This window comes from Salmo salar, chromosome 21 (genome assembly GCF_965601325.2).
Source record: "Salmo salar chromosome 21, fSalSal1, whole genome shotgun sequence".
NCBI lineage: Eukaryota > Metazoa > Chordata > Actinopteri > Salmoniformes > Salmonidae > Salmo > Salmo salar.
Genome location: NC_138311.1, coordinates 19,779,524 through 19,832,780, shown reverse-complemented (window position 1 = coordinate 19,832,780; position 53,257 = coordinate 19,779,524). Strand labels below are relative to the sequence as shown.

Here is a 53,257-nt window from a genome sequence, read left to right as displayed (position 1 = left end):
TGGAATTAATGTAACATGCAGGACTAAATGCATATGTCTATAACACAGTGCCTCTCCAAAACTAACCACATTTGGTAAGTAGAGACCCTACTAAGTATCTCCACCCCACTTTAGCTGAGACAGGTAGAAAGGTTCTCTTTACAACCCAATATTCTCAACATACCAGTGTCAACATTGTATTTTCTTGTTGGCATAATAAAAGTGGCCATTGATTAAAATTCTATTTCATTTGAATGAGTTATCCACATTGTAATGTTTTGAAATGCTGGCTTTTATTTTAAAGGTTTCGTCATTACCATATGAACTTGATGTCATTGTTTGTGCTGCAGGCAGAATACCAGTTAGAAATGCCTAGATAGACAATGGGGGGGATTCATGGCTGGAAATTGGCAAGTGGTGGAAAATCTGATAGAAATTAACGATCTGGTGTGCCTGATTGATGGCAGAGGGACCAGGATTGATGTAGACAAGGGAAGAGTCTGCCTTGGACCTCACTCTGTATCTAGTGCGATGGCAAGAATCTGTGAGTTGAGGAGTCGATAGTAGGGAGTGATCATTACCCCATAGTATGCACAGTAAGCCGGAGGGAGGAGGTGTCAGGGGATGGAGTAGGCAGGTGGGTGTTTGGAAGGGCAAAGTGGGATCAGTTTCAGGAGTTAAGTGAGCAGCAGGTGATGGCTCGGGTGGATATGAGAGGGGATGTGGATAGTACGGATAACTGGGTGAGAACAGCTTTAGCGGGGGCAGCTACTGAGGCTCTACCTAAGAGTTCAGGGAGGAGGAAGAAGAGGAGGAGGAAAGCAGTCCCATGGTGGACGGAGGAGTGTGGGGCAATGGTGAGGAGTAGGAACAGGGCATTTAGAGTACTGAAAAGGACACATAACTTCCAACATCTGATTCAGTATAAGCAGGCCCATTCCCTGGTGAGGAGAACTATCCCTCAGGCAAAGAGGTCATGTTGGCGTTGGTTCTGTGACACCATTGGAAGTGTGACACCTGTGGGAGTAGTGTGGGGGATGATTAAGAGGATGAGTGGGGTCAGAAGGGAGTGGGATTATCCAGTGTTGACAAGTGGGAAGGATGTGGCAGTAACAGATGAGAAGGCAGAGATGCATAACTCTGCAAATTTGTCAGAGGAGGGGCAGAAGGGGAGAGAGGAGCACCCTGGAGTTCTTGATAGGAGGGAGGATGTAAATGATGCGTTGAATGCACCATTTACTATGGCAAAGATAAAAAGGGCAATGGGTAAGCCTGTGTTAACTTCACCTGGGAAAGATGTGGTGTGCTATGTTATGTTGGCCTATCTTAGTGATGAGGCACTGGATAAGGTATTGGTGTTGTACAACAGAGTGTGGGAAGAGGGGAAACTACCCGGCGGCTGGAAGGATATAGTAGTGGTATCAATCCGGAAGCCAGGGAAGGACCCAATGAGGCCAACAAGCTATCGACCAATAGCTTTAAATGTCAACAGTATGTAAGATTAAGGAACGTATGATTACGGAGAGGCTAATTTACTTCCTGGAGAGCAGGGGGCTAGTTTCGCCAGTTTATCGCCAGTTCAGAGTTGGTTCAGGAAGGGGAGGGGAACTATGGACCCAGTGCTCTGCCTAGAAGCAGTGGTCAGGAAGGCTAAGGTGAACATACAACTGGATAAAGGATTTCTTGTTTGGAAGGTCTATCCAAGTAAAGGTGGGCAGCTACCTGGTGGATAACAGTATACTGCAGGGGAGCGTGATTCGTCATTATTTGCAGATGATGGGGCCTTATGGATGAGGGGAAGAAGTGTGCCATACATAGTCAGGAAGGTACAGGAAGCAATTGATGAGGTAGAGTGGTGGGCATTAATGTGGGGATTCAGGTTCTCTGTGTTCTTTACCAGGAGAAAGGTGGGAGATGAGGTAGGCTTGAAGTTATATGGGAGAAACTTGCAGAGGGTTGGGGCCTTCAGGTTCCTTGGGGTATACTTTGACACTAGGCTGACCTGGGCAGAACACATTGACAGGTGGGAAAGTGTAAGACGGTGCTAAATTGATTGATTGATTGATTAAATTGAATAATTTAACACAATAAAGCTTAAAAGCTTATTTTCATTGTGGTCCTTTCGGAGGGGGAAGGGGGTGGAGCAAGGTTAGGCGGCAAATGCAGTGGCAACAACCAATGACAGACACAATAGTTGTTTGTTTCATAAAAGGAGATATTAGTACAGTTCCATTTCCTAATAAACAACTCTGGACAGGTACATCTCCCTGGTCTCACTTACCCCTAATATATACAGCATTCATTGTCTTATATATACACACAAGGCTATCACAAAATGATACACAATAGGCATCAAAAGGCAGACCATATGCTGTCCCGGGCATTTCCTTCTCAGCCACGTATTATAATCTTACGACTCACTAGTGCTACTAATTAGCAATTTTTCAGTGAGAACTTGAAACTGCCCATTGAAGGTATACGTTTCCAATTTTTTGAAAGACTGTGATGCACTGTCTGACGGGAAGGAGTTGGGGGGCTGGGCGATCCTCATTGAGGACCATTTATGTTCCATTGATCAAATCTGTAATAGACTATGGCAGTATAGCGTATGGTTCGGCAGCTCCGACCTCATTGGAAAGGCTAGATGTCAGTGGCTCAGTGGCTGCACTACAGGTGGAGATGGGGGATATGCCATTGCAGATTCGGAGACAGCAGCTGGCAACTAATTATTGGGTCAGCCTACAGGGACATGGGGTGTCTCATCCTGCAAAATATATTTTACAGGCATGCTGCGAACATGAGAAACATGCTGCGAACATGAGAAAAATCATCTGTCCTTGGTTTCAACACTCACTTCCGAGTTCCGAACTGCCTCTGGTAACAACGTCAGCCCAAGCTTTGGGTGTGTGGGTAATAGCCAGCCGAGGGAGATGGGACTGTATGGAAGGGAGTTTAGTCCAACGGTAGCTATTCCTGTAAATCCACCATTGCTACTCCTTCCTCCAGTTGTCGATCTAGAAGTATTGGAGAGACTACAGAAAGATAGGGAGGGTATTGAGCCATCTGATTGGTTTAAGAGTCATCTGGTCATATACACAGACGGTTCAAAAGATCCAAGGACAGGAAGTACTGGGTCAGTGTTTGTAGTGCAGGAATGTGGGGTGAAAGTCAGGAAACGTATTACAAATCATCTGGCTGTATATACGGCGGAGCTGATGGCCATACTGTTGGCCTTGCAGTAGGTGGAGGAAGTTAAGCCAGAAAGAGTAGTTATTTGCTCAGATTTATGAGCAGTTTTGATGAGTCTACAGTCTTTCAGCTCACGAAGCAGACAAGACCTGCTTTATGAGGTGCTACAAACCCATGGCCGGATTAGACTGATGGTTAAACAGATAAGATTTACTTGGGTCCCAGGACATGTGGGGATGAAGGGGAACGAGGCAGTGGATGTACTGGCTAAACAAGCACTTAGTAGAGGGGATGTTGATGTTGTAGTTTCAATGAGCAAGGCAGAGGCAAAAAGTATAATATGGACAGTGATGGTGTAGAGATGGCAGGAGCAGTGGAATAGAGATACTAAGGCAGGCAGTCTAGAGGAAAGTCGGGGAGGACGGCAGGAAAGGACAGAAGAGAGGAGGCTATTTGTACAAGATTAAGGGTGGGACACAGCCGGTTAAATAAGTCCTTAAATGTGATAGGAAAGCATCCAACAGGAAACTTTTCTTATTGACAGGAAACAGAGACTGTGGAGCATGTATTGCTACAGTGTGGGCAGTATCAGAGGGAAATAAGAGAGGCTGAGATCTAATGAGGGGATACAGGAAATTAGTTTAAAGAGTGTATTTAGTTTCTCCCTGTCTCTGGCCCACACTCCAGTACATTAGGTGGTGGTAATGCACCATAGCTGTGGATGCCAACCGCCGATAAACCCCACCGAAGAAGACAATGAGAACAGCTATATGGACACGCCTGTTTCCCAACATGGATGACATATTTCTTGAGAGTTGAGTGGAAACCCTAGTTTTAATGTCTATGGGGGGGGATTCAGTTCAGTCAGTTGTCCTAATGAGCCCTCCTTCCCTGCTAGCTAGTTTATGATTTGTGGCTCGAAACTTCAGCGAGAATTTGAAACTTGTCAGATTTTTTTGCAGGACAGTTGTCGTGTCCAAAACCACTGGGAACTCAAAGAAAAAAAGATCTATTTGAACAGTCATCCAACTCGGAATTCCAACTCGGGAACTTGGGCCTCTTTCTAGAGCTCCGACTTTCCAACCTGAAGATCACTGACGTCATGATTTGACCTAGTATTTTTCCAAGTTCCCAGTTGTTTTGAACGCGGCAAGTGTAGCATACATACACTACATGACCAAAGGTATGTGGACACCTGCTTGTCAAACATCTCATTCCAAAATCATGGGCATTAACCTGTTTTAGGATAGGGGGCAGTATTTTCACGGCCGGATAAAAAACGTACCCGATTTAATCTGGTTATTACTCCTGCCCAGAAACTAGAATATGCATATAATTATTTGATTTGGATAGAAAACACCCTAAAGTTTCTGAAACTGTTTGAATGGTGTCTGTGAGTATAACAGAACTCATATGGCAGGCCAAAACCTGAGAAGATTCTATATGGGAAGTACCCTGTCTGACCATTTCTTGGCCTTCTGTAGCCTCTTTATCGAAAATATAGGATCTCTGCTGTAACGTGACATTTTCTAAGGCACCCATAGGCTCTCAGAAGGCGCCAGAACGTGGAATGATAACTCTGCAGTCCCTGGGCGAAAAACAGTAGGGGTTTTGGAAAGTGGTCGTTCTGAGAACAATGACACTGGCTCGCGCGTGCACGTGACGACTCCATTTTCTATTTTCAGTGTTTGAACGGATACCGGTTGGAATATTATCGCTATTTTACGAGAAAAATTGCATAAAATTGATTTTAAACAGTGTTTGACATGCTTCGAAGTACGGTAATGGACTATTTTTAAATTTTTGGTCACGATACGCGCCGGCACGTCACCCTTCGGATAGTGTCTTGAACGCAAGAACAAAACGCAGCTATTTGGATATAACTATGGATTATTTGGAACCAAAACAACATTGGGTGTTGAAGTAGAAGTCCTGGGAGTGCATTCTGACGAAGAACAGCAAAGGTAATCCAATTTTTCTTATAGTAAATCTGAGTTTGGTGAGTGCCAAACTTGGTGGGTGTCAAAATAGCTAGCCATGATGGCCGGGCTATCTACTCAGAATATTGCAAAATGTGCTTTCACCGAAAAGCTATTTTAAAATCGGACACCGCGATTGCATAAAGGAGTTCTGTATCTATAATTCTTAAAATAATTGTTATGTTTTTTGTGAACGTTTATCGTGAGTAATTTAGTAAATTCACCGGAAGTTTTCGGTGGATATGCTAGTTCTGAACATCACATGCTAATGTAAAAAGCTGGTTTTTGATATAAGTATGAACCTGATTGAACAAAACATGCATGTATTGTATAACATAATGTCCTAGGAGTGTCATCTGATGAAGATCATCAAAGGTTAGTGCTGCATTTAGCTGTGGTTTTGGTTTTTGTGACATATATGCTAGCTTGAAAAATGGGTGTGTGGTTATTTCTGGCTGAGTACTCTCCTGACATAATCTAATGTTTTGCTTTCGTTGTAAAGCCTTTTTGAAATCGGACAATGTGGTTAGATAAAGGAGAGTCTTGTATTTAAAATGGTGTAAAATAGTCATATGTTTGAAAAATTGAAGTTTTTGCATTTGAGGTATTTGTAATTCGCGCCACGCTCTACCATTGGATATTGGTGAGGCGTTCCGCTAGCGGAACATCTAGATGTAAGAGTTTAATATTGAGTTGGTCCCCCCTTTGCTGCTACAACAGCCTCCACTCTTCTGGGAAGGCTTTCCACTAGATGTTGGAACATTGCTGTGGGGATTTGCTTCCATTCAGCCACAAGAGCATTAGTGAGGTTGGGCACTGATATTGGGAGATTAGCCCTGGCTCACAGTCCACATTCCAATTCATCACAAAGGTGTTCGATGGAGTTAAGGTCAGGGCCTTGGCAAGTCCAGACAAGTTCTTCCACGCCGATCTCGACAAACCATTTCTGTATGGACCTTTCTTTGTGCTCAGGGGCATTGTCATTCTGAAACAGGAAAGGGCCTTCTCCAAACTGTTGCCACCCAGTTGGAAGCACATAAACGTCTATTATGCCATTGTATGATGTAGCTTTAAGATTTCCCTTCACTGGAACTAAGGGACCATTTCTGTAACCAAATCTAACTCAGTCATAGGCACGCCCCAGGGACACATACAGGACCAGGCGTCATTTGACCAGCCTGTTCGATGGGCACTATAAAACACTCCCTGATTTACATTTCTCCAGACCAGGCCTACACTCCGTTGGCACATAGGTTCTACCATCTAATTCCTCTACTGAAAGTGAACCATACCACGTGGTTAACTTTTAGACTATTGATACCGACAGAATAAGAACAAGTCTTTAATATTAATTATTAGTCTGCAGCTAAGTAAATTATATCATCGAACGCGAAGACCAACGAAACCACCATTCTATGACGACATTAATGAATGTCGCTCTGAAAGATTCATTCTAACCGAGAGAGAGGAACGCGGACAAAACTCCCCAACAGAACTACTCTCCAACAAGAATCAGAACGACACACTGAGCGTAAATATATATATTGATTGCAATTGTTCCCGAATGAGTGAGCCTTCAATTGTCAATTGTTAATGAACTCTGTGTAAACTTCTCAGCTGACCATTTATGACCCATTGTTCAACAGGCCGACCAGCCTGTTTAGCCCACAAGGGCACATTCCGATACCAATCCTTTGTGACGATAATTACTGTTTGTATGTTTTTCTGTTAATTACTTAGTGTAGTAAATAAATGATTTTAAGACAATTGATGTATGGATGATTTTAGTAAAGACTGGGTTCGTGCAGATACAACAATTTACGACGTTTGGGATGAGACTGGACTAGAGGTAAATACACCATTTGAACTAGAAGATAATCGACCTATACTATAATAGAATAGAATATTATAGTACAGGAAAGTTATATTAGGAAAATTATAGCTTTGTAATCTGAATATTCTCCTTGGTGCCCCGATCTCCTAGTTAATTACAATTAAAAGATTAATCAGTTTAATCGCGTGATAATAATTACAGGGAGCTAATTGATAAACATATCTTCCGTTTAATGGTACCCCCAAGGTCACGACAAGCCCCAGAGCATTATTCCTCCTCCACCAAACTTTACAGTTAGCACGATGCATTCTGGCAGGTAGCGTTCTCCTGGCATCCGCCAAACCAAGATCCGTCCATCGGACTGCAAGATGGTGAAGCGTGACTCATCACTCCAGAGAAGGCGTTTCCACTGCTCCAGAGTCCAGTTGTGGTGAGCTTTACACCACTCCAGCCAACGCTTGGCATTGCACATGGTGATCTTAGGCTTGTGTGCGGCTGCTCGGCCATGAAAACCCATTTTATGAAGGTCCCGACGAACAGTTCTTGTGCCGACGTTGCTTCCAGATGCAGTTTGCAACCTGAGGACAGACAATTGTTATGCGCTACGCGGTTCAGAGCTGAGCCGGCACAATTGTTTAGTGAGTCCGTCAGATCAGTGGAAGGAGGGATGACCAGGGATGTTCTCTTGATATGTGTGTGAATTGGACCAAATTTGGTGATGCAGAAACAAGAGACCACATGTTGCTGTTTTATGAAAATCGGATTATTCTGGTGACATTATGATCGATGCTTGGTTGCTGACAAATAAAAATATTCTCACTTTTGGCGGCAGATAGCCTAGCGGTTAAGCACATTGGGACAGTAACCGAAAGGTCGCTGGTTTGAATCCCGAGCTGACTGGGTGAAATATCTGATGATGTGCCATTGAGCAAGGCACTGAACTCTAATTGCTCATGTAAGTCACTCGGATTTGCAATAAAGCACTAAAGTAAAACTGCAAAAGATGTGGCAAAGCAATTCACTTTTTGTCCTGAATACAAAGTGTTATGTTTACATTTACGTCATTTAGCAGACGCTCTTATCCAGAGCGACTTACAAATTATGTTCGCAAATCCAATAAAACACATTACTGAGTACCACTCCCCATATTTTCAAGCATAGTGGTTGCTGCATCATGTTATGGGTATGCTTGTAATTGTTAAGGACTGGGGAGTTTTTCAGGATAAAAAAGGAATGAAGCTAACCACAGGCAAAATCCTGGAGGAAAACCTGGTTCAGTCTGCTTTCCACCAGACATTGGGGAGGTGAATTCACCTTTCAGCAGGACAATAACCTAAAACACAAGGCCAAATCTACACTGGAGTTTATTACCAAGAAGATAGTGAAAGTTCCTGAGTGGCCGAGTTACAGTTTAGACATAAATTTACTTGAAAATCTATGGCAAGACCTACAAATTTGACAAAATAGTGAAAAATAATAATGGCCTAATGTTGCACAATCCATGTGTGGAAAGCTCTTAGTGACTTATCCAGAATTATTCACAGCTGTAAAAGCTGCCAAAGGTGCTTCTACAAATTATTGACACAGGGTTGTGAATACTTATGTAAATGAGATATTTCTGTATTTCATTTTCAAAACATTTTCAAAAATTTCTAAAAGCATGTTTTCACTTTGACATTATGTAGTATTGGCGCAGCGGTCTAAGGTACTGCATCTCAGTGCAAGAGGCAGCACAATTGGCCTAGCGTCGTCCGGGTTTGGCTGGTGTAGGCTGTCATTGTAAATAAGAATTTGTTCTTAACTAATTTGCCTAGTTAAATAAAGGTAAAATAAAAAATAAAATTACACAGGTGCACCTTGTGCTGGGGACAATAAAAAGCCACTCTAAAATGTGCAGTTGTGTCTCACAACACAATGCCACAGATGTCTCAAGTTTTGATGGAATGTGCAATTGGCATGCTGACTGCAGGAATGTCCACCAGAGCTGTTGCCAGAGAATTGAATGTTAATTTCTCCCCCCATTAACATCGTTTTAGAAAATTTGGCAGTACGTCCAACCGGCCTCACAACCGCAGACCACATGATACCATGCCAGCCTAGGACCTCTACTTCCAGCTTCTTCACCTGCGGGATCATCTGAGACCAGCCACCAGGACAGCTGATCAAACTGACGAGTATTTATGTCTGTAATAAAGACCTTTTGTGGTTTGATTGGCTGGACTTGGCACCCCAGTGGGTGGGCCTATGCCCTCCCAGGCCCACCCATGGCTGTGCCCCTGCCCAGTCATGTGAAATCCATAGATTAGGGCCTAATGAATTTATTTAAATTGTCTGACTTCCATATATGAACTGTAACTCAGTAAAATCTTTAAATTGTTGCATGTTGTGTTTATATTTTTGTTCAGTATATTTCAACTTGAAGTAAACATGCATTGATAATAACCAATGATATGTGACAACACCAACCATTTATGAGCATTTAAAAATATATATTTATTCCCTTGGCAAGTCATTTTTAACTGTTGGGCACATTTTTTACTTGTTTGTGTGTGTGTGGTCTCCCACAGTATAAATGGTAAAAAGTCTATAAAAAAATGACTTCAAATGTCAAACGACATCTTCCAAGTGCTAATAGAGTACCTTCAACTGAGGGCCAATGCAGTCAAAAACGTGAATTACCTGTGTTTTAAATTTCCACACTATGAGGTTGGAATAATACTGTGAAATTATGATAATGTCCTTTACGTATAAGAGCAGTTTGAAAAGACCGTCTGAAATTTCAGCCTTTTTATGTAGGATGGAGTTTTGGGCTTCCATGGTGACATCACCATGTGGTAAATTAGTTAATAGACCAATAAGAAAGAGTTCCGAACCTCTCTGCCAATAACAGTTCATTTTCTGTTTTTGCCTAAAGCACTCTCAGACAGTCCTAGCAAATGTCTTGATTAAGAAATTGCTCTTTGATAAAAAAAGCTATTTGTTTCCTTTTCACTATTTTAATTGAAGTACCTTACTCTGTTTTCATTGTTACTCATAAATGATTTGATATTTAGATAAAAATGGCTGCATTGGTCCTTTAAATATCCTTCACAAACAGTGTCACACAAGAGACATATAGGCACAAACACAGAGTGCATCAAGGCATAAACACAGACCATGTAATACTCCCCTCCTGGTGTTGTGCAATTTGGACTGTGTTGTTAGTCTCTCTGATGACAGTGGTTGAACCATTTCGTTGCCCTATACCCATGATACCCAAAAAATGCCAGTGTAGGCTTACCATGCATGGCCATAATGAATGATAGGCAATATTGATCATTATCATACACGTAAAGGTCACATAAATAAACACATCACAGTAAGTAGCTCTCTTAGCATTTCATCAACATTAATAAAATCACTAAATCCCAGATGTCAGAATATTATTTCTCAATAAGATACACATCCTCATTTCTGCCATCTATTTCAGTCCTTGTCCTCTTTTCTTACTTCACATCGGTCTACTCACTTCCTATTTTTGACCCATATCTTCCCCACCCACTTTGGGCGTGTTCGACATTGCAGCTGACTTTAAAGGCGAGTCAAGATTGACTGATCAATAAATCACCTTGCATCATAAATAACTTCAATATTATTTGTAGATCTGTCAATCAGTCTCAATTCACAGTTTTGATATTCTCGAACACAGCCAGACGGTCTGTGTTGTCTGCCAGTCTGTGTGTATTACGTTCTTCCGACCACCAGATAGAGCTCTCCTTTGTCTGTGCCCCATCTGGCATGATGAGGAGATCATGGTACACCTCCTCAGGCTGGGGGCTGCTCTGTATGGCCAGGATGGAGGAGCACGGGGGATCCAACAGCTACGGCATATAATAGAATACTACTTAATTGTGTTACAGAGAACAACATTATTATGACCCATCCTCCTCTTTAGCAGCCTCCACTGCTACACACAAAGAAACACAGTCTATTATTCATTAAAACACAATGATCATGCGTCATACTACTGACCTCTGTGAAATGTTTAGGCAGCTTGGTCTTGGGTCTGAGGAAGCAGACCACCCTGTAGCAGTACCAGAAGGCCAGGGCCAGCAGGGCCACTGCCACAGCCATCACCACAAACGTCACCAGGGCTACCACCCAAGGCCTGTCATTGCCTGAGGAGTGGTTGGGGTTGGAAAAAGGACACCAGGGAAGAAGAATTTAGTTGAGCAGGGGGGACTTGTACTTGGAGAAGCACTGAAGGCAGCAATCTAATCAAATCCTCATCATTTGTGTTTAACCGATGAAAGGGAGGAAGAGAGAGAGGCGGAAAGAGAGCGAGAGACATGGGGCTCACCCTTAGTGGTGCTCTCACACGTAACATTGCTGGGCTGGCTGTGTTTGGAGAACCTCTGGGTGTACACCCAGACCTGAACACAGTACCTGGTCCATGGCTCCAGTGCCAAGACCACTTTATGCAGTGGGGTGCCATTCATAATTTTGGCCTAAGGGGGTGATAGAGAAATCTAATTTATTTGTCACATACACATGGTTAGCAGATGTTAATGTGTGTGTAGCGAAATGCTTGTGCTTCTAGTTCCGACCATGCAGTAATAACCAACAAGTAATATAACCTAACAATATCACAACAACTACCCTATACACACATGTGTAAAGGAATGAATATGAATATGTACATAAAAATATATGAATGAGTGATGCCCGAACGGCATAGGCAAGATGCAGTAGATGGTATAGAGTACAGTATATACATATGAGATGAGTAATGTAGGGTATGAAAACATTATATAAAGTGGCATTGTTTAAAGTGGCTAGTGATAAATTGATTACATCAATTTTCCCATTATTAAAGTGGCTTGAGTTGAGTCAGTATGTTGGCAGCAGCCACTCAATGTTAGTGATGGCTGTTTAAGTCTGATGGCCTTGAGGTAGAAGCTGTTTTTCAGTCTCTCGGTCCCCGCTTTGATGCACCTGTACTGACCTCGCCTTCTGGATGATAGCGGAGTGAACAGGCAGTGGCTCGGGTGGTTGTTGTCCTTGATGATCTTTTTGGCCTTCCTGTGACATCGGGTGGTGTAGGTGTCCTGGAGGTGGTGCGTTGTGCAGACCTCACTACCCTCTGGAGAGCCTTAGGGTTCTGGGCGGAGCAGCTGCCGTACCAGGCGGTGATACAGCCCGACAGGATGCTCTCGATTGTGCATCTGTAAAAGTTTGTGAGTGTTTTTGGTGTCAAGCCGAATTTCTTCAGCCTCCTGAGGTTGAAGAGGCGCTGCTGCGCCTTCTTCACCACGCTGTCTGTGTGGGTGGACCATTTCAGTTTGTCCGTGATGTGTACGCCGAGGAACTTAAAACACTCCACCCTCTCCACTACTGTCCTGTCAATGTAGATAGGGGGCTGCTCCCTCTGCTGTTTCCTGAAGTCCACGATCATCTCTTTTGTTTTGTTGACATTGAGTGCGAGGTTATTTTCCTGACACCACATTCCGAGGGCCTTCACCTCCTCCCTGTAGGCTGTCTCGTCGTTGTTGGTAATCATGCCTACCACTGTAGTGTCGTCTGCAAACTTGATGATTGAGTTGGAAGGGTGCATGGCCACGCAGTCGTGGGTGAACAGGGAGTACAGGAGAGGGCTGAGAACGCACCCTTGTGGGGACCCAGTGTTGAGGATCAGCGGGGTGGAGATGTTGTTACCTACCCTCACCACCTGGGGGCGGCCCGTTAGGAAGTCCAGGACCCAGTTGCACAGGGCGGGGTCGAGACCCAGGGTCTATGGTGTTAAATGCTGAGCTGTAATCGATGAACAGCATTCTTACATAGGTATTCCTCTTGTCCAGATGGGTTAGGGCAGTGTGCAGTGTGATGGCGATTGCGTCGTCTGTGACCTATTGGGGCGGTAAGCAAATTGGAGTGGGTCTAGGGTGTCAGGTAGGGTGGAGGTGATATGGTCCTTGACTAGTCTCTCAAAGCACTTCATGATGACAGAAGTGAGTGCTACGGGGCGATAGTTGTTTAGCTCAGTTACCTTAGCTTTCTTGGGAACAGGAACAATGGTGGCCCTCTTGAAGCATGTGGGAACAGCAGACTGGGATAAGGATTGATTGAATATGTCTGTAAACGCTCCAGCCAGCTGGTCTGCACATCAGGATCGACAGCGGCATCAGATTATTAGACGCATCAATTAAGTCAGGCTACAAGAGCGTAGACCCAATGATAATCACTGACTGTCATTAAACTGTTGGGTGTTTTGTAAAAGATGTCTCTTTCCATTCATCAAATGGCGCAAGCGCACAGTGCACTGTTCGGATGCAGGAACTATTTTGGAGTGGACGAGCATGAACAAGTAGTCTACTTTTTGAAGTGATTTCTCTGACAATAAGATGAAAACATCATGACTGGTTGTGTTCTTGCCAAATTAAAAAGGTAATAAAACAATTTTGAATGTTAAATGACACGTATTTACTATTAGATCCATAAACATGTCATGGTATAATTCGCAATCTGCTTAAACTTGTACCTCATACTCCTTATAGGCTCCCGTTACTATGAAGTAATGCTTGTTAACCACCAGACGTGAAAGATCCGGCGACAGTCTGTTTTCCTTTGTTTTAACATTATCAGATCCCTTGATGAAAAATGGAAAGTAAAATGGTCACCATACCTTCTCCTCCTGACCGTCTTTCCAGTAGGTGATGTTAAAGGTTGCGTGGTCGTATACATCTTTGAACTCGGAGATCCTGAGCACTGGGTCGTTGATGCTCACTTCAATGTCAGCACCACTGGAGACGAGCGTCACACCGGGAGGGCCTAGAGTGGCTGTAGAGAGAGACATTTGAAAGGAAGTGACCTAGAGGTAGTGAACACCTCTCAGATGAGGGTTAAAGAAATTACACTTGCTAGCTGATAACCATAGCCTAGTCTATTAAAGAGGCAATTCTGTGAGGCTCCAGGCTTTATTCACAGTGACACACTGTGTTTTACCCAACCTCTGGTTGAACAGTGCATGTTAATACACTTTCATACCCTGAACATCTGTCAAAGCTGTTACGGAGATGGGTATAAACTCACTGTGTTCATCCATGACAAACTGCTCAGTCTTCATCCAGCGAGATGTGTCCCCCTCTCGTTCTGCCCTCACTTGGAAAACGTACACTCCAAATTTGTTTAGATGACTGGTGAAGTCACAGCTTTGGGCTGTTGTGTTCCAACATACAACCTCATAGCTGCTGACCAAGCCCCTGTATCAAAACATGGCATAATAGTTATTGCAGTTGAATATTATTACCAGCACGGTCCGATGCTCATTAGGCAAGATTAGGTGGCCGCCTATGGCGGCAGATTGACGAGGGTGACATTTTCGGAGCTAAACTGACCAAGACGCACCAACAACACATAAAACCTCACATAATTCTGCCCAAAAACAATGATAATTTCTCTCAACCAGTGGCATATGGGCTTTTTAGATGAACGCTGATGCCGCCCTGTGATAATCAGTGCCCACTTTATTAAAGGCAGGGGCGCAAATTATTTTGCTTGTCCATTCCCAGTGTGCCTCCAACAGTGTGCTGTTGGAGAGACGCATCTCTGCAGCGCTCCACCAACGTTCAGTCAAAACAATTACCTAACATAAATCATGTAGCAGATATAGGATGTCATAGAAAGAGTATGTGGCCTTTTCTTTTGCCTACAGGCTGGAGATAATGTATGTAATGAGATACTCTTTTTACATCATGCATGTTACTCTGATAAAATAGCCTAACCTAAATGGTGCCCAATCAAATAAAATATGCACTGTCATTTTCACGGCCGGATGAAAAAACGTGCCTGATTTAAACTGGTTACTATTCTTGCCCAGAAACGGGAATATGCATATTATTAGTAGATTTTGATAGAAAACACTCTGAAGTTTCTAAAACTGTTTGAATGGTGTCTGAGTATAACAGAACTCATATGGCAGGCAAAAACCTGAGAAAATTCCAAGCAGGAAGTGGAAAGTCTGAGAATTGTAGTTCTTTTGATTCTCTATCGAAACTACAGTATCTGTGGGGTTACGTTGCACTTTCTAAGGCTTCCATTGGCTGTCTAAAGCCTTCAGAAAGCGTATTGAGCCTTCTCCTGTCTCTGGGCAGAGTATAGTAGCTCCGTTTCTGAGTGGTCTGCCTGAGGACAAAGGGATTGGATATGTGCGTTCCCGCGAGCACGCTGTTTTTCTTTTTCTCCTTGAATGAATACACTATTGTCCGGTTGGAATATTATCGCAATTTTAGGATAAAAATACAATAAAATTTGATTTTAAACAGCGTTTGACATGCTTCTAAGTACGGTAATGGAACATTTTGACTTTTTGTGTCTCGAAATACGCTCGCGCGTTACCCTTTGGATAGTGACCTGAACGCACGAAAAAAACGGAGGTATTTGGACATAAATATGGATTATTTGGAACAAAAACAACATTTCTTGTGGAAGTAGCAGTCCTGGGAGTCCATTCTGACGAAGATCAGCAAAGGTAATACAATATTTCTAATACTAATTCTGAGTTTTTGTTGCCTCAAACTTGGTGGGTGTCAAATTAGCTAGCCATGATGGCGAGCTAGGTACTCAGAATATTGAAAAATGTGCTTTCGCGGAAAGGCTATTTTAAAATCTGACACAGCGATTGCATAAAGGAGTTCTGTATCTATAATTCTTAAAATAATTATGTATTTTGTCAACGTTTTATTTTGAGTATTTTTCTAAATTCACCGGAAGTTTTTGGTGGGAATACATTTTCTGAACATCACGCGCCAATGTAAAAAGCTGTTTTTGGATATAAATATGAACTTGATTGAACAAAACATACATGTATTGTATAACAATGTCCTAGGAGTGTCATCTGATGAAGATCATCAAAGGTTAGTGCTTCATTTAGCTGTGTTTTGGGTTTTATTGACATATATGCTTGCTTGGAAAATGGCTGTGTGATTATTTGTGTCTATGTACTCTCCTAACATAATCTAATGTTTTGCTTTCGCTGTAAAGCCTTTTTGAAATCGGACAATGTGGTTACATCAAGGAGAAGTGTATCTTTAAAATGGTTTAAAATAGTCGTATGTTTGAAAAATGGAAATTATTGGATTTTTGAGGTTTTTGTATTTCGCGCCACGCTGTTTGTTCCATTGGATATTGGCTAGGCGTTCCGCTAGCGGAACGTCTGTCCACAACAGGTTTTAACAAACGACATATCCTAAAAACAGGACAGGTCAAAGTAAAATGAACGATATGGAATGGACAATCACAACTGTTGTCCAGGAGTTTCAGTCCATTGTCATGATCAGTGGTTTCAAGTTTGTATCCGTCCATTTCTGACAAGCTGATCATAGCGGGGAAAAAAATAAAAATACTTCTGCATTTCCCGCTGTGTTAAACATATTGCAAATAGGCTCACAATAACTCCTCATAAAATTGTGTAGCTGATATTCAGAGCTTAAATAGCCAAATTGGTTAGTCACAGGAATCAGGACAGATAAAGGCAACAGCCTGTTTTACAAATGGTGGGCCCACCAAATGGATGGATATTCATAAAATTCCATTGCCCGACACCCCAGTAAGCACGAGCAGACGTCTTTTTTTGGTCTTGTCCGGACGTCTTTTTTGGTGTTTTACAAACGGAAGGCTTACCACATAAATGGCCATTCATAAAATTATATTTCAGGCAACAGGCTACACCTCAGTCAGCACGGACCGATGCAGATGCCTTTTGGACGTCTATTTTTGGTGAAGTCCAGATCGGCCTTGATTTCCACAGACATTGGTTTTTGGTCCGGTCCAAATCTGAACCAATCATAGAAGTCTATGTTTGGTTCAGATTTTGTCAGGTCTGGACCAGCCTTTGTCAGGTCTGGACCAGCCTTGACAAATCCAATGCAAGTAAATGGTACCTACAATGCCTTCAGAAACTATTCATACCCTGGACTTATTCCATATTTTGTTGTGTTACAGTGATTTGCATTTGACATCTGATTTGCCAGTGTGAGTATTCAAAATGTATAAAAAAAATTACAATTATTCTCACCCATCTACACACAACACCTGATAATGACAAAGTGAAAAGGCGTATTGTTTTTTTGGTGCAAATGTATTGATAAATTAAATATGGAAAAATCGAATTTACATAAGTATTCACACCCCTAAGTCAATACATGTTAGAATAAACTTTGGCAGCGATTACAACACATTATTATTACTTGTTTATTCTTCAAGCTCTGTCAAGTTGGTTGTTGGTCATTGCTAGACAGCCATTTTCAAGTCTTGCCATGGACTGGAAGGGGTCTCTGACTAGGCCACTCAGGAACATCTTGGTAAGCAACTACAGTGTATATTTGGACTTATGTTTTAGGTTATTGTTCTGCTGAAACGTGAATTTGTCTCCCAGTGTCTGTTGGAAAGCAGACTGAACCAGGTTTTCCTCTAGGACAGCAGTCACCAACCTTTTCTGAGTCAAGATCACTTTCACAGTCAAAAAGCAAGCTGAGATCTACTGCTCAGATTTTTTTTTTTTTACATTAACTTGACACAAACAATTTTGTAGGAATGAGGTTTGGGAAGTAGGCCTAATACATTATCACAGCATATTGGCTATATGATTGGCCTGCCAATATTGTTAATCAGACCATGTTATATTTCAAAACTCGAGCTTTGATAACAAAATAGAGCAGTTAGTTTAGCACTTGTGAGGCACTGTGGAGCATGAATTGAAATAATTCGCTTTTTTATTTTACTGGACTGATGGTACCTGCATCTGATGTTCAACGAGGTCAAATCACGACGTCAATTCACGACGTCAGTGAGCTTCAGGTCGAAAAGTCGGAGCTCTAGAAAGTAGCCCGAGTTTCTGACTTTGATGACCCTTCAAAACGATTTTTCCCAACCGCCTCTCACCGTCCCTGCTCTCACCTTCCTTTCCTCCACTGAGACTGACCAGAGAGAGGGGACACAGTCTTCCACCTGATGGCAAAACTCGATTCGCAGCGCATCTGCTTCATGCACAAATTCATGTTGTTCCTATGACCAGAGAAAGTTAAATATTCCTTCATATTAAAATCGACACGACGAGCAGCTAATAATAATAATAAAACGCAGGGCTTTCAATACTTGGCCATTCATTGCAGCTGCAGCCCGAGCGGAAGTACGGAGAAGCGCGTTTTGTAATAGTGTTGAATGAAAACAGTGACGGTGCTGAATATAAACTTAAACACGAACTCACTAAACAAAACTGCAGCTCTTTGTTGTATTCGTTGACAGTCCCTCTGTGGTCATGGTTTTAAAAGTTATTAAATCTTACGTAGCCTATTAAACTTGTCGGTGGCCAGGGTCATGGAAGCTCGGTAATTTGAGCTATCCGATTGGGCAGCACAGTAGGTGCACTCCATTTAGTCAGATTTGCCGGGCCGCCGGGTAGGCGTAGTTTGTCTCATGTGAACACTTTGCTTACCCGGTGCGCAGGACTTTTGAATCAAGTGCAACTACCGGCAACACTCAACACGATTTAAAAAAAGGAGCGCAAGCCTTTATCGTTCGTTGGCTTTTCTACAGAAATATTTGGTGAATGACTAGGAATGTCTTGAAGATCGACCAGTCGATCGTGATCGACCAGTCGGCGACCACTGCTCCAGGACTTTGCCTGTGCTTATAGCTGTATCATGTTTCTTTTTATCCCCAAAATCTCCCTAGTCCTTGCAGATGACAAACATACCCATTACATGATGCAACCACCACCATGCTTTAAAATATGAAGAGTGTTACTCAGTAATGTTTTTGATTTGCCCCAAACATAACACTTTATATATATTTGTATTTATTTAACCTTTATTTAACTAGGCAAGTCAGTTAAGAACAAATTATTATTTACAATGACAGCCTGGGCCAATTGTGCGCCGTCCTATCCTATGGGACTCCCAATTGCGGCCGGATGTGATACAGCCTGGATTCAAACCAGGGACTGTAGTGATGCCTCTTGCACTGAGATGCAGTCCCTTAGACCGCTGCACCACTCGGGAGCCCCCGAGGACATAAAGTTAATTTCTTTGCCACATTTTTAGCAGTTTTACTTTAGTGCCTTTTTGCAAACAGGATACATGTTTCGGGAATATTTGTATTCTGTACAGGCTTACTTCTTTTCACTCTGTCATTTAGGTTAGTATTTTAGGGTAATTACAATATTGTTGATCCATCCTCAGTTTTCTTGTTGAAATCCCTGAGCGATTTCACTCCTCGCCGGCAACTGAGTTAGGAAGGACGCCTTTATCTTTGTAGTGACTGGGTGTATTGATTCACCGTCCAAAGTGTAATGAAATACTTTACCACGATGAAAGGGTTATTAAATATCTGCTTTTTTTTTACCCATCTACCCATCCTTCTTTGTGTGGCCATGGTAAACCACCCTGGTAGACGTGGTTGAATCTGTGTTTGAACTCCACTGCTCGACTGAGGAACCTTACAGATAATTGTATGTGTGGGGTACAGAGAACAATATTATCACACAGAGTGAATCCATGCAACTTATTCTGTGACATGTTAAGCACATTTTTACTCCTGAACATATTTAGGCTTGCCATAACAAAGGGGTTGAATACATTTCAGCTTTTCATTTAATTTGTAAAAACCTAACAACTTCAATGACAAATTTCTCTGAACAGGGGAATAAAAAACATCACCAAATTCACCGGGATTGCATTGCATGGCATGAAGAAACAATACTCTGAGCCGCACCTCCATACTACTTGTCAGACATAGAGAACTGATACCATATACTCATTGTTGGTGTGGGGGGGGGGGGGGGTCCATGGGGGGCTTTTGACAATTTCTTTGGAATCCTTATTGTTAGAAAAATGTGTTCCAAATCAGATGTTAGGTCCTATATGTATTGAATATGAATCATATCAATTAAAATAGCCAATTAGCTTAATTTCTCAGAGATTATATTTCAACAAAATGATGTTGCAGGAATGCTAATCTTAGCTGTTTCTAATAGATGGTGGGGTTTTTGAGGTGGGGTTTTTGAGGTGGAAGTGAAATAGGAGTGAAATAGTTGCACCCATTTCTTAGAAATATACTGACTGTGTGTGTGTCAGTGTGAGCAATACTGTATGAGAAAAGTAGGAATGTGTGTAGGTACAAAGAGTACGCCAGAGTGTGAGCGTGCCTGTGTATGACACACAGAGTCTACTGGGTAAAGTCGACTTGTAGGTGTGTCAGTTCTACCCTTTCCCAGCACCCACAGGAGGAAGTTCCTCATATTTCAATGTGTCAGCCTCCCTTTGCTCCATTGTGTTGTTTTTCATACTACCACGGTCTCCACTCACCTGTACTCTGCTCTGTAGGTTACGTTTTCTGTGTGGTTCTGAGGTGCATCCCACTCCAACACTAGTCCCATGTTGACAGAGTTAATCCTGATGTTACTGGGACTTGGAAGTTCAGCTAACACTGCTGTAAAGCACCGAGATATACATTTGAACATACTGACAATATACTGTACACCTGTGGTTCTCAACCAGGGGTAGTAGGACCCCTGAGGGTATTCAGCCCATCCACAGACTCATGAGACCATAGGCCTACTAGTAAAATTTAGATGAGGGGGCACATCAAGGGTACTCCGGGCAGAGCAAAATTCAGTTGGTGGTACAGTAACCGAAAAAGGTTGGGATGCTCTGCTGTACATCATGCAGCAGGTATGGGGAAAATAGTATTGTTTCAGGTCTTAGACTATTTTAAGAGGTACTAGAGAAATTAAGCCTGCTTCATAGAGATAAACACTCTTGAGCAAATCTGCCATTCAGCAATGCTGCTGGATAAAACCTTTAGCCTATGTGTATTTACATCATCAGTATAAATGTAACCGAAACCATTCCTGTACGTTACAGAGAAGGAAGTAAACAACTATTTACAGCAATGACGACGACAAATGTCAAGTGTTACCATTGGTTCCCACAATTGGCAATACAATAGATTGAGGAATGTATGAGAGTGTTAAATAAATGTATAATAGACTGTGAAATTATAAAGGAATATCTACAAAAGGATGTTTAAAACCTTCACCAACAAACAGACAATCGCCTGACAGCACGTTGGTTGGCTATGCCTTCTATGGTAAGACCAAGAGCAAAATACTGACCTGTAATTCCATGTAAAGTTAAACATACTTTGACAAACAAGATAGTAAAAACTGTAGATTGCATGTTTCCCAAGAGATTTTCAATGTAATCCAATGTTCTGTTGGCTATAATTTTCTTGTGGCTGCTCTTGAGAGTTTGTCGAGCCAACTTTCTGAATGGTCTGAGAATTGCGAGGTAAGCGTAACTACGCTGCTCATGAATACTGAAGCTTACGTAAGGTTCAAACGAAACCATGACACGCACTGGGCATTTCCTAGCTTCGCTATATTCAGTGTCAATAATAAAGTATTGCAATAAAAAGTATTCAATTTCCTCATTTTATTACAGGTCTATAATAAAACCTTAACTACTTGTTGAATATGACATAGTTCAATACATTTATAGAAAAATCGACATACATTTCACATTTAGTTTTTGCTTATGCCTTTTTTTACATGTTATAATCAATCACAAAGTAGCATTATTCACAAGAAAATAATAATATAACTTTGACATGACTCAGACAGAAATATAAACCAATGGTTTGTTATAATCTTATCACTGGATAATTGTGGGTTAAATATTTATTTGATCTCGAGGAGACCACCACCAGTCTATAGCCTTCATCATCATCTTCTTCCTCGACACGTCTCCTCCCCTGTGTATGGCCTGGGAGGGACAAAGTCATGGTGATGGGGGTCTAACCACAGGCAGGACTGAGAGCAGGTTGAAGGGGTCAGGCTGGGGATCTGTAGGCATCTAACCACCACCACAGAGAGGAAAAGAGGACTGCAGGCAGAGAGCGTATAGCCAAAAAGTGTTGGGTGTTAAGCCATGGAAGAGGCAATATCAAAAACATTATAATGATGTTGATGGAATTTCCTTTCCCCCTTAGTGAATAAATAACAATAATAATAATCTGTATTGAATTAAATTGGTGTCAGGCAAAGTTTCAGTAGCAAAATGATCTGTGTTCATATCCTGGTTTAAGCAGTTGCGGTGTTGATGTGGTTTTAATTTGTGTTACTATGAACAGACTGTTAAAAAATACTGTTGTTCAAGCAGAGTGTCAAATTAACCAGTGTTACATTGTGTTGATTCTTCATTGTAACATTTCAAGTGTTGATTCAGGTGTTAAATTAACTCTGTAAGTGTTACATTAACACTCATTGGTGTAAAAGAACCCTAATGTTGGTGTTAATAACCAGTGTTAAACCAAAACCACAGCCATCATTATTATATTTCCCAGCATGCCCTATTGCATGTGTTGATTAATTAATCTTATGCTTATATAAATAACATGCATTTTTCTAAGGTAATCCAATCTGTTATATGGATTTATTGCACCTGTTACTGAAATGCAAGTTCCAGTTTAGAATCTTAAGGTAGCCGCATATCTTAGTCTTCCCAACCCTGAATGCAAAATTCCAAATGTTGGATATCCCCACTCTGGTTGGATTCCAGTAGGAATTACATCACTTTGCAAGCCAGCATAATGTGACTTGCAGGCCTGATTTTGCCTGTAAACCATGACTTTAAGGCAACTGTATTAGGATCAAACTAGGCTCTCAAAATCAGGCCTTATGAAGTGCATTTGGAAAGTATTGAGATCCCTTGACTTGTTCCACATTTTGTTACGTTACAGCCTTATTCAAAAATGTATTAAATAAAATAAATCCTCAATCTACACACAATACCCCATAATGAAAAAGGGAGAACAGGTTTTCAGAAATTTTTGAAAATGTATCAAAAATAAAAAAGATTAGAAAATGATTTACATACAGTACCATTCAAAAGTTTGGACACACCTACTCATTCCAGGGTTTTTCTTTATTTTTACTATTTTCTAAATGTAGAATAACAGTGAAGACATCAAAACTATGAAACAATACATGGAATCATGTAGTAACCAAAAAAGTGTTAAACAAATCAAAATATATTTTATATTTGAGATTCTTCAAAGGAGCCACCCTTTGCCTTGATGACAGCTTTGTACACTCTTGGCATTCTCTCAACCAGCTTCATGAGGTAGTAACCTAAAATGCATTTCAATTAACAGGTTAATTTGTGGAATTTCTTTACTTAATGCATTTGAGACAATCAGTTGTGTTGTGACAAGGTAGGGGTGGTATATAGATAATAGCCCTATTTGGTAAAAGACCAGGTCCATATTATGGCAAGAACAGCTCAAATAAGCAAAGTGAAAAGAAAGGCCATCATTACTTTAAGACATGAAGGTCAGTCAATCTGGAAAGTGCAGTCGCAAAAACCATCAAGCGCTATGATGCAACTGAAGCAAGTCTCACAAGGACCACCACAGGAAAGGAAGACTCAGAGTTACCTCTGCTACAGAGGACAAGTTCATTAGAGTTACCAGCTTCAGAAATTGCAGCACAAATAAATGCTTCACAGTGTTCAAGTAACAGACACATGTCACCATCAACTGTTCAGAGGAGACTGCATGAATCAGGCCTTCATGGTCAAATTGCTGCAAAGAAACCACTATTAAAGGACACCAATAAGAAGAAGAGACTTGCTTGGGCCAAGAAACATGAGGAATGGACATTTGACCATGTGGAAATCCGTGCTTTGGTCTGATGAGCCCAATTTTGAGATTTTTGGTTCCAACTGCCATGTCTTTGTAAGATACAGAGGAGGTGAATGGATGATCACTGCATGTGTGGTTCCCACCGTGAAGCATGAAGGAGGAGGTGTGATGATGCTTTGCTGGTGACACTGTCAGTGATTTATTTAGAATTCAAGGCACACTTAACCAGCATGGCTACCACAGCATTCTGCAGCGATATGCCATCCCATCTGGTTTGTACTTAGTCCCACTATCATTTGTTTTTCAACAGGACAATTAACCAAACACACCTCCAGGCTGTGTAAGGGCTATTTTTACCAAGAAGGAGAGTGATGGAGTGCTGCATCAGATGACCTGGCCTCCACAATCACCCGACCTCAACCAAATTGAGATGATTTAGGATGAGTTGGACCGCAGAGTGAAGGAAAAGCATCCAACACGTGCTCAGCATACGTGAGAACTCCTTCAAGACTGTTGGAAAATGATTCCAGGTGAAGCTGGTTGAGAGAATGCCAAGAGTGTGCAAAGCTGTCATCAAGGCAAAGGGTGGCTACTTGAAAGAATCTCAAATATAAAATATATTTTGATTTGTTGAACACTTTTTTGGTTACTACATGATTCCATATGTGTTATTTCATAGTTTTGATGTCTTCACTATTATTCTACAATGTAGAAGATAGTAAAAATAAAGAAAAAACATTGAATGAGTAGGTGTGTCCATTATTTTGACTGGTACTGTAAGTATTCAGACCCTTTGCATGAAATTGACCTCCGGTGCATCCTGTTTCAATTGGAAACAGGATTGGAGTCCACCTGTGGTCAATTAAATTGATTGGACATGATTTGGAAAGGCACACACCTGTCTATATAATGTCCCACAGTTGACAGTGCATGTCAGAGCAAAAACTAAGCCATGAGGTCGAATGAGTTGTCCATAGAGATCCGAGACAGGATTGTGTCAAGGCACAGATCTGGGGAAAGATACCAAAACATTTCTGAAGCGTTGAAGGCCCCCAAGAACATATAAGCCTCCGTCATTCTTAAATGGAAGAAGTTTGAAACCACCAAGCTTCTTCCTGGAGCTGGCCGCCCGGTCAAACTGAGCAATCAGGGGAGATGGAAGGGCCTTGGTCTGGGAAGTGATCAAGATCCTGATGGTCACTTTGACAGAGCTCCAGAGTTCCTCTGTGGAGATGAGAGAATCTTCCAGAAGGACAAACCTCTCTGAAGCATTCCACCAATCAAGCCTTTATGGTAGAATGGCCAGATGGATGCCAGGATCTGCAAAAAATAATGGAGAAACTTCCCAAATACAGGTGTGCCAAGCTTGTAGCGTTATACCCAAGAAGACTCGAGGCTGTAATTACTGCCAAAGTTGCTTCAAAAAAGTACTGGGGAAGGGTCTGAATACTTTGTAAATGTGAGATTTCATTTTTTTATGGTTTATACGTTTGCAAACATTTCTTAAAAACTGTTTTTGTTTTGTCATTGTGGGGTATTGTGTGTAGATATATGAGGAATTTAGAAAATGGTAAAAATAAAGAAAAACCCTGGAATGAGTAGGTGTGGCACAACGTTTGACTGGTTCTGTATGTAAATAAGGTATTTCTGTTTTTTATGTTTAATACAAAAAATGTCTACAAACGTGTTTTCCCTTTGTCATTATGGGCTATTGTGTGTAGATTGCTGAGAATTAAAAATATATATTTTTTGGAATAAGGCTGTAACGTAACAAAATGCGAGAAAAGTCAAGGGGTCTGAATACTGTCTGAATGCAGACAGTATTCAGGATGAAAATGGATGCAACAACAATGTCTCTGTCACTAACAAATACAGTCATGGGCCGTAACTCCACAATTCACTTGAAAATCAAGGCACTCTGGGAAATATGCAATTTAGGCTTTAAACTAAACAGTGTGTTAATTTAACACTGAAAAGTGTGGACCCATATAGACACTGAACCAGTTTTAAAGTGTTGATTTAACACTTAACAATTTGCTCTAAAGGGAAAGGTGAACACCATAACAGTATACATTTATCACTGACCTAGTGTTAACATTGAATTCTGAAGTGTTAAATACAAGATATTAGTAAACACTATAACAGTGTCACTGTAACACTAAGTTAGTGCAACATTTTAATGCCACTGGTGTTGCAAAGTATCAGTGTTAAATGGCAGAATTTTGAAATGTATAAATTCAACACTTTCTGGTGGTTGTCATTTAAACACTTCAAAGGTGTGAAATTGAACACACGCAGTGTTCAATTTACCAATCAAATTTCGCTGTGCAGTTGAATAAAGTGGCAATAGTACCAGTGTTTTGGGGAGAGGTTTGTGCATACAGAGCAGGCGACCACTGTAGACCACTATTCCACAGAGGAGCACCACCAGGAGGCTAATGGCACACAGTACACTCAGAACCACAGGCACTGGGGGACAGACAGACACCAAGGGTTACGGACTATAATTGCTAACAGATGTAAACACTGATGTAAAATAATGGCCGTGCCTGTTGTGTATGACTGATTTACCAGTGCTGTATTGCTATGTTCTACTACAATGTGTGGTCTCTTAGCTGTGCTGTTAGGCCCTGGTACTGTACCTGTGTTGGCAGCAGTAGGGCTGGTGAAGGCACAGTGGGGCTCAGAGGGGACAGAGTGCGGGTTAAAGCTCGTAGATGCGGTGACAGTCACGCAATACTCCGCCCCTGGCTCCAGGTAGCCAATCACAGTTTTCTCAGTGGAGGTGACCCACATGCTGAACTACAAAAAGGCAGAGACATTGTCACAATGTTTATATAATGTTTATAGACCCGTTTACCATGCTGTAATGCTTTGGATAAGTCATCCACATTGATCATTGACCATAACAGTCTAATTCATAGCCATGTGTGTAGCTATAATACCAATATCTCATTAAGATATTAGTCCTATGACTAATGATTTGTTCATTCATTGTTGTCTTGTATTAGATTCACTGTATCTGTACCAAATTGACAAATAACTGTGGGTTAGAGATAGGGAGATGAGATGACTGACAAAGAGATGAGGAGAAGAGACCCCTCCTGAATCTGTGTAGGCGTACTTTTTCTCAGAGCAAGAGGCAGTTTCCTCGAACACAAACCAGACTGTGTGCTCCTGAGAGGAAGGTGTGGGCAAAAACCACACGTATCTACATCTGTAGTCATGAAAGATAAACAACCCTCAGAGAGGAAAAATGTGCATGATTAAATTCTTATATTAGACAGATACTGATCTGCTTTCTCATCAATGCCCTGATGTTATTCTCAGGTTCTATTCAAATATAACGTGTGTGGGTTTGACCACATTCTCAGAACTTGCTTTCTTTTCTTGGTATATGTCCCTTCACATATCTTTACGCTGTAAAAAACCAACAACCTCAAAATGATGTTGATAGGTGAAACCCAACGTGACAGGGAAAGGTATAGGTCTTCCCTGTGGCTCAGTTGGTAGAGCATGGTGTTTGCAACGCCAGCATGGTGTGCGCAACGCCAGGGTTGTGGGTTTGATGCATGGAATGTTATGAAATGTATGCGCTCACTACTGTAAGTCGCTCTGGATAAGAGTGTCTGCTAAATGACTAATATGTAAAAGATATCAAAATGAGTGTAAGATCAAAGCTGTAAACAGATGTCAGCTAAAGAGATATGTTAAAAAGTCCCCCCCCAACTTACCCCATTGGGGGTCACAATTTGAACTACCAAGTCAAGTCCTACCTGAGATCCATCCCTGGTCCGGCGCACCTTGCAGGTGAACTGCCTGTAGAGGAGCTGTGTGGGGGACAGGGAGTGCTGCAGGCCCCTGGATGTGGGGGGAGTTACCTGCAGGAGCAGGCAGTTCCCACAGCCGGACACAGACACCACTGGAGGGCCCAGCAATGCTGCAACGTCAGAGGTTACAGTGAAGACTGAATGATTCTATACAGGTAAATGATGTAACAAGGACCACTAGAATGGACAATATTTTTCCATTTCCTAATATAAAAAAGAGTAGACTAACGTTTCACTCAAATACCATTCTCAACATGCATTTTGTCTAGTGAGCCGCGGTATTCCAATGAAAAGAAAAGGGGACTGAAATGGAGGGGAAAAGGTACAGTAAAAGCATCTCACTGTCAGTCAAGGGGTAGAAGGGCATAGAGAGGGACCAGTTGGACTTATGAGTAGTGGTGATGGCTTGAACACGGGCTTTGTAATGATAGAAGGAATCCTTGAACGTGTTAGTGAGGTCACATGACTGGCTGGTCTTCAACCTAGCACAACCCTTTACGAGCTGCCATGAGTTCTTCCTGGAGGAGGGAGAGATATAAAGCAATTAGAGAGTTTCATTTGCCAAATTTGAAATCATAATTTAAGATTTCCAAGACCTCTCTGATGAGAAGAGGCTACCCTTCCTGTAGGGGGAGGACGCAGAGAGCTGTGGGTTGGCAGCGCACCCCATTGTTGGGCGTCAGGTAGCCGAGCGTTTAAGAGCCTTAGGCCAGTAATCAAAAGGTTGCTAGTTTGAATCCTCAGAGCCAACTAGGTGAAAAATCTGTCAATGTGCCCTTGAGCAAGGCACTTAACCCTAGTCGCTCTGGATAAGAGTGTCTGCTAAATGACTAAAATGTAACCAAAATGAGGGACAGTGTCTGACAAACCAACCTACACATGTCTTCAAGTTATTTATTTACTTACTGATTTCCATTTCTAATACAACTCCACCCCCGACCCTTGATTATTGTTGTTACTGATTGTCATGTTTGTGACAATCTTGACAATTATTCATGATGTTGTTATTGATATTATTAATGAATCATTCAATTTCCAAAGTACACTTTGCCAATATGTACATTGTTATGTCATGCCAACAAAAAAAATGAATTGAGATTGATTTGAGAGAGAAAAAGAGAGAGAAATAGAGGGGAGAAGCTAAGGAAATGCAACACTGATGATGATATCTACACTGCTCTACATTGCACAATTGCAGTGATTCATTATTGGCCTCGACCAACTAACCAGACGAAACGAAAGCATTGGATCATCCTGGAAGACAACCTGAAAAGAAACTGTTTATTCAGCAGCTACGTATAAGGATGGGTTAAATGAAAGCATGGGACTGAAGTGTAAGTGTGAGCTAACCTGAGGCTCTGAACTGTGAAATGTGTGTTGTCAGGAGTCCCTGGACCTGGCAGCCAGGTCAGAGTGTGCTCCAGGTTGAAGGAGACAATGGACACGTTGGTAGGGGCTGGGAGCATGGACACCACTGGAAGATACACACACACACACACACACAGATAGGCAGACAGACAGAGTGAGACAGACATAAAAAACATCCAAAATGATAGACAGACACAGAACAGGACAGCCAGAGAGAGAGACATTTTAGCAGAGCACAATATTAGTACCAGAGACAATGCAAACGAAAACACATCAAACATTCACAGACTTTCTTTTCTTCAAATAATACAAACAATGAAGATAAAATACTGTAGATAAGGGAAGCTGTGTGTCAATATACAGTACATTATACAGCCCTCCTTCAAGAGTTGCAACTTGCAAGAGGAACATCCTACATTAAATACTGCAGTCCTCAACAGAAAGTAAAATGCATGACACAAACAATCAACGAAAATCAATTGAGGGGTTAAATGCGGAAGCCAAATTTCGTTGAATGCATTCAGTTGTGCAACTGACCAGATATCGCCTTCCCCTTCATTTCCCCCCAGAGACCCCCTTCAAAAAAATAGAGCCTACCCAGGGGTAGGTGCAGGAGCAGCAGGGTCCAAGGCCCCATCTTTCAGATTGGGTCAGGTCAGTCCAGTGGTAGCTGTGTAGGATGGCAGGCCTGGCCCTTTGTCTCGGGGTTAGAGTGCAATGAGCTGGGGCTAGGAGCTGCTGCTGTCATTATGTAAAGGTGTAAGTTTCATTTCCCCAGAAATCCTCCCTGGGTTGTTCCCCCTAACTCACTCACACACCTTATAATATCCCTGTGCCGTGTTCTGTCACTCCCACACTCACTGGAATGCTGCATGCTAAAATGGGATGTACACCACTGGATTGAACAGTATTTTCAATTTTTTTGCTGTCCATTTGAATGTAATATTTGTGTTTGTGAATGTTTGAAGTGTATGCTGTATTAGTTGTGTGTTTCTGTATGAGATCAGTTTGAAGGAAGCTATACAGTATACATATTTCTGTCATGAACATAAAGCTTGCTTATAACGTTTTACTGAATAGAGTGCTGTCGTCAGTTTATTAACTGTTTATAACATAAAACTACAAAACAAATGTTAAGATGGTATATACATATATTTCATTTTATTAAGTAAATAGAAATAAAAAAGGATACAAAATGTCTTCAATAGATTCATTACAAAATGTTTGTATTAGTAATTTGACCCTTAACAGTTTGGCATTAACAAATATTACATTTCAATTACCAATAAACAGAATATCTCCAAACAACATTCTTTTTGCATTGATAATGTACATATAAAATAATACACACTTCAAAATGACTACTTTTTCCTGAATATGTAACAGTTTGGGTGGCAGGTAGCCTAGTGGTTAGAGCATTGGGTCAGTAATCGAAAGTTTGCTGGATTGAATCCCCGAGCCGACAAGGTAAAAATCTGTCGTTCTGCCCTGAACAAGGCAGTTAACCCACTGTTCCCTGGTAGACCGCCATTGTAAATAAGAATTTGTTCTTAACTGACTTGCCTAGATAAAACAAAAAAATGGATTGCAAGTTTTCTATAGTATGGCAAAAAGCAAGTAAAGGCTACTATACTACATTGGCATAAACACTGAAAAGTATGTTGACCATAAACTTGTGAATATGTACAGAATACTGTATTGTATAGCTTGACCTATGATACCCTTGACGTTTGCCCATGAGCATCCCACAAACACATATGGTACACACACTGATCCCCACTTTACAAATGTTAGGCACCAAACAGAATTTCAGGAGTTCGAGAAAGAGATATATATTTGGAAATATAGTTTAGCACATCTCATGACAACTTGGATGGTAAATTACTCAGGATGATAGCAAACGATATTGCCACTCCTATTTGCCATCTCTTCAATCTAGGCCTACAGGAAAGTGTGTACCCTCAGGGCTGGAGGAAAGCAAAAGTAATTTTGCTACCTAAGAATAGCAAAGCACCTTTTACTGGCTCAAACAGCAGACCAATCAGCCTGTTACCAACCCTCAGTAAACTTTGGGGAAAAATTGTGTTTGACCAGATATAATGCTATTTCACAGTACTTGTGAACTTCAGAGCTGTAACAATGACACTTTTGCTTTGGTTAAAGACAAGTACAAAAGCATACTAGTAGTAGCTCCTGCTTGAGTCTACACATGCTGGGAGATGCAAAACAACGTCATCATCTCACTGGCTTCTTCTCTGGCGAACTCTCATTGGCTATTGCTGATCACTGTTCTCAAAACGTGTCATTGCACATCTCACACTACAAGAGCAATGCAGATTTTGTGCTGATAAAATCAAACATGTTTGAAAATGTTAGGATGTCTGGGACTACTCAAACACAAGATCAGTAGCCCTCAGATTGCGTCTCTGACCCGCTCACATCAAACGAGCGTCAGTGATGGCAGCGCGCCCTAGTAGGCAGCGACATGGGGATTTTGTCTCCAGTCTCAAAAACTTGACTAGGATAGCTAAACAATGGCCAAAATTGTGTAGTATACACACAACTTTATGGAACAGCAGGGACTGTGAAGAGAGAAACACACACACACACACACAAAACACACAAACACATGGATTGTGTGTAGATATGTGGTAGTAGGGTAGTGGCCCGAGGGCACACAATTAATGTGTTGTGAAATCTGTTGTGAAATGCAATGTAATGTTTTTAATTGTATAGAACTGCCTTAATTTTTCTGGACCTGTAGGACCTGCCTTGTTATGGATCCCCATGCCAAGGCAGCAAATAATGGAATCCATAAAAAACACAAATGAGTAGTGAAGCAGACCCCTAGACATAGATGCAAGTTAGCAGGTTGTTAGCTAGGTAAAATGACTGAAAAATGTTGTTTATGAAACCAATAATTAGCGACCCGGAATTAGTTTAAAACGGTCCACAACATGGTTTGTGAAATTATATAAAATATGCGCGAAATCACGCAGGAAGAAAAAAAGGTAGCTCCGTTAATATGGGTCATATTTTTTTAACCGTTTGAGCTAAGACAAGACATTTCCTTTGCTGTAAAGCTGCAAGCATGCCTGTCACATGGCTGTGCTGTATTTGTCCTCCCTGGCACTCAGAGGCTGCGTGACAACAAACTTGCAGAGCCTACTCAGACTGGCCGTTGCCTTTGGTTATACCAGGGATTAAATGATACAATGTATTATCTTTACTTGCTCTGCTCCAATGTATCAAATACATAAATGCAAAAACAGAAGACTCATCAGGGTCACTATCCCTGCTCATTACGACTAAATTATATTTAAAAAACTGATTGAGGAATAGAAACTGACTCTATAAAGAAATATATAATTGGTAGGGCTGAAAAATGTGGTAGTATCATATGAAACGGTACTACAGTATTATAAAATGTTGGTATCATAATTATTATGACGTTTTGGTACTGTGATATTACCGTCGTACCGGTATACGGTGCAACACTACAAGAATGCATTTGTGCATTTTGTTAAAAGCTGCCCAGAATCAAGTTAAAAAAATTCTAACTATCATCCACCACTGTAACATCAACTTAAAACTAGCAGTGCTCAAGGACACTTGACATAGAGTATACATTCATTCTTTGGAGATTTGAACTAGGGTGGTCTACTAAGCTAACATAGGGACATTTTTTAGATGGTCATACTATGGATAATTTTGCTACTTCATTTAGAAATGTAGGACCCCTTTAGGTATCAAATTATTATATATATATTTTTTAAATATAGCCACCGAAAAGTTCAAATCCTGAGAGAATTTATGCACTCTTAGATTCTAGATTCTATCAGATTGTCACGTCCTGGCCAGTATAAAGGTTAATTGTCATTGTAGTTTGGTCAGGACGTGGCAGAGGGTATTTGTTTTATGTGGTTCGGGGTGGTGTTTTGGTAAAAGGGCGTTTGATTTAGTATTTCCGGGTTTTTGGTTTATGGTCTATGTTTATGTAGTTCTATGTGGAGTCTAGTGAGTGTGTTTCTATGGTTGATTAATTGGGGTTGGGACTCTCAATTGAAGGCAGGTGTTTTCTCTTTGCCTTTGATTGAGAGTCCCATATATTAGGGTGTGTTTGTCATTTGTGGGAGATTGTTCTTTGTCTAGCATGTATGAGCCTGAGAAGACTGTTAGTGTATCGTGAGTTTGTTTTGTTGTGTAATCATTTTGAGTTAATAAATGTTCAAAATGAACAAAACCAGTTCTGCTGCATATTGGTCCTCCTTTTCCGACGATGATTTCGCCATATCGTCTGACGACGACGAAATCCCTGACACAGATCCGCGATAGAAAACATCCGCATGACGGTGTCGGAGGTGGAACTGCGTTAGTGCTGTTAAATCCACAAGCATCTATCGGAATAAAAAATACGTTTTATTGTCATATACACCAGATCGGTCCAGTGAAATGTGTTGTATTTCAGCAGGTGTCAAATTCATTCCATGGAGGGAAGAGTGTCTGCGGCTTTTCATTCCACACGTGTACTCGATTGATTAATTAAGGTCACTAATAAGTAAGGAACTACACCTCTGACACCGCCAAAACACCAGCTATGCGGGTATCGGCTATCGCGTGTTTACACTTGATCTGATTGAATCTAGGCCATAATGTCAAGTGTCCCTGAGCACTGCAAATTTTTCTTAAAACCACTTAAGGATACGCACCTTTTTTTCAATTTCCGCCTAAAATGACATATCCAAATCTAACTGCCTGTAGCTCAGGACCTGAAGCAAGGATATGCATATTATTGATACCATTTCAAAGGAAACACTTTGAAGTTTGTGGAAGTTTGGGAGGCCACGTCTGAAACCTATCGTCTTAACTCCTTTGAGTACCGGACTCCGGTTGCTTGGTTGGATAGTCATGATTTAGCGTGTGACTGTTCTGGAATTCCACCAGGTTGTACCTAAGGGTGGTATTCTGCTGCATTACAGAGTCCACTAGAGCTCTTAAAGTACTGATCATGGACACATGAGTGTCGTACTTTCTCCTTTCGGTCTTAGACTTATCTGTCATCGTTTGCAGATAGAGGTCTGGAGTACGGAGCTGGAGATTCAGTGATGAGATTTCCTCCCGCTTGCTTCCCCCGCGCAAAAATCAATATTTCCATCTTCATCGCCTGAGTTCTCTCATCATTCATTTGGTCAGCGACTTCAATGAGTTATGCTGATTTGTCATCCAACTTAGTCATTGTGTTCATTAACTGATTGTCTTTGGTCTGCAGAATTTGGAGTAGAGTATTGTTACTTTAAGTAACGTTCAACAAAACTGCCTGCATGTTATCAAATTGTGTGCTCCTGTTTGTAGATAACTCAACAGATTTATCTAGTTTGGAGTGGACTACATCGTATTTAGTTTCGGCTAAATCGAGTTGTTCCCGGAGACAACGATTTTGTTGAAGAGTTTGTGCTCATTCATTGTCATAAGTATTTGCAATTACTTTTAATTGCTTAAACGCAGTTCCTCGGCTAGCAGAATATTTTAATTCCCTGCTTTTGTCAATAGTTGCTCGGTTCTCTCCACCTGTCTCCTCATGTTAGCCATATCTTTCACGTGCTTCAGCTGTGGTATTGGACCGATGCCAATCGTTGATGGCGATACATAAGGGCTAAAGTGGAGAGAACCGTCACAAAGCCTATGTTCGATGGTTGATTTTGGAGAGCTTTCGGCTGTTTTTTCACTAATGGCATAATTAGGGTTGGTATCGCTGCTGAGGTCAGAGATCCAGCCTTTTATGGGTGGAGGTTCACTAATTAGCGGAGGAGTGGTGAACACATCCCCTCTGCTAGCTAGCACATTATTTCAAAAATGTTGAGGAAAAATGCACGTTTTTTTTTTAAGTTTGGGTTTGGAATTTGTTCGAGCCTGTAAAGAAGTTTTATCTTTTTACAGATGTTAACGAACCATCAGTACTGTACCAGTAATGTGGGAGTTGGACGTGAATGAATTTGCAAAAGCAAATTGAATTAATTAATCAATGATAATGATTAATCATACCTTGATAGGCTATCTGGGAATGAAACTTTAATTAACCTGAGAAGTTGGTTCATCTAGGTTAATATGGGAAGTTTAGAAGTGTCTCATTTGATTGGAAGAACTTTAAAGTATGTTCAACAATTTAACTTATTAAATTGAATTAGACGATATCCAGTCAATGGAGATTGTATAGATTATCATAAGTGTAAACAGCAGTTCAGATGTTAGGGTACATTCACCACTAGGTTCACTTCTCAGTAAGGCCGAAGCCACATGGGATTCCTGCTGGAGGCGGGACTTCCTTCAGTACTGGGTAGTTTGGACTGAGCTTTGCACAAGCAAATTTGACTGATGAATCAATATTAATGATAAATCAAACGTGTATAGGCTGTTTGGGAATTAAACTTTAAATTAACCTGAAAACCTTGTTGATCTAGGTTAATGTGGAAAAAGTTTACATTGTCTCATTGTAGAAAAGTAATCAATTTGGATATTATTTAAAAGGTCCACTTGAGAAGGTAAATCTGGCAATTTTACTTCTTAGTTAAATTGAATGAGACATTGATATCCATCTGGATATCATATGTAACCACTTGGGTATCACCTGAATAATTATTCTTGAAGGAATGTACTCGCGATTCTTCAGAGGTCACTGATAGCACACACTGAAATCAAGCGGAAGTATTAAGGGCAAGACTTCCGTCGCGCAATTCGGAGGAATTTCAACGTGACAGGAAAAACAAAATGGCTGTTTTCCCTTTGTTAGCTTAGCATCTTGTGCAAGCTAATCCTAATTTGTAAACTTTCAGGCATAACATGGATCCCCTTCAGCAAGGGAAAGGTTTTACCTATAACGTATTATGTTCAAACCCTTTTCGGCGTTATTATGACGATGTTTTAACCGGAACGCGCGGCAAACAACGAAATGCACCGTGGTCTATTCGCGCCGAAACGCGCGCGAGCGAGAAAGAGAGTAATTATCGCTGGTCAAGCTATATCTATTCAATTTCAATCGGCTGACTCTTTGTCCTCGCTCGAGACATTAATAATGACCGAGCCTACCCGCATCTGAAACGAGGGAGGTAGAAATAGCACTACGCTTGGCCAAACAATCTATTTCTCAAATTTCTATAAGTAGCTGGATCTTGTCCTAGTACTAGAAATGTATAGCTAACGCTACCCACTGGCTATGTCAGAGAACAACAGGGAGGCAGTTAACACACACGCTCACCAACTCCTGTCTACAACTCCAATAATGTGTATAATAAACTGGGTGTGTTGTGTAATCTGCTTTTCAATTTAATATAGGCTGAATCAAAATGAAAGCGTCATCCTGTTCACACGGGGCACCATTATGTCGTGTCTTTAATATGGATTAAACTAATGCAGGAGAATATAACACATTAGATCTGGTAAAAGATAATACAAAGAAAAAAAAATGTTTGTACCATCATCTTTGAAATGCAAGAAAAAGGCCATAATGTATCATGCCAGCCCAGGCACAACTTAGATTCTGGCCACTGGATGGCAGATGTGTTTGTGCAATTATTTTAGACTGATCCAATGAACTATTGCATTTCTGTAAAAATGTCTGTATCAAGACTGCCCAAATGTGCCTAATTGGTTTATTAATACATTTTCAAGCTCATAACGGTGCTATCTCCTCAAACAATAGCATGGTATTATTTCACTGTAATAGATACTCTAAATTCGACAGTGCAGTTAGATTAACAAGAATTTTAGCTTTCTGCCAATATCAGATATGTCTATGTCCTGGGAAATGTTATTGTTACTTACAACCTCATGCTAATCACATTAGCCTACGTTAGCTCAACCGTCTGGTCGGGGACCCACCGATCCTGTTTGTGCCATAGGCACATCAAAAGAAGGCTATCCTATAAGTTTAAATGCAATTGCAAGTGAGGCATGCCAAGTTAATTTGCAGGACAGGCCAAAAAGTACCCAAGCGCATTGAATTTGACAGTAAATATATAGCAGAACACTAATACATACACTACCGGTCAAAAGTTTTAGAACACCTACTCATTCATTCAGTTTTTCTTTATTTTTCTTTTTCCCCCCCTACATTGTAGAATAATAGTGAAGACATCAAACTATGAAATAACACATATGGAATCATGTAGTACGCAAAAAAGTGTTAAATCAAAATATATTTTATACTTGAGATTCATCAAACCCTTTGCCTTGATGACAGTTTTGCACACTCTTGGCATTCTCTCAACCAGCTTCACCTGGAATCCTTTTCCATCAGTCTTGAAGAAATTCCCTCATATGCTGAGCACTTGTTGGCTGCTTTTCCTTCAGTCTGCGGTCAGACTCATCCCAAAATCTCAATTTGGTTGAGGTCGGATGATTGTGGAGGCCAGGTCATCTGATGCAGCACTCCATCACTCTCATTCTTGGTAAAACAGCCCTTACACAGCCTGGAGGTGTGTTGGATCATTATCAATTGTTTTTCAACAGGACAGACTCACTAAGCACAAACCAGATGGATGGCGTATCGCTGCAGAATGCTGTTGTAGCCATGCTGGTTAAGTGTGCCTGTAAAATCACAGACTGTGCTTTGCTGATGACACTACCACACCATAACACCTCCTCCTCCATGCTTTACGGTGGGAAATACACATGCGGAGATCATCCGTTCACCCACATCGCGTCTCACAAAGACACAGCTGTTGGAGCCAAAATTCCAAAATTTGGACTCAGACCAAAGGACAAATTTCCAACGGTCTAAAGTACATTGCTCGTGTTTCTTGGTCCAAGAAAGTCTCTTCTTCTTATTGGTGTCCTTTGGTGTTCTAGGCCCTCTCCTATTCTCGCTATACACCAAGTTACTTGGCTCTGTCATATCCTCACATGGTCTCTCCTACCATTGCTATGCAGACGAAACACAATTAATCTTCTCCTTTCCCCCTTCTGATAACCAGGTGGCGAATCGCATCTCTGCATGTCTGGCAGACATATCAGTGTGGATGACGGATCACCACCTCAAGCTGAACCTCGGCAAGACGGAGCTGCTCTTCCTCCCGGGGAAGGACTTCCCATTCCATGATCTCGCCATCACGGTTGACAACTCCATTGTGTCCTCCTCCCAGAGTGCTAAGAACCTTGGAGTGACCCTGGACAACACCCTGTCGTTCTCTACTAACATCAAGGCGGTGACCCGATCCTGTAGGTTCATGCTCTACAACATTCGCAGAGTACGACCCTGCCTCACACAGGAAGCGGCGCAGGTCCTAATCCAGGCACTTGTCATCTCCCGTCTGGATTACTGCAACTCGCTGTTGGCTGGGCTCCCTGCCTGTGCCATTAAACCCCTACAACTCATCCAGAACGCCGCAGCCCGTCTGGTGTTCAACCTTCCCAAGTTCTCTCACGTCACCCCGCTCCTCCGCTCTCTCCACTGGCTTCCTGTTGAAGCTCGCATCCGCTACAAGACCATGGTGCTTGCCTACGGAGCTGTGAAGGGAACGGCACCTCCGTACCTTCAGGCTCTGATCAGGCCCTACACCCAAACAAGGGCACTGCGTTCATCCACCTCTGGCCTGCTCGCCTCCCTACCTCTGAGGAAGCACAGTTCCCGCTCAGCCCAGTCAAAACTGTTCACTGCTCTGGCACCCCAATGGTGGAACAAGCTCCCTCACGACGCCAGGACAGCGGAGTCAATCACCACCTTCCGGAGACACCTGAAACCCCACCTCTTTAAGGAATACCTAGGATAGGATAAAGTAATCCTTCTAACCCCCCCCCCCCCCCTAAAGATTTAGATGCACTATTGTAAAGTGGTTGTTCCACTGGATATCATAAGGTGAATCCACCAATTTGTAAGTCGCTCCGGATAAGAGCGTCTGCTAAATGACTTAAATGTAAATGTAAATGTAGTAGTGGTTTCTTTGCAGCAATTTGACCATGAAGGCCTGATTCACACAGTCTCCTCTGAACAGTTGATGGTGAGATGTGTCTGTTACTTGAACACTGTGAAGCATTTAATTGGGCTGCAATTCCTGAGGCTGGTAACTCTAATGAACTTATCCTCTGCAGCAGAGGTAACTCTGAGTCTTCCTTTCCTGTGGTGGGCCTTGTGAGACTTGCTTCAGTTTCATCATAGCGCTTGGTGGTTTTTGCGACTGCACTTTCCAGATTGACTGACCTTCATGTCTTAAAGTAATGATGGCCTTTCTTTTCACTTTTCTTATTTGAGCTGTTCTTGCCATAATATGGACTTGGTCTTTTACCAAATAGGGCTATTATCTGTATACCACCCCTACCTTGTCACAACACAACTGATTGTCTCAAACGCATTAAGAAGGAAAGAAATCCACAAATTAACTTTTAAGAAGGCACACCTGTTAATTAAAATGTATTACAGGTGACTACCATGATGCTGGTTGAAACAATGTGCAAAGCTGTCATCAAGGCAAAGGGCGGCTACTTTGAAGAATCTCAAATATAAAATATCTTTTGATTTGTTTAACACTTTTTTGGTTAACACATGATTCCATGTGTTATTTCATAGTTTTGATGTCTTCACTATTACTCTACAATGTAGAAAATAGTCAAAAACAAACAAAAACAAAACACTTGAATGTTGTTCTAAAGGTGTTCTAAAACTTTTGACCGGTAATGTATATTACTGTAAAAATCTACCATATAATGACTATAAAATGTACCACTAAATTAACAGCAATGGCTAACAGTGTAGTTTCATGTTATCACATGTTGAAGCATATGTGAAATATGTGACCTTTCACATCTGAAATCATGTGAAAATGTGTTTTTGGAACATATGAAGTGTTTTGAAATGTCACATGAAGTGTTCCAAAAACATGTTTTCACATTTGAAAAGCCACATCATCACGTGACTGCTCCCATCCTCCTCTTTCATCTGCTGTAATCCCTCTACGGTCCGTGTGTCTCTCTCTCTCTGAGAAAAGACTGAAGCTCAAGTCCTGTCCCAATGAACCACACTTGGCTGGCTCTGGAAATTGACTGGTTTGTGAGGACACAGATAGTTGACAGTTGTTTGATATGGACATTAAAAGGCAGTCAGGTCTGTGCAGAGATTCACGTTGTTGGTCTTTGGTTATGAAGAGAGGACATTGAGGGCGGTTGGACTGTCTCAGAGGTGGTCTTAAGCTCTGTGGATGGGACAGTGGGATAGGACAGAGAGTGTTTTTGGATGGGTGTAGGAGCACCTCTGTTTTAGAGGAAGAGGAGGAGTAAGAGGAGAGGGGGTTGTGAGAGGACAGATCGGCAGCGGCCCCTCGTGTCTCATACCCTCCTCCTCCCCCACTATTTATCTTCCCCTCCGTCTCGATCACTGCCTCACTGTCGTCCTTAATCTCTCCATTCTTTCCACTGCTTCCCGAAGGTGAAACTAAATGCACTGAGGGAAACCGTTCCTCATCGTAGGACACTGGAGGCAGGTTCTCTTGGTGTTGTATTTATCTCTGCAAAGAGTCAGACAGTGTTAATGTGTTTTAAATGAAATATGTTGATAAAAAAAAAAACAGTCTTAAATCAAGAGACCGTTGAGCCTCTTCTGACACCATGTGTGAGCCTGTGACTAAGGTCACCTCATACAATCCCCCATAAGGGAAAACCCCTCAACACTAAACCATTGCTGTGGTCAATGCTTCACAATGGAACAAATCAAATAGCGAGCGGATTGGAAACAACCTAGCTTTTATTAGCAGCGTGTTAGCCTAGACTCTCCCTCCTCTACTTGACACATTTATGTTAATTCAGCTATGTGGTTTAAGTCATGCCCACGCTATTAACGGTTCCTTGTACCTCGTCTTTGTGACAATGTATGTACAGTAATAACTATCATGTTTCCATGGCACATGGTTTATGAACTGACACACAAAACAACGCCGTATTCAAAACTTAAGAGTTTTTCAATTTAAATGATTATATAAAATTCTTGCAACCAATAGAATGTTATGTATATGGGGGATACAAAACATCTGTTTTTCATGCATGATGGCTCACTGTTTGTTGTTGGCATATCCTGCCTAGGTTTGCCCACTTTGCCAATGAAGTAATCATTAAAATAATTGGCAACATCAAATGGTTGTGATGAATAAGCCATCTGATTCGATGAAAGGTGGAGTTGAATTTATCTTTCTGCCCATAATTTAATTTAAAGTACTCCAAAGTGTTTTCCCACTCCATCAATATTTATACAGTATCATTGATCTTGGCTTCATAATAGTTTATTCTTCTTTCTGTTGAGTTGAGCTTTTCAATTCCTCATCAATCCATGGAGCCTTAACAGTTCTAACAGTCAGTTTGTCAACAGGTGCATGTTTATGAATAATTGGAAGAAGCAATTTCATAAATGTATTAAGTGCAGTGGCTGGATGCTCCTTATTAATAACATCAGACCAACAAATAATTGTAACATCATCCACATAAGAGTCACAGCAAAATCTTTTGTATGATCTCTTCTACACTATTTTAGGCCAACTTTTGAAACTTTGCCTTTCCTGGGTATAGCCACTATATTGTGACCACTGCATCCAATGGATACGGACAAAGCTTTCAAACAAAGTGCTACAGAATTAGTAAAAAATGTGATCAAAACATGTGGATTATCTTGATCCTGTAGTGCTTGTAACCACACATGTAGGTTGATTAATAACCTGAACCAGATTACAGGCACTGGTTACAGTGAGAAGCTTCCTCTTGAGCAGACAGTTTGATGAAAGCCAGTCAATATTCAGGACCCCAAAGAATGTAGACCTCTCGGTTTACATCACATACAGTATCAAGCATTTCAGACACATTATTTAGCTACTGACTGTTAACCAGTTGGTATGTGCAACTGTGTATGTCTGCTGCAGGATTGAAGCTACGAACCCATCCCTTCCAGGCTCAAGCGCTCTGGTAGCTTTCATGGCCGGGATGTTATTTTCTCTTGTGGCACACAGCTTCTGGATAGTCCTTGTTGAGGAAGATGTACGTTCCTTTCAAGTTCTTGGCTCTTTCGAGAACAGCTACCTTGTCCTTTAACCTCATGAACTTGACCACGATCGGCCTGGGCCGGTTTTTCAACCCTGTGGGCGCGCTCCACCTCAATCTTCCTGTGGTCCAGCTTCAGTTTCTCAGAGATAATTTCCATCACTTTGTCTTCAGACTTCATCCAGATCTCATGCGGAGATTCTGCAATTCCATCCACAACAATGTTGTTCTGCCTTGATTGTCCCTCGAGATAATCTGATTTCTCCGTCATTGTTATCATGGATTCACATACAGAACTGATGTCCTCGCTCAGTGACTTAAAGATTGCTGTCATCTTACTGTTTTCCTGTTTAAACTCATTGAGCTGACCCTGGGAGAACTACAAACTCTTCTTCAGGTCCTGGACCTCTTTGGTCAGGTTGTCCATTCTTTTATTAGTTGACTCCACCAGTATTTGGACACAACACTTGAAGCTATTTTCTTGTTGTTGTAACAATTGATTGTAGAACTATTTTTGTTGGTTTAAAAGTTCCTTCACCTGTGATAGAGAGACACCACTGTCCTCAATGGTACTCCCGCCGGCGTTTGTCTTTGTCATGTAGCAACGTAGGCTACGCTGTTATTCCTTGCAGTTCCAGACACCGCAGGTCACAGGGAAGATGGAAACAGCAACAAACAGCAAGGATCTATACAGTCACAAGCCCGGAACAATCCGCAGTCCCAGCCACAAGGGCTAACCACGTCACGGGCTGCGTTCAAGCCCTTAAGGAAACCCTGCTAGCTTGATAGGTACCTAACAGTGGCAGCTAGGCTAGCTGCTACACCAAGCAGCTCAGACCCTTGATCGGCAGGATGTCTGGACAGATACTATAGCAGTGGTCCCAGCAACTGTTGCCAACTGCGTCGCAGGATCCGATCTCAAAAGGTAGCTCAGGGTTAAAGTTTGGGAAAGATAATTTTCACTGTAAAAATACACCTTTTATAATAAAAGCATTACGTGCATAGTAGCATTTGCGGTCACTTTTGATAATGGTGTTTTCCTGCTAATGAAGCATTCACGTTTAAAGCCTACTGCTGTGTGCACTTTTCTGCACTTATAATGTGAAGAAATAGCCTAATAGTTAATCAACATTTTAAGCTAAACGTTCAGATTTGTTGCGTCAGGCTCAATGCAAACAAAACGTTTTTTTTTTTATGCTAGTGGTTGTATTAATTTGGGATCGATCGCATCCCACAACTGTCCCAGACTGTGTTTGGAATATTTATTTCTCGCACAGAATAGGTCAACTTTGGTACTATGGGAGATAGTAGATTGACATAGGCTAGTGCTTTTGCTGTTCGTTAGGTCTACTCATCTTGTTGGCTGACGAAAAATAAATGTGGACAGTTCTTCCAATATCTTCAATATGCACCTCGGAATTGGATAAGGACGCGTGCAGTTGCGTCCCCGATGTCTGTCTTCACTTGTAACCTGAGAAAGACCTGATCACGTGATGGAGAGCCATGTGAGTGAGATGAGAGGTGCTTCGGAGCGGGCAGAATTTAGGGAGAAGGGCTGCAAAAGGCATGGCTTTTTTTTAAGGGTGCATTATAGCCACACAAAGGGGATGCCTATCAAGTGCTTCTCAAATTGTGAATGAGAGACTGATGAAGTGTGTACAGTCTGCATAAAAAAACTAATCGGAGGTCATGCCTGTTAAGCAACTTTTTCAAATTATCATTAGAGTTGCATCGTGCAGCCTTACAATGTATAAAAAATCAAACATAGCCCAACGTTTGTAAAACAACTATAGTTACATTAATAACTCTAAATTAAGTATATTGGAGGACCTATTTCTTTGTTAACCGCTCAATACAGAATAGCCGCATGTGCACACTCCCTCAAATGGTTTGGAGAAAATATCCTCTCTATTTCATTCAGCTTTTTTTAATTGTTTTTTCATACTATAAAATAATGCCACAGAATTCTAAGCAAATCTTGTCTGCTAAATGAACTAGTGTAGCCCACAGCCATAGTCAGATCAGAACCTAACATAAGGACAACTCAGAGTATGCTATTCTGTTCTTCTGAAATAGACAACATTTTCTCTATATCGTGTTTCTTTAGACCTGTCTAAAATAAACAATGGATTTACCGGACGTGCTACCTGTCCCAGACCTGCTGTTTTCAACTCTCTAGAGACAGCAGGAGCGGTAGAGATACTCTCAAAGATCGGCTATGAAAAAGCCAACTGACCCTTACTCTTGTGTTACTGACTTGTTGCACCCTCGACGACAACTATGATTATTATTATTTGACAATGCTGGTCATTTATGAACATTTGAACATCTAGGCCATGTGCTGTTATAATCTCCACCCGGCACAGCCAGAAGAAGACTGGCCAGCCCTCATAGCCTGGTTCCTCTCTAGGTTTCTTCCTAGGTTTTGGCCTTTCTAGGGAGTTTTTCCTAGCCACCGTGCTTCTACACCTGCATTGCTTGCTGTTTGGGGTTTTAGGCTGGGTTTCTGTACAGCACTTTGTGATATCAGCTGATGTAAGAAGGGCTATATAAATACATTTGATTTGATTTGATTGTGATGGTGTCGGCTATATTACATGGATTTATTAGACTTTTTAAAATGTAGATGTTACAAAGGTCTGCATCAGTGGCTTGTGTGGAAGCCAGGAGATGCTAAATGTGCTTATGTTAATTAACGGTCAATTACCGTGAGACCGACAGATATTTGCTTGACAATCACCGATTGACAACATTTTGTGACTGCAACAGCCCTTGTCATGAACAGTGCTTGTGCCCATAGAAATGCTGGAAGGGGGGCCCTGAGTGAAAAAGTTTGGGAACCCCTGCATTAGAGAGACAAAGAAGAGGGGTTTGTTTTAAAGGTGCAATATGCAGAAATCACTTTGCCATTTCTGGTTGCCAAAATTCTAATAGATCACCTAATTTCAGTTAATGTGACTGTCACGTCCTGACCAGTAATAGGGGTTATTTGTTATTGTAGTTTGGTCAGGACGTGGCAGAGGGTATTTGTTTTATGTGGTTCGGGGTGGTGGTTTGTTTAGTAGGGTATTTGATTTATGTATTCCGGGGGTTTTTGGGCACTGTTCTATGTTAGTTGATTTCTATGTTCTGTCTAGTCTTTTGTATTTCTATGTTTTGTTAATTGGGGTTGGACTCTCAATTGGAGGCAGGTGTTTTCTAGTTGCCTCTGATTGAGAGTCCTATATATTGAGAGTTGCACCCCTTCTGAAAAAACCTACACTCGATCCCTCCGATGTCAACAACTACAGACCAGTATCCCTTCTTTCTTTTCTCTCCAAAACTCTTGAACGTGCCGTCCTTGGCCAGCTCTCTTGCTATCTCTCTCAGAATGACCTTCTTGATCCAAATCAGTCAGGTTTCAAGACTGGTCACTCAACTGAGACAGCTCTTCTCTGTGTCACGGAGGCTCTCCGCACTGCTAAAGCTAACTCTCTCTCCTCTGCTCTCATCCTTCTAGACCTATCTGCTGCCTTTGATACTGTGAACCACCAGATCCTCCTCTCCACCCTCTCCGAGTTGGGCATCTCCGGCGCGGCCCACGCTTGGATTGCGTCCTACCTGACAGGTTGCTCCTACCAGGCAAGAATCTGTCTCCGCACCATGTGCTCTCACCACTGGTGTCCCTCAGGGCTCTGTTCTAGGCCCTCTCCTATTCTCGCTATACACCAAGTCACTTGGCTCTGTCATATCCTCACATGGTCTCTCCTATCATTGCTATGCAGACGACACACAATTAATCTTCTCCTTTCCCCCTTCTGATAACCAGGTGGCGAATCGCATCTCTGCATGTCTGGCAGACATATCAGTGTGGATGACGGATCACCACCTCAAGCTGAACCTCGGCAAGACGGAGCTGCTCTTCCTCCCGGGGAAGGACTGCCCGTTCCATGATCTCGCCATCATGGTTGACAACTCCATTGTGTCCTCCTCCCAGAGTGCTAAGAACCTTGGCGTGACCCTGGACAACACCCTGTCGTTCTCCACTAACATCAAGGCGATGACCCGATCCTGTAGGTTCATGCTCTACAACATTCGCAGAGTACGACCCTGCCTCACACAGGAAGCGGCGCAGGTCTTAATCCAGGCACTTGTCATCTCCCGTCTGGATTACTGCAACTCGCTGTTGGCTGGGCTTCCTGCCTGTGCCATTAAACCCCTACAACTCATCCAGAACGCCGCAGCCCGTCTGGTGTTCAACCTTCCCAAGTTCTCTCACGTCACCCCGCTCCTCCGCTCTCTCCACTGGCTTCCAGTTGAAGCTCGCATCCGCTACAAGACCATGATGCTTGCCTACGGAGCCGTGAGGGGAACGGCACCTCCGTACCTTCAGGCTCTGATCAGTCCCTACACCCAAACGAGGGCACTGCGCTCATCCACCGCTGGTCTGCTGGCCCCCCTACCTCTGAGGAAGCACAGTTCCCGCTCAGCCCAGTCAAAACTGTTCACTGCTCTGGCACCCCTATGGCGGAACAAGCTCCCTCACGACGCCAGGACAGCGGAGTCAATCACCACCTTCCGGAGACACCTGAAACCCCACCTCTTTAAGGAATACCTAGGATAGGATAAAGTAATCCTTCTAACCCCCCCCCCCCCCCCCCAAAATATATAGATGTACTATTGTAAAGTGGTTGTTCCACTGGATATCATAAGGTGAATGCACCAATTTGTAAGTCGCTCTGGATAAGAGTGTCTGCTAAATGACTTAAATGTAAATATATAGGTATGTGTTTGAGTACTTTGTGGGAGATTGTTCTGTCTATAGCCTTGTGCCTTACAAGCCTGTGATTAGTCGTTGTGGTTTCTTTGTGTTTGTTTTGGTTCTCCTTCTTGTCCGTTTATAATAAAGAAGATGAGTGCACATTTCCCCGCTGCATTTTGGTCTAAATCTGACGTCAACCGTTACAGTGACAAAACAAACAGTCATTGTGTAAAGCGCTGTGAAATATATTTTCCATAACATAAAAAGTTGTATTTTCAGCTGTTTGAAACTGGTGTACAAAACCAAAAGTTTTTAATAATAAATAAAAAGACGCAAAAACAAAACTTAAGAACGGGAACCATAGACATAGCGCACATTGAATCGATCTACTGCGTCTTAGACTTGCTTTCAATGAGAATGACAGATCTGTAACTCACATTTCTATATGAATGTTTTCAGGTCAGCCAAAAAAAATTACCTATCTTTGTAGTTACAGCTTTAACCAAACAAGAGAGAGAAGCAGATGCCGGGGGCTGCAGCTGTCTGTTAAACACTCTGCCCTTTGTCTTTGTGACCACAGCACAACCACAGGTACATGTATCACAGTGGTGGCGTGTGTGTGTGACAACAGAGGGGAGGCATATGCGACACCTGCAGCTCTTTCCTGTGTTGTGTCTCCACTGTGTGAGCCTCATGTTGACATTTTACCAAGGCCTAAGCTAAGGTTTGTGATGTGACTTAATGCTATGAGTTACCCAACACTTTTCAGACAGTGTTACCTTGTCCCAAATCCCTGCTGATTGAGTAACCTGCTATCTAGGGAGTTTTGCCTAGCCACTGCGCTTCTGCATCAGCATGTCTTGCTCTTTGTGGTTTTAGGCGAGGTATCTGTAAAAGCACTTTGTGACAACTGCGGATGTAAAAAGTGCCTTATAAAATACATTTGATTGATTGATTGAAGCCAGGGCTGGAATATCTGTATCAGTCTATAGCTTACCAGTATTTCTGGAAGAGGTCGTTTCAGACAGATGAATCCAGTGTCAACCAGTAGGGCTGTACAGAGCCCAGACAGCATCACAAGAAGACACAAAACCACTGAGACCTCTGTGTCTGAAGAGAGAGAGAGAGAGTAAGGGCACAAAGACCACTAACATGGATTCATGTGTGTACACCCATGTGTGCGCGCACACACACGTGCCTGCGGTGTACTTAGAAGTAGTGAAGGTACAGTGTGGTTCGCTGTAGGAAGAGTTCCCGCTGCGTCTCTCTGGGCCGCCTAAGATGCTGACGGAGACACAGTACTCTCTGCTGGGGGCCAGGTCCTTCAGAGTCTTACCCTTCAGAGACACCTTGTCCACAAAGTACTGGACACAACAGATACCATCAAAACCATGCCAGGGATTTTTCTGCATAGAAAAGTATTGGGCGGGCAAAAACGTAAAATAAATACAAAAAATATATTTTGTAAATATTTTTCAGGATGGAAAATATGTATATATTATATATATATTTTTTATAACAATTACAAAAATAACAGGGACAATCTAAAATTTTAAAAGTATGCATTCAGGAATATTTTTGTTATTGCATGAGGCCCCCCATTGATTTTATTATAATGTTCGATACATTCAGATACAGTAGCATAAGCCATGGCCCAATGTGTAGAATTGCAGGAAATGTGCTTTAAAACTGCTAAATGTTCTCTTAGCCTCGTGGCAAAATATGTAGAATTGCAGAAAATTTGCTTTAAAACAGCTAAATTGTATCACTGCGACAGCTAGGCTGTTGGTCACGCCAAGTCCCATTTTGATCCAGAAAAATCCCTGAATGGATCATGCTTGAATGCACTTAAGAGACATTTAGCACTGAAAAAAATAACATTTAATGCATTAATAAGCACTTTTGATGATTTAGTGAGTGCTTTATAATCAGTTTGAATCTGTCACTCTATTTGAAATTGACCCATATGGCACAGGTTTTGGGTCTTCAAAGGTTTGGACCATCATAAAGAACTTTAAGGAAGTGTACGTATCATGCTCTTCCTGTCCTTACTGTTGCGCCATCCCTGTTGCTTCTGATGTGGAGTTTGTAGCTGAACCTGTCGTAGACATCTCGTTGGCCATCCATGGGTGGCCTCAAGTCCACACAGAGTGCTGCCACAGGCTCACTCACCAAGGGCAGATCCAGGTGGGCTACAGGACACACAGAGGGACAAACGAGCTTAGTGACTGCTGTGCAACCAAGCTTTTTTTTAAAGGCCCACTATGAGGTTGGAATATTACTGTGAAATTGCCAAAATTATGATAATGCCATTTTAGTATTAAACCTGTTTGAAAAGACCACCTGAAATTTAGCCTGTTTTGGTGGGATGGAGTTTTGGCCTGACTGGTGACATCCCCAGGCTGTAAATTAGTTAATAGACCAGTAAGAAAGCGTTCCAAACCTCTCTGCCAATAACAGCTAGTTTTCCGTTTCCCCTCTCCACTCAGAACACTCCCAGACAGTCTAAAAAATTATTTTGAGAAATTGCTCTTTGCTTAGAAGCTATTTTTGTTTCTTGTTGATCATTTTAATTGAAAACAATCACTGTAAGGTACTTAATTGTTACCCAGAAATTATTTGATATCAAGATAAAAACAGCTGTATTGGACTTTTAAAGGTTGAGTAAGTAAGAATTTTGTCCACAAACGTACCGACATTTATATGATATGTAAATAGTTTATGACTAATAAACGCCATAGTGTAGTTATTTTGTTGGATACTTTTCCCTATTAGCTGAAATCATATATTTTTTAAAGCCATTTTTGCTATCACGCTAGCTGTTGGATCCGAACAGACCCAACAGCTAGCCGGACAGACCCCCAAATCGGACAGACCCCCAAACCCCCGAATCATGGTAATTTGTTGTGCTAGGCAACACTCCTTCACTTGCTGGGGCAGGCCTGCTTCCTCCGTGGATAAAGCCAGTGTGAGAAACTTGCTAACAAACATTTGTGCTATGAAACTAACTGCACACTGACCCACAACATATTTTCTAGATTCATCATAGTGTTGTTAGACAAAGCAAGGAAAGTGAACTTCAATACGCGATGTAGCCTAGTTTTATTGGAATTTGCAACTGTTGTTTGTAAGTAATGAATATGCTAGGTTCTGACATGACTCACTGCATCTTTAAAGTCTCTCCAAGGGGACCAGATGTTTTTAAAATGGAGAACGTATAGGTGCAAGCTCTGTTTGTGCTACTGAACACAACTCCAAAGTATTTAAACTTTAACCCTGAGGAAATGCTGATAGTCATTGTCGTTGATGAGTTTAAAGCCATCTTAGTGGGTCGGGCGTGAGATTTGGTTCCCCAACACAGCGAACACCTGGCTGTAGTAGGTGGGGTTTCGGTCAGAGGAACTCTTTGGTCAGGCTACACACCAGAGGGGACTGCACATGCTCACAACCAGCCACCTCTTCCCAAGTCTGTCCGACCCTTCCCCTTCTGTACAGGAGGGACAAAACATAGGGAATAAGAGAGAGAGAGAGGGAAATAGCAGTTGAAGACTAGCTGAGGTGTTTTGAACTTGTTACCTTTAACTAATCTGCTTACTTGTTGGCTAAATATTACAGTAGTAACTATGAGTATGTATCATTGCCCTTAAATGCAGGAAAACACTCCCAGTCCTGTTCTGACAAGTCTATCGTCATCTACATGGTGTAATTGTAGTATTGAATCTCCCAAAGAGCAAACGCCTCAAGGGAAGGCTGTTTTGATTAAGATATTTAGGGAGTGAGAGAGATACTCAAACAGATCACAGAATGACACACTCACACCCACAAGCAAACACATACCTGTCAGAGCGAACCTTCATGAGGTAGTACACACCCCTGGATACCATGTCAGGATATGGACAAAATGGCTGGAGGAGAGAGCCACATTGATTGGAGCAGGCAGATCACACAGTGCTGAGAGAGACAGAATTATATTAGGATATTTCACCTCAGAAATACGGTAAGGGATACAATGAAGCAGTAGGCCTTGTGGAAAAAGTCAAGGCCTACTGAGGTGAAATATCCTAATATAATTCTGTCTCTCTCAGCAATGTGTGATCTGCCTGCTCCAGTCAATGTGACTCTTAGTCTTTTTCTAAAAGTGATACAATTGTTGTTTTTTCCTCAATCTACACACAATATCCAAAAATAAAAAAGCAAAAACAGGTTTTTGGATTGTATTGCAAGGTATTAAAATAAAACAGAAATATTATATTTGCATAAGTATTCAGACCCTTTACTCAGTACTTTGTTCAAGCACCTTTGGCAGCAATTACAGCCTCAAGTCTTCTTGGGTATGACACCACAAGCTTGGCAAGCCTGTATTTGTGGAGTTTCTCACATTCTTCTCTGCTGATCCTCTCAAGCTCTGTCAGGTTGGATGGGGAGCGTTGCTGCACAGCTGTGTTCAGAGACTTGTCCCAAAGTCACATTTAAGAAGGAAGGATGGAGGCCACTGTGTTCTTGGGGACCTTGCAGAAATATTTTAGTACCCTTGCCCAGATCTGTGCCTCGACACAATCCTGTCTCGGAACTCTACGGACAATTCCTTTGACCTCATTGCTTGGTTTTTGCTCTGACGTGCAATGTTGGACCTTATATAGACAGGTGTGTGCCTTTCCAAATCATGTCCAATCAAATGAATTTACCACAGGTGGATTCCAATCAAGGATGATCAATGGAAACAGGATGCACCTGGCCTCAATTTCGAGTCTCATAGCAAAGGGTCTAAGTAAGGTATTTCTGTTAAAAAAATTCATACATTTGCTAAAAATACAAAAAACCTGTTCTTGCTTTGTCATTATGGGGTATGGTGTGTAGATTGATGATGATTTGTATTTATTTAATACATTTTAGAATGAGGCTGTAATTCACAACATATCATACGTTTTCCAAATTCGTAACATATTGTACGAATTGCAATTCGTAACATATCATACAAATTGTAATTCGTAACATATCATACGAAATGGATGATGGCCATCCACAAATTAATACATACCACACTGTCACATCCTGACCAGTATAAGGGGTTATTTGTTATTGCAGTTTGGTCAGGATGTGGCAGGGTGTGTTTGTTTTATGTGGTTCGTGGTTTGTTGGGCTATGTTCTTGTTAGTTTATTTCTATGTTAGTTCTAGTCTGTAAGAGGGGTGTTTGTTTAGAGTGTTTTGGGGTTTGTTGGGCTATGCTCCTATGTAAGAGGGGTGTTTGTTTAGAGTGTTTCGGGGTTTGTTGGGCTATGTTCTTGTTAGTTTATTTCTATGTTAGTTCTAGTCTTTCTATTTCTATGTTTAGTTAATGGGGTTGACCTTCAATTGGAAGCAGCTGCTCCTAGTTGCTTCTAATTGAAGGTCTTATTTAAGAGGGGTGTTTTTTCTATGGGATTTGTGGGTAGTTGTTCCTTGTTTAGTGTTTGTTGCACCTGACAGGACTGTTTTGGTTTGTTCTTTTTTTGTATACGTATTTAGTTGTTTCTCCTTCAAATAAGAAGATGAGTATACATATTCCCGCTGCATTTTGGTCCAAGCCTTACGACAACCGTGACACATACGAAATGTATCATATCATACTAATAGGAGTGTCCAGGATTAACCATTATTATGTTACGTCTACCCCTGAGTCCAGGCTGACAGTGTCGTACCCTTTACTTTTTTTTTTGGTTCACCCCTGAGATTTTTGTTCCTATTCAACGTTTGGAACCACAATAACCAGCATGTTGTTGAAATGCAGCCCGTCGGACCCCTATATATGAATGGACAAAGCCATCGATCACGTGACACCATTAATTCATTCGATGTCTTTGTCCATTCATACACACTATATATACACATATGTGTGTGGACACCCCTTCAAATTAGTGGATTCGGCTATTTTAGCGAAACCCATTGCTGACAGGCGTATAAAATCGAGCACACAGCCATGCAATCTCCATAGACAAACATTGTCAGTAGAATGGCCTTACTGAAGAGCTCAGTGACCTTCAATGTGGCACCATCATAGGATGCCACCTTTCCAACAAGTCAGTTCGTCAAATTTCTGCCCTGCTAGAGCTGCCCTGGTCAACTGTAAGTGCTGTTATTGTGAAGTGGAAACGTCTAAGAACAACAACGGCTCAGCCGCAAAGTGGTAGACCACACAAGCTCACTGAATGGGAACGCTGAGTGCTGAAGTGTGTAAAAATTGCCTGTCCTCGGTTGCAACACTCACTACAGAGTTCCAAACTGCCTTTGGAAGCAACAATGAAGTGGGTTTCCATGGCCGAGCAGCCGCACACAAGCCTAAGATCACCATGTACAATGCCAAGTGTTGGCTGGAGTGGTGTAAAGCTCACTGCCATTGGACTCTGGAGTAGTGGAAGCGCCTTCTCTGGAGTAATGAATCACGCTTCACCATCTGGAATTCCGACGAACGAATCTGGGTTTGGAGGATGCCAGGACAATGCTACCTGCCCAATACATAGTGCAAACTGTAAAGTTTAGTGGAGGAGGAATAATGGTCTGTGGCTGTTTTTCATGGTTCGGGATGGGCCCCTTTGTTCCAGTGAAGGGATATCTTAACGCTATAGCATACAATGACCTTCTAGACAATTCTGTGCTTCCAATTTTGTGGCAAC

General features: G+C 41.8%; 2 protein-coding genes and 1 pseudogene across 2 annotated transcripts; all 3 read right to left on the bottom strand.

Moving 5' to 3' along the window:
* Positions 1-8,327: 8,327 nt before the first annotated feature.
* LOC106581741 (interleukin-10 receptor subunit beta) lies at positions 8,328-21,356 on the bottom strand. Its single transcript, XM_014163988.3, has 7 exons — positions 21,131-21,356; positions 20,322-20,445; positions 14,050-14,219; positions 13,643-13,797; positions 11,321-11,468; positions 10,993-11,138; positions 8,328-10,841 (listed from the first exon to the last, which is right to left on the bottom strand). The coding sequence occupies exons 1-7, from the start codon at positions 21,192-21,194 to the stop codon at positions 10,638-10,640; spliced, it is 1,011 nt and encodes a 336-aa protein (XP_014019463.1). The 5' UTR covers positions 21,195-21,356; the 3' UTR covers positions 8,328-10,637.
* An 80-nt stretch (positions 21,357-21,436) lies between these two features.
* i20ra (Interleukin-20 receptor alpha chain) lies at positions 21,437-29,555 on the bottom strand. Its single transcript, NM_001141080.1, is given in 7 exon segments — positions 21,437-21,899; positions 26,012-26,127; positions 26,301-26,460; positions 27,435-27,598; positions 27,831-28,006; positions 28,839-28,962; positions 29,454-29,555. Coding segments are annotated over 7 exon segments (810 nt in total). The 5' UTR covers positions 29,494-29,555; the 3' UTR covers positions 21,437-21,869.
* Positions 29,556-39,508: 9,953 nt separating this feature from the next.
* LOC106581703 (uncharacterized) lies at positions 39,509-50,489 on the bottom strand (annotated as a pseudogene).
* Between the last annotated feature and the right edge of the window lie 2,768 nt (positions 50,490-53,257).

Coding starts and splice junctions, on each gene's coding strand:
- LOC106581741 (XM_014163988.3), bottom strand. CDS start 21,194: ATGCAATCTACAGTTTTTACTATCTTGTTTGTCAAAGTATGTTTAACT. Junction 11,139..11,320: donor GTGTGAGAGCACCACTAAGG/GTGAGCCCCATG, acceptor ACCACTCCTCAG/GCAATGACAGGCCTTGGGTG. Junction 10,842..10,992: donor TGCCTAAACATTTCACAGAG/GTCAGTAGTATG, acceptor TATATGCCGTAG/CTGTTGGATCCCCCGTGCTC.